This window comes from Poeciliopsis prolifica, unplaced genomic scaffold (genome assembly GCF_027474105.1).
Source record: "Poeciliopsis prolifica strain line A6 unplaced genomic scaffold, Auburn_PproV2 SCAFFOLD066, whole genome shotgun sequence".
NCBI lineage: Eukaryota > Metazoa > Chordata > Actinopteri > Cyprinodontiformes > Poeciliidae > Poeciliopsis > Poeciliopsis prolifica.
Genome location: NW_026562441.1, coordinates 188046 through 249191, shown reverse-complemented (window position 1 = coordinate 249191; position 61146 = coordinate 188046). Strand labels below are relative to the sequence as shown.

At 38.6% G+C, this 61146-nt stretch overlaps 4 protein-coding genes and 2 pseudogenes across 4 annotated transcripts; 1 reads left to right on the top strand and 5 right to left on the bottom strand.

Moving 5' to 3' along the window:
• Positions 1–721: 721 nt before the first annotated feature.
• LOC129351443 (gastrula zinc finger protein XlCGF57.1-like) lies at positions 722–5293 on the bottom strand. The gene is made up of 2 exons (XM_055020301.1): positions 5150–5293; positions 722–2193 (listed from the first exon to the last, which is right to left on the bottom strand). The coding sequence occupies exons 1-2, from the start codon at positions 5223–5225 to the stop codon at positions 821–823; spliced, it is 1449 nt and encodes a 482-aa protein (XP_054876276.1). The 5' UTR covers positions 5226–5293; the 3' UTR covers positions 722–820.
• A 3469-nt stretch (positions 5294–8762) lies between these two features.
• On the bottom strand, positions 8763–9754 carry LOC129351451 (gastrula zinc finger protein XlCGF57.1-like; annotated as a pseudogene).
• Positions 9755–17509: 7755 nt separating this feature from the next.
• LOC129351440 (gastrula zinc finger protein XlCGF58.1-like) lies at positions 17510–21129 on the bottom strand. Its single transcript, XM_055020297.1, has 2 exons — positions 20797–21129; positions 17510–19452 (listed from the first exon to the last, which is right to left on the bottom strand). Exons 1-2 carry the CDS (start codon positions 21083–21085, stop codon positions 17528–17530), a joined length of 2214 nt encoding a protein of 737 aa, XP_054876272.1. The 5' UTR covers positions 21086–21129; the 3' UTR covers positions 17510–17527.
• A 5236-nt stretch (positions 21130–26365) lies between these two features.
• Positions 26366–31501, bottom strand: LOC129351446 (gastrula zinc finger protein XlCGF26.1-like; annotated as a pseudogene).
• Positions 31502–37278: 5777 nt separating this feature from the next.
• LOC129351441 (zinc finger protein 260-like) lies at positions 37279–53435 on the bottom strand. Its single transcript, XM_055020298.1, has 2 exons — positions 53206–53435; positions 37279–39330 (listed from the first exon to the last, which is right to left on the bottom strand). Exons 1-2 carry the CDS (start codon positions 53372–53374, stop codon positions 37403–37405), a joined length of 2097 nt encoding a protein of 698 aa, XP_054876273.1. The 5' UTR covers positions 53375–53435; the 3' UTR covers positions 37279–37402.
• A 6172-nt stretch (positions 53436–59607) lies between these two features.
• On the top strand, positions 59608–60475 carry LOC129351449 (uncharacterized). The gene is made up of 2 exons (XM_055020304.1): positions 59608–59722; positions 59835–60475. The coding sequence occupies exons 1-2, from the start codon at positions 59620–59622 to the stop codon at positions 60473–60475; spliced, it is 744 nt and encodes a 247-aa protein (XP_054876279.1). The 5' UTR covers positions 59608–59619.
• The last annotated feature ends 671 nt before the right edge of the window (positions 60476–61146 follow it).

Below are 61146 nucleotides of genomic sequence, written 5' to 3'. Positions count from 1 at the left end.
CAATATTTATTAAAATCAATGTTTATTAAAAAGCACATTCTGCTCAAAACACTGGTACATTTTCAACATTCCTTCTTAATCATAAACTTTGCTTCTCATACCAAAGTAAAACAATGACAAAAAAGGGAAAATTATAAATCTGTTTGTGGTTAACTAAATCAAAATCTGACTAGATCAAAATTATTTTTTAGATTTTTTTTCAAACAAACATTTGTTTTATTAATAAAAGAACAAGATTTCACTGCTTTCATTTCTAAAGTATTTTAAAATCAGTCAGACACAAAAATGTAAAAGCTAAACTAAATTATTCTACATGCTACAGAACAAAACAAAAACCCGCAGAAATGAATCCTGTCTGAATGTGATCCCCTCTTTAACTTCACTATCTAATGGGGATCTTAAGCACAAATACGACTGAGAACTAAAACAAAAAACTGGATTAAGAAAAACAAGCTGATAGCAGAAATCAGACCTCAGGTTTATCATGGCTGGACAATGAAACAAACAGTCACAGTGAATCACTAGCAGCCTGCAAGAATTTGTTTTTCTACTTGCTGTTTACATTATCCAACCAGATTTTCCATTGGACACAAAAAACAAATCGGATGTTTCCTTCCAAAAGTTTCTAGTATAAGAAAGTCTTTATGTGACGAGTTAAATTTCTTCTGTCATTGTAAGTCTTTCCACGGGTTCCACAAGAAAAAGGCTTCTCACCAGTGTGACCTCATGTGAACTTTTAAATTACCTTTTTGAGAGAAACTCTTTCCACATGTCCCACAAGAGAAAGGCTTCTCACCAGTGTGAATTCTCATGTGAACATTTAAACTAAGTTTTTGAGAGAAACTCTTTCCACAGGTCCCACAAGAGAAAGGCTTCTCACCGTATGAAATCTCATGTGAACATTTAAAAAACGTTTTTCAGAGAAACTCTTTCCACAGCTCCCACAAGAGAAAGGCTTCTCGCCTGTGTGATTTCTCATGTGAACTTTTAAACTACGTTTTTCAGAGAAACTCTTTCCACAGGTCCCACAACAGAACGGCTTCTCACCAGTGTGTCTTTGCATGTGCTTAGTTAAAGTCTGTCTTTCATGGAAACTCTTTCCACAGCTCCCACAAGAAAAAGGCTTCTCGCCTGTGTGAATTCTCATGTGAACATTTAAACTACGTTTTTCAGAGAAACTCTTTCCACAGGTCCCACAACAGAAAGGCTTCTCGCCTGTGTGAATTCTCATGTGAACATTTAACTGACCTTTTTGAGAGAAACTCTTTCCACAGGTCCCACAAGAGAAAGGCTTCTCGCCTGTGTGAATTCTCATGTGAACATTTAAACTACGTTTTTCAGAGAAAATCTTTCCACAGCTCCCACAAGTGAAAGGCTTCTCACCTGTGTGAATTCCCATGTGAACATTTAAAATACGTTTTTCTGAGAAACTCTTTCCACAGGTCCCACAAGTGAAAGGCTTCTCGCCTGTGTGAATTCTCATGTGAACATTTAAGTTCCGTTTTTGAGAGAAACTCTTTCCACAGGTCCCACAAGAGAAAGGCTTCTCGCCCGTGTGAATTCTCATGTGATAACTTAACCCGGCTTTATGGGTGAAACTCTTTCCACAAGACCCACAAGAGAAAGGCTTCTCACCTGTGTGAATTCTCATGTGAACATTTAAACTACGTTTTTCAGAGAAAATCTTTCCACAGCTCCCACAAGTGAAAGGCTTCTCACCTGTGTGAATTCCCATGTGAACATTTAAAATACGTTTTCCTGAGAAACTTTTTCCACAGGTCCCACAAGTGAAAGGCCTCTCACCTGTGTGAATTCTCATATGACAGATTAAACCATGTTTTTGTCTGTAACTTTTCTCACAGGCTGAACAAGTGAAAGGTTTTACTCCTGTGTGAGTTCTCATGTGTCTCTTCAAGTTACCGTTTAGAGAAAAGGTTTTATCACAAATTTTACAAGAATATAATTTTTGCCCTCGATGAGCATTTTCATTGTCAGTTCTGTCTTTCTGCTGTTTGGTTTTCTCATATCTCTCGTTTTGTTTCTGTTCTTCCTTTCTCCTTTTTCCTGGGTCTTCAGAATTGCTTCCTTCCTGATCCTGGTTCTCAGTTTCTGCAGAGCCATGAGAGATGAGTTGGTTCCTCTGTGCTTCTGTTTCATTGAGAATCTCCTCCTCTTCACTGCATTGTGAGAGATCTGGACAAAAAGACAAAACAAAAGCTTTTAAATGTCAATCAAACAAGAAATTCTTCACTTTAACCTCAAAGTATCATAACAGGATTTTTTTTGGGTTATTCTAAAATTATAATCTGACAAGAATGAATATTATCTCAACCAATGAGGTTCTTTTGACCAGAATAGAACTGGATGTGAGTGAAAATATGACATTAAGGACCTCCAGGTGAGCAAAATAGATGGCGATAACTTAATCTAGTGGTTTCCAGACCAATGTCAGAAAAAGTTTTCTTCCTCCATGTAGCTACAAGATATATATCAACATGAAAGAGTGACATAAAATACCTAAAGCAAAACACTACAGTGTTTTTAATCTCACCCACTGATAGTCAGACATTGCTCCATTCACACACTCAACAAAAACTTTGAAAAGCACAAATAAATCTGAGCCTTTACTTTCCTGTGATTCACAGCAGAACTGATAACAGTGGGTGATTGTTGTTAATCGCGGACATGCAGAAAATAATGGCAAAATGGTCCTATTGAAAATATTTGACATGAATATTGGACAATTTGGAAGATTAAATATGAAAGGTGAAAATGTAAAATAATATAAATTAAGTCTTATTTACTGCAAACTTTATGAAATATGCAATTACATTATTAAAATGGAAACTTACTGTTGACATTATGAATGTTTTTGTTTTCTCATTTGTTGTTCTTCATCATTATTGGATCATTGTGTCACATCACGTGACCCGTCTGATTTAACACACTTGTGTACAAAGGGTGTGTCCTCCAAACAAAGGAGCAACACGAAAGCCAAAACCGTGTGAGTCTTGATGTCACGTTCAACGCTGTGCCGAAAACTGATTCTGTTAACAGGTTATGGGCCAGAATCAATGAAGAAAAACACGTGAATGCATCGACAGACCGTGAACATCTGCTGTGTAAGTAAACAAGGAAACTGAACAGAAGAGAAAAAGACATGGCACACAGCCGCTGGTCAAGACTTCTTTTTGATGGAGACAAGAAAAATTACAAACTATGGGAAACCAAGTTTTGAGGACATCTTCGACTGCAAGGGTTGAAACAGACAATCTTGACAAGCTCCTCCGATGATGACGATGAAGAGGAAGACGCGAAGAAAAATGCTGAGTTTTATGCCGAGCTCATTCAGGGACAAGAGTCATCACTTATCATGCATGATGCGGCAGAAGACGGACGTGCAGCTCTTGGAATCCTGCGGGCCCATTACGCCGGCAAAGGAAAGCCCAGAGTGATTAATTTGCACACTGAACTGACTTCACTGCAGAAATCACTCAGTGAGTCGGTGACCGAGTTCATCATCAGAGCTGATCCGCGATCACCGCTTTAAGGAATGCAGGTGAGGAGCTGAGCGATGGACTTCTGATCGCCATGGTCCTGAAAGGACTTCCAGGGACATTGAAGCCATTTGCTGTTTATATTACGCAAAGCGAAGATGGTGATAAATTGACTTCTGAAGAGTTTAAGACTAAACTCAGAAGTTTTGAAGACATTGAAAATATGCGTGCCACAGTATCTGAGGACAATGTGATGAAGGCTAAACACATTCTGGCACGAAATGCTCACCAAGAGGTGCAAATGATCCTGGAGCAGGAAGTTCTGAGATCATATGCTTTAAATGTGGGATGAAAGGCCACATCAGCAGAACCTGCCAGCGGAAGCAGTTACTGTAAGAATAACAGTCACATCAACGCAACCTGCAGACGGAGAAAACAACGGGACAACACACGGAAAGTAGTCCAAGAGACGGGCGGCGACAAAGAGTTTGCTGTCCGGGTGAGCGACGCTGACACGCGAGTGGTCGACATCAGGAGGAGAGGTTTGATGGTGGGCGCTGGTGCGACGTCGCATATAATCACCGACATCGGGAAGTTTCGGAAGCTTGATGAAAGTTTCCAGGACGAGACGCACTGCGTGGAATTGGCTGATGGATCCAGGTGTTTTGGGGTTGCAAAGCAACGAGGAGACGCAGAAGTGTGTGTGCGGATTCTTTAAACAGGTTTCAGATGCAGCGATGTTTAACCAGTCTATCAGTAAACCGTGAAGCTGTTTCGTACCTATCCGCTGCAACATGATCTTCGGTATTGTGTGTTACTCATTAATCTGGTTCTGTTCCCATGCGGTGTTTTCGAAGCGCACTGAACGCTGCTCTGTTGAAACTTGCTTTGAAACTAATTTTCCAAATGCAACATTAAACATTTTTGCTTCAAATGGGATCTATAATAATGTTTTGCAAACGGTTTTGTCACACAAGAGGCATTTTTCAACAGGCATCCACACAGCCACCTACAATTCAGAAACATCTGCGGCGCGCGCAAATTTTTCTTGTACATGTGACAGTACAATGACAATAAAGTTGAATTCTATTCTATTCAGTCTGTCGCAGGGCGACTCAGAGACAGTGCAATAATATTAGCCTGCATGATCTTTTCCTCTCAGGTTAGGGCTCTGCTTTGCTGCACAAGCATCAGACTTTTCCCTCCAATAAGCTTCTAGCTATTTTTATTACTTATTAGCCATGTTTAGGACCCTGAATGCAGGAAGTCAATGTAAGACCACATTGTAATGATGCCCCACATGCTACTAGCAGCATTTAGGCTAACATTAGCATTTTGGCTCATTTTAGATTATACACTAATTTTAACAAACTGAATGGAGGAAGTCCATGTTAGTCAACATGCATGTGACTTTCCACAGGCTATTGACTACAATTTAGCTTAGCTTAGCATTGATGCTAATTGTTAGCATCAGAGCGCTGGGTCCAAACTGGGGCCACACTTTAGCAGGCCCGGTTACATTTCTCCAGGGATTTTCTGTTTCTATTTATTTTAATCGGATTCTAAAAATACGTTTCCGAACACAACGATTATTTATCTGTAAAAACTCTCTTTAACCTCACTAATCAGTAAACCGTGAAGCTGTTTCGTACCTATCCGGTGCAAGATGATCTTGGGTATCCGGGTAAAATCCATCAGTCTGCGCTGATCGTCCATCTCTTCCTCCATCTTAACGTTGATTTCTTCCACTCTGTGAATGTTTCTTCAGCAGGAGTTTCCTGCTGCTTGATAAACTCTCTGAGGCTGAACTGAAGATATTTTCACTGAAAACACGGAAATATTTACTGAAAACAGTCAAACTGTCCTCTAACAAAGGAACAGCTAATGCTCCCTCGTGCGCTCTGAGATGGTTCCTGTGTTTCACGTTGACTGCACGGAAGAAACTGTAAAGGATTTTTAGTTCCGCTTCGAGTTTCCTCTGAACATACAACTAAATTAAATATTTTACAGCATTAATAAAAGGTTCATATATATTTCAGTGAAACACAGTATTAAATTAATTACACAAACACATGGAGGTTTCCAAGCCTTTCATTTCTGTTTATGAGCATTTTCTGCAGATAATTGAAGAAGAGCATTTATTTTTAGAACATTACATCATTCTGACTAATGGAAAAAACTTTAGAAATGTGAGTCCGTTATCAAAAGAAATTTATTCTTACAAAAGATCCATATTGGAACATCGAATGAAATATTATGAGTATGATTTTTAGTTTGTAAAACAATCTAATGTTATATCAGATTGTAGGTTATGATTCAGTTTTAAAGTTTTACACTAAATGACTACATATATATTAGAGCAGTGGTTCTCAAATGGGGGTACGCGTACCCCTTGGGGTACGTGGAGGTACTGCAGGGGTTACGTGAATCTTTTCAAAATATCTTTAAAAAAAATCATTCGGCTCCTCATAATAAGTCTTGAGAAAAATTATTTTGTAAGAAGTTTGATAAAATATAAAGGTGTGTTCATGCACTGAATGTTATATTCAGCATTTAGTTTCAATATCCTTTAAAATAAAATGGACCTGGCGCACTGTTACCATGACTACACTGTAACTATGGAGACTGGCTAAAGCGTAGCAGCAATGCTGCTGAAAGTTCAGATAAAGTGAAAAAGAAGACAAAACCAGAGCCGAAGAAGTACAGAACGTACATGAAAAAGTATGTTTTAATGGGATTTACGTCCACGAAATTAGCCAACGCTAGCATGCAGCCGGCTAGCATGCAGCCGGCTAGCATGCAACCGGCTAGCATGCAGCCGGCTAGCATGCAGCCGGTTAGCATGCAGCCGGCTAGCATGCAGCCGGCTAGCATGCAGCCGGCTAGCATGCAGCCGGCGGCACACCTCCAGCGGCATCTCACCACAAAACATGGACGCCATGTTGGTAAGACACCGGAGTTCTTCAGGAGAAAACTTTCTGAGTTCAAGTCATTCAAAGCCACGATGCGAAAAGCCTCCACTGCATCAGCCAAAGCAACGACTAAAGACACGCGGTGTCTTTGCTCGTTGCTAAAGCCAATAAATCGTTCACCATAGCGGAAGACCTGCTGCTCCCCGCTGCTGTTGAAACTATGCTGGACAAAAAAATCAGCGGATACATCAAAAACTGTCTATTGACACCGTTACTTACTGTTCAAACCGAATCAAATGTTCAATGCAAAGTGATTAAAGTGCAATCTTCTTTTTTATATCCTAAAAGAGGTAATGTTTATTGTTTTTTTTGTCAGCAAATCTTTATTTATAAAGTTAATTTATTTTGTAAACAAAATATAATTTATTTATAATTAAGTTATAGATTTATTTCTGTGAACACTTTTTAGTTATTTATGTATATATTTAATTTTGTACCATTACAGAGACCAATATAAATTAGCAGTGTTTGCATATTTCAGTTTTGACTGGTTTTACGCCTTCCTGGTGCTCACTATGTTCTGTTTCTCGATGCAATGTTTGCAATATGGATGTATTTGTCAGGTTCACTGATATAAGGTGTTTGGCTTTAATTAATCAGACAGTGATTTTACAGCACTGTTTTTTTTTCTTCCAAAAATGTTTTGCCCGTGTCAGGGGGTACTTGACTAAAAATATATTTTTAAGGGGGTACATCACTGAAAAATGTTTGAGAATCACTGTTTTAAAGGAATATGGTGAATATATTTTTACTTGAAAATATTAATAACTGAGTCTTGTGAAAAAAGATTCATGTTTCCATGGAAAGAAGTGAAAATATACAAAGTCACTCTAGAGACGAGATGGAAGAAGACACATAACTTTAATTAAAACCACAAAGTCATTATTTTTGCTTGTATCATCATACATGTACCTGAACAAAGAGATGTTATTAATCACTCACTTAAAAACATACAGAGAAAATATGTTAGAAATTTAAAACAACAGAGGAAAACATTGTGATGCCTCCCAAAGGAGCAAAAAGTGTTTCACTGAATCTGATCCCTGCTAAGAATCAAGTCACTTTGCAGCTGTATAAAAATACCAACGTACTGTAATAATCCTGGTTTCCTGTTGCAGAACCTAAACATCTTTTACAACTAATCTGGTTCTGGTCTGCCTGGGTGCTTCACTTTATGCACCTGTACCATGAAAGGGATTGGATCACCTGAGTCTGATCATTACAATGGGTGAGAAAATATTTTGATAATGTAGAGCATGTACATACAAACACATTTTAACAATGACTTCTGTGAAACAAATATTTGGTAAAAAGGAAAATCTCTCTGCTGTTAGCTCCAAATCAAAATCTGAACAGATCTCAATAATATTTGAGTTTTTTTCCTTTCAAACAAACATCACAGAGTTGACCTGGATGCTGCATGTGACCTGCAGCATCCAGGTCACATGCTTCATTCATGTGACCTGGATGCTGCAAGAAATTCAGATGGGGGTCAGGAAAAGACTGAACGGCTGGATAGATTATAATTGTTAGCATGAAGGTCCCACTGAATAAACACATTATATGTCCAGGACTCAGCACTAAGTTAGATGCTAACAACATTAGCACTCTGGGGATTACCAAGCTAGGATGTAAAAACAATACGCGTTGCCTTACATATGAACAGGGCCGTACAGAGACAGTTGAAGGGGTAGGGGCTTAACGTTAAAAAGGGGAACATTGAACAACATCTTAAAACATTGTACAGCAACATAACAACAACCCATAATACCTACATTTCTAAGTTTCAATGAGTTAACACAGCCAGGAATGACATGTAAAAGAATGGTCTTTTTGCCCTCCAGCGTTGCATGAATGCACAAAATTTCTCTTTGTAAACAATAACATGCATGGTGTCTAAATTTATACGTCATGAGGCATTGCCTCACCAGCTATGAACCTAACCACATGTCACTGTTTGGCACTCATATGAATCTTTATGTGTTGAAGTAATTGTTTTTTTATTCTGAAACTTTTTCCACAGGTCCCACATGAGAAAGTTGTTTCACCTGTGTGAATTCTCATATGAACATTTAAACTGCCTTTAGTGGTGAAACGTTTTCCACAGGTCCCACAAAGTAAAGGCTTCTCACCTGAGTGAATTTTCATATGAGAATTTAATTTACGTTTTTCAGAGAAACTTTTTCCACAGTTCACACATGAGAAAGGCTCTCACCTGTGTGAATTCTAATGTGAACATTTAAATGACCTTTGCAAGAGAAACTTTTTCCACAGGTTCCACATGAGAAAGGCTTCTCACCTGTGTGAATTCTCATGTGATTACATAAAGTCGCTTTGTAATTGAAACACTTTCCACAAGTTCCACAGGAGAAAGGCTTGTCACCTGTGTGAATTCTCATGTGAACATTTAAATGACCTTTGCAAGAGAAACTTTTCCACAGGATCCACATGAGAAAGGCTTCTCACCTGTGTGAATTCTCATGTGATTACATAAAGTCGCTTTGTAACTGTAACACTTTCCACAAGTCCCACAGGTGAAAGGCTTCTCACCTGTGTGAATTCTCATGTGATTATATAAAGTCCCTTTGTAACTGTAACACTTTCCACAAGTTCCACAGGAGAAAGGCTTCTCACCTGTGTGAATTCTCATGTGATTATATAAGTCCCTTTGTAACTGAAACACTTTCCACAGGTTCCACAGGAGAAAGGCTTCTCACCTGTGTGAATTGAATTGTCATGAACATTTAATTGATTTTTTTGACAGAAGCTTTTTCCACAGGTTCCACATGAGAAAGGCTTCTCACCTGTGTGAATTCTCATGTGATTATATAAACTCCGTCTGTAACGATAACTCTTTCCACAAGTCCCACAGGTGAAAGGCTTCTCACCTGTGTGAATTTTCATATGAGCATTTAAAGAACCTTTTATGAAGAAAATTTTTCCACAGGTTCCACAAGAGAAAGGTTTCTGACCTGTGTGTGTTCTCATGTGATACATTAAACCGTCCTTTTGTCTGTAACTTTTTCCACAGGTTGAACAAGTGAAAGGTTTTACTCCTGTGTGAGTTCTCATGTGGCTCATCAAGTTACCGTTTAGAGAAAAGGTTTTATCACAAATTTTACAAGAATATAATTTTTGCCCTTGCTGAGCTTTCTTTTGCTTTTTTGTTTTTCATTGTCAGTTCTGTCTTTCTGCTGTTTGGTTTTATCATATCTCTCGTTTTGTTTCTGTTTTTCCTTTCTCTTTTTTCCTGGATTTCAGAATTGCTTCCTTCCTGATCCTGGTTCTCAGTTATTTCAGAGCCATGAGAGATGAGTTGGTTCCTCTGTGGTTCTGTTTCATTGAGAATCTCCTCCTCTTCACTGCATTGTGAGAGATCTGGACAAAAGGAAAAAACAAACAATATCAATCAAACAAGAAATTCTTCACTTTAACCTCACTGTATCAAAACAGGATGTTCTTGGGTTATTCTATAATTATAGTCTTACAAAAATGAACATTATTTCAACCAATGAGGTTCTTCTGACCAGAATAGAACTAGATGCGAGTCAAAATATGATTTTCTGGATCTCCAGGTCAGCAAACAAGATGGCGATAGCTTAATCCAGAGGCTTCCTGACTAGTTAGAAATAGGCCTGTCCCGATAAACGATAAGTCAATTAATCGAACAATAAGTTAAAACTATCGACCTCATTTCAATTATTGTTTATATCGTTTCTTCCTGCCTTTTTCTCTTCCTGTTGATGACACTGAATGAAAAAAGGCTAAACTCCGGTGCTCTCCACTGACCCTCCCTTCCTTATTTCCTTAGTGTAATGCTCAGCTTGCGCTTCACGATCTGATGTCGCGGATTGTCGAAACCTGAGAGTCACATTAGCCGACAGACATTCTCGGTATAACGGTTCGGTTGAAACCGTGTTGTGTCCAACAATGGACACAAAATAATAAGTCCAGTTCACTAATATTGAAACCAGGCATTAATCAATTCCTTACTACAATCTACCTGCAATGCATTTAGCCAGTGTCAGTCTGACTGAATAAAAATCATTAGAACCTATTTATGTCACGTTAACGAAGAACAGCTGAAAAGTTACCGGGTTTTCTGGTAGAAATTTCGCTCCAACTCCTCCCCTAGTTATTTATATTTACTTTACACGAACTGTTGAATAAACATTCATGTTGTTTCCGATGTTTACTGGACTTCGGGTTGCATCGTGTCAGCTGTTCGGGATTCCCTCCGTGTTTTCCCTCAGAAAGCACGAGGAGAATCCGCGCTTTCTGATTGGCTGCCGGTCACATTCAACAGGCTGCGTCACGCTCCCAGTCTGGATAAATCCTTGATTTAGATCGGAGCGGCACAACGATCTACCGTAACACACAAGGGACAATCTCAGAACGAAGAACGTTCTAAGATTGTCGTTCGGGATAAAAAAAAAAAATTATGTAGTTTGAACTATTGCATCAGGCAGTCGGATTCTTCTCTATTTAAATCTAAGGATATAAATAGTTTTAGTTTTTATTCAAGTACATTTATTGTTAATGGAGACTAATAATCTATTTTATTTTTGGTTTTGGTTGTTTTATTTATTTTGTTATTTTGAAAGTAAAGTGTATCTATCTTTGGCAGGAAATTGCATGTATTATTACGTAATTTCCATTAAATCAATGTAAAAAGGTCTTCAAACAATATTCTCATTTATCGCAATAATTTTTGAGACAATATATCGCCCAGCAAAATCTGTTATTGTGACAGGCCTAGTTAGAAAAAGTTTTCTTCCTCCAAGTAGCTACAGAATATATATCACGTTAAAGAATGACAAAATGCCTGACGCGAAACACTTAATGGTATTTTAATCTCACCCACTGATAGTCAGACATTGCTCCATTCACACACTCAACACAAACTTTCAAAAGAACAAATAAATCTCAGCCTTTACTTTCCTGTGATTCACAGCAGAACTGATAACAGTGGGTGATTGTTGTTAATCGCACACATGCAGAAAATAATGGCAAAATGGTCCTATTGAAAATATTTGACATGAATATTGGACAATTTGGAAGATTAAATATGAAAGGTGAAAATGATATAATTATTTAAAGGGTTTATTTAATACACAATTATTAAATATGTCATTACATTATTAAAATAGAAACTTAGCAGCCAGTCAAGACAATTATTAAATATGCTTTTGATTGCTCTGTTCATTATTATCATCGCCTGGTTCCAGTTCCTGCAGTGTCACCATAAAATAATTCCCCAATCAAAGTGGAGGGCGGGGCTGTGGGCGGGGCTAACACTGACCTTTAACATAAATTTGAGCCGTTATTCTGTCAGAATAGCTGACATGCATTGAGTACAAATGCGCATTAAGAGGTGCTGTCAGCTCAGCATCTGTGACAAGATACAAGAGAAAGTCAATAAATAGATTTATTGATGATGGATTGATATAAATGCATTGTCATGGTTTCACAGTGTAATTGACTGCAGTCCACTATGAAACCTGCCTCCTGTTCCTTGATGATGGTCTGACTGGTTAACCGCCAAGTCAGAATGTCATACAGCTGTTGACTAATTTTATGACTATCTCTCTTCTATGTCATGATGTTATGTTGCTGATTTAATACAAGCAGGTTTTCACCAGAGAAATCCTTTTCACCTGTGAGAATCTTCATGTGATAAATCAAACTATTCTTTTCACTGAAACTTTTTCCACATGTTGAAAATGTGAAAGACTTCTTGTGTGATCAAGCAACCGATTAGAGAGAAGGTTTTATCATAAACTTTACAAGAATATAACTTTTGGACTCTGTGATTTTTCAAGAGCCTTTTTTGGTTTGAACAATCAGTTTTACCTTTCTGGCATCTTTTGTTGTGTTTTGTTCTTCGTCTTTCTGTTCTCCTGGATCTTCAGAATTGCTTCCTTCCTGATCCTGGTTCTCATCCTCAGCAGAGCCATGAGAGCTGAGTTGGTTCCTCTGTGGTTCTGTTTCATTGTAGATTCTTTGCACATTTAGAGGATTCATCAAAATGTCATCAGTCTCCAGTTTCAGCACCAGATGCTCTTCATCCTGACTGATGCAGAGTTGCTTCTCTTCCTCTTTCAACTCTTGATGTTTCTGGATCCTCTTGCTCCTGTTTTATCTGCAGAGGTTCTGGTTCCTCTTGCTCCTGTTTTATCTGCAGAGGTTCTGGTTCCTCTTGCTCCTGTTTTATCTGTAGAGGTTCTGGTTCTTCTTTATCTGAAGTGGACTTCCTCTCCTGGATGCTGAATTTATTTAGATCCTCCTCCTCTTGACACACCCAGCACTGTGGCAGATCTGGACAAAAATACAAAACAAAAACTTTTAAATGTAAGTAAAAGAATGAGTCCTTCATTTTCATCACTTCAAGACTTTTCAAGAGATCCAAAAACTAAAATTACAAATTTATAAATTTGTAATTAACTTAAACTTTAGACTTTCTGACTGGAAGGGATCAACAAATCAGTCAAAACATACTATATGTAAATGCCCATGTTCTGGTTGGGGATTGTTACCCATAGTACCCAGTAGGGGCACTGTAGTTCAGATATTTGTTGAGTTGGTGTGAGTCTCCTGTCAGTCAGCACTTGGGCCGAAATGCCCATGGACAGGAGAAGAAAGGAGCATCTTCATTTTGTGCTTGAACAGGTGCTCATATTTTCAGTAGCATAGCACGACAGCCTTTACCGCTGTGGACTTTGCAGCCCTCGGACGGCGGAGCCAGTTGCTCTTTTGGAGCTTTATTTGGTTTATGTAATATATTCATGTTTTATGGGTTTTTTCTTTAGTTTTCACGGTGACTCAAAACTGATTTGAACCAAGTAAAAGTGAACATACTGCATCCGTCGAGGCTCTCCGTGTTTTTCTTTGGTCTGAGGGACTGCTACTATGGATCTCCAGGCGAGAAAACAAGATGGCGATAATTAAACCAAGTGGCTCCACGACAAAAAAAGTTTAAACAGCAGTTTGCTTTAGTCCTGTTCTTATACATAATTCTAAGATGAAAACATTTAAATGCGTAGAGCAGCTTGTTTTCTAATGCACATTAAAAAAGAAAATGAACATTTAAACCCTGTAAGTTTGGATCGCCACCATCGCTGTATTTATTAGAAATTTTAAATTGAAATTAGTATCCAAAAAAGACCAGTGACATCTAACCATTTACTAACAACCTTGACCCTAATGGGGTCAGGAGGTTCTGGGGTCACCCTGCACTCTGTCCTTTCTCACCTGGACAACAAGAACACTTATGCCAGAATGCTGTTCTTAGACTTTAGTTCAGCATTTAACACTGTCATTCCATCAACACTCATTGCCAAACTCACAGACCTCGGCATCAGTTCACTCATGTGCAACTGGTTGCTCGACTTCCTGACCAGTCGACCCCAACACGTCCGGCTGGACAATCACTTCTCATCCACCATCATCATAAACACCGGAGTGCACAAGGCTGTGTGATGAGTCCCTTCCTCTACTCTCTCTTCACCCACGATTGCAGACCTGTCCATGGCTCTAATGCCATCATCAAGTTTGCAGATGACATCACGGTGATCGGCCTCATCACAGACAACGATGAGGCCGCCTACAGGGAGGAGGTGGACCGTCTGGCTGAGTGGTGCGACAAGAACTACCTGCAGCTGAACAACGAGAAGACCCAGGAGCTCATCGTGGACTTCAGGAGGAACGCTGACCTGCACCCACCCATCCACATCAAGGGAATAGCGGTGGAGTGTGTGAACAGCTTTAAGTTCCTGGGAGTCCACATCTCCGAGGACCTGATCTGGACGACCAACTGCTCCAAATTCATCAAGAAGGCGCACCAGCGCCTCTTCTTCATGAGGACCTTGAGGAAGAACTGTCCTCAGATATCCTCACCAACTTTTACCGCTGCACCATTGAGACCATCCTCACCATCTGCATCACAGTTTGGTACGGGAGCTGCTCTGTCTCCGACAGGAAGGCTCTGCAGAGGGTGGTGAAAACTGCCCAGCACATCGCCGGGGCATCGCTCCCTGCCATCAATGACATCTACAGAAAGCGGTGTCTAAAAAGGGCCTGGAAAATCACCAAGGACTTCACTCACCCTGCACACACACTCTTCTCTCTCCTGCCCTCTGGGAGGCGATACAGACGCCTACGGACCAGAACCACCAGGCACCGGAACAGCTTCGTCCCCACAGCTGTCACGCTCCTGAACGCCTCCTGACACAAACTATAAGGACTGTACCCCCCCATCCCCAGACTGGTCCCCTCACATACACGATCTGTATACAGTCTTTATATAATCTGTAAATCTAATTTTCCATTATTTATCCTGTATTATAAGACAACTAATATATATATACACAATCCATTTTTCATATTCCTGTATATTCTGTATAATCCTGGTAATCTGTATTATATGTACATAGCTGTCATATTTATATTTGTATAAAACATTTATAGCACGTCAATATTCTCTGTTTATATCTTTGTACACCTGTTTATAAATATTCATATCCTGTATAGCACTTCTGGATAGATGCAAACTACATTTCGTTGCTTTGTACATGTGACAGTACAATGACAATAAAGTTGAATTCTATTCTATTCAGTCTGTCGCAGGGCGACTCAGAGACAGTGCAATAATATTAGCCTGCATGATCTTTTGCTCTCAGGTTAGGGCTCTGCTTTGCTGCACAAGCATCAGCCTTTTCCTGCAATAAGCTTCTAGCTATTTTTATTACTTATTAGCCATGTTTAGGACCCTGAATGCAGGAAGTCAATGTAAGACCACATTGTAATGATGCCCCACATGCTACTAGCAGCATTTAGGCTAACATTAGCATTTTGGCTCATTTTAGATTATACACTAATTTTAACAAACTGAATGGAGGAAGTCCATGTTAGTCAACATGCTTGTGACTTTCCACAGGCTATTGACTATAATTCAGTTTAGCTTAGCACTGATGCTAATTGTTAGCATCAGAGCGCTGGGTCCAAACTTGGGCCACACTTTAGCAGGCCCCGGTTACATTTCTCCAGGGATTTTCTATTTTTACTTAATTTACTTTAAATACGTTTACAAACACAACGATTATTTATCTGTAAAAACTCTCTTTAACCTGACTAATCAGTAAACCGTGAAGCTGTTTCGTACCTATCCGGTGCAAGATGATCTTGGGTATCCGGGTAAAATCCATCAGTCTGCGCTGATCGTCCATCTCTCCTCCATCACTTCGTTCTTTCCACTCTGTGAATGTTTCTTCAGCAGGAGTTTCCTGCTGCTTGATAAACTCTCTGAGGCTGAACTGAAGACATTTTCACTGAAAACACCAAACCTGTTTTCAAACCGTCCTCTAACAAAGGAACAGCTAATGCTCCCTCGTGCGCTCTGAGATGGTTCCTGTGTTTCACGTTGACTGCACGGAAGAAACTGTAAAGGATTTTTAGTTCCGCTTCGAGTTTCCTCTGAACATACAACTAAATTAAATATTTTACAGCATTAATAAAAGGTTCATATATATTTCAGTGAAACACAGTATTAACTTAATTACACAAACACATGGAGGTTTCCAAGCCTTTCATTTCTGTTTATGAGCATTTTCTGCAGATAACTGAAGAAGAGCATTTATTTTTATAACATTACATCATTCTGACTAATGGAAAAACCTTTAGAAATGTGAGCTTGGAGTCAGTTATCAAAAGATATTTATAATTACAAAAGATCCATATTGGAACATCGAATGAAAATTTACGAGTATGATCTTTTTAGTTTATAAAACAATCTAATGTATCAGATTGTAGGTTATGATTAAGTTTTAAAATTTAACACTGAATGACTTTAGAGGAATATGGTGATTTTTTTTACTTGAAAATATTAATAACTGAGTCTTGTTAAAAAAAGATTCATGTTTCCATGGAAAGAAGTGAAAATATACAAAGTCACTCTAGAGACGAGATGGAAGAAGACACATAACTTTAATTAAAACCACAAAGTCATTATTTTGCTTGTATCATCATACATGTACCTGAACAAAGAGATGTTATTAATCATTCATTTAAAAACATACAAAGAAAATATGTTAGAAATTTAAAACAACAGAGGAAAACATTGTGATGCCTCCCAAAGGAGCAAAAAGTGTTTCACTGAATCTGATCCCTGCTAAGAATCAAGTCACTTTGCAGCTGTATAAAAATACCAACGTACTGTAATAATCCTGGTTTCCTGTTGCAGAACCTAAACATCTTTTACAACTAATCTGGTTCTGGTCTGCCTGGGTGCTTCACTTTATGCACCTGTACCATGAAAGGGATTGGATCACCTGAGTCTGATCATTACAATAGGTGAGAAATATTTTGATAATGTAGAGCATGTACATACAAACACATTTTAACAATGACTTCTGTGAAACAAATATTTGGTAAAAAGGAAAATCTCTCTGCTGTTAGCTCTAAATCAAATCTCAACAGATCTCAATAATATTTGAGTTTTTTTCCTTTCAAACAAACATCACAGAGTTGACCTGGATGCTGCATGTGACCTGCAGCATCCAGGTCACATGCTTCAGACATGTGACCTGGATGCTGCAAGAAATTCAGATGGGGGTCAGGAAAAGACTGAACGGCTGGATAGATTATAATTGTTAGCATGAAGGTCCCACTGAATAAACACATTATCTGTCCAGGACTCAGCACTAAGTTAGATGCTAACAACATTAGCACTCTGGGGATTACCAAGCTAGGATGTAAAAACAATACGCGTTGCCTTACATATGAACAGGGCCGTACAGAGACAGTTGAAGGGGTAGGGGCTTAACGTTAAAAAGGGGAACATTGAACAACATCTTAAAACAGCAACATAACAACAACCCATAATACCTACATTTCTAAGTTTCAATGAGTTAACACAGCCAGGAATGACATGTAAAAGAATGGTCTTTTTGCCCTCCAGCGTTGCATGAATGCACAAAATTTCTCTTTGTAAACAATAACATGCATGGTGTCTAAATTTATACGTCGAGGCATTGCCTCACCAGCTATGAACCTCACCGCATGTCACTGTTTAGCACTCATATGAATCTTTATGTGTTTAAGTAATTGTTTTTTCATTCTGAAACTTTTTCCACAGGTCCCACATGAGAAAGGCTTCTCACCTGTGTGAATTCTCATGTGAACATTGAAACTGCATTTAGTGGTGAAACGTTTTCCACAGGTCCCACATGAAAATGTTTTTTCACCTGTGTGAATTCTCATGTGAACATTTAAACTTCCTTTATTGGTGAAACTTTTTCCACAGGTCCCACATGAGAAAGGCTTCTCACCTGTGTGAATTCTCATGTGAACATTTAAAGTGTCTTTATGGCCGAAACTTTTTCCACAAGTCCCACAAAGTAAAGGCTTCTCACCTGAGTGAATTCTCATATGACAATTTAATTTATATTTTCCAGATAAACTTTTTCCACAGGTTCCACATGAGAAAGGCTTCTCACCTGTGTGAATTCTCATATGAACTTTTAAACTTCCTTTATTGGTGAAACTTTTTTCACAGGTCCCACATGAGAAAAGTTTCTCACTTGTGTGAATGCTCATATGAACATTTAAAGAGTGTTTATGGGTGAAACTTTTTCCACAACTCCCACATGAGAAAGGCTTCTCACCTGTGTGAATTCTCATATGAACACTTAAATGGCCTTTATTGGCGAAACTTTTTCCACAGCTTTCACATGAGAAAGGCTTCTCACCTGTGTGAATTTTTATGTGCTGAGTTAAAGTCCCCCTTTCACGGTAACTCTTTCCACAAGTTCCACAGGAGAAAGGCTTCTCACCTGTGTGAATTGTCGTGTGAACATTTAAATGACTTCTTTTAGAGAAACTTTTTCCACAGGTTCCACATGAGAAAGGCTTCTCACCTGTGTGAATTCTCATGTGCTGAGTTAAAGTCCCTCTTTCACGGTAATTCCTTCCACAAGTTCCACAGGAGAAAGGCTTCTCACCTGTGTGAATTCTCATGTGCTTTGTTAAAGTCTCTCTTTCACTGGAACTCGTTCCAAAGGAAAAAGGCTCCTCAACTGTGTGATTTCTCATGTGAACATTTAATTGATTTTTTTGACGGAAACTTTTTCCACAAAACCCACAAGAGAAAGGCTTCTCACCTGTGTGAATTCTCATGTGAACATTTAAATGACCTTTGTGAGAGAAACCTTTTCCACAGGTTCCACATGAGAAAGGCTTCTCGCCTGTGTGAATTCTCATGTGATTATATATAGTCCCTTTGTCACTGTAACTCTTTCCACAAGTCCCACAGGTGAAAGGCTTCTCACCTGTGTGAGTTCTCATATGAACATTTAAATTACCTTTCATGAAAAAACTTTTTCCACAAGTCCCACAGGTGAAAGGCTTCTCACCTGTGTGAGTTCTCATATGAACATTTAAATTACCTTTCATGAAAAAACTTTTTCCACAAGTCCCACAGGTGAAAGGCTTCTCACTTGTGTGAATTCTCATATGAACACTTAAATGGCCTTTATTGGCGAAACTTTTTCCACAGGTTCCACAAGAGAAAGGCTTCTCACCTGTGTGAATTCTCATGTGATACATTAAACCATCCTTTTGTCTGTAACTTTTCCCACAGATTGAACAAGTGAAAGGTTTTACTCCTGTGTGAATTTTCCTGTGTTTTGTCAAGGTACTTTTAGAAGAAAAGGTTTTATCACAAATTTCACAAGAACATAATTTTTGCCCTTGCTGAGCTTTCTTTGGCTTTTTTTGTTTTTTATTGTCAGTTCTGTCTTTCTGCTGTTTGGTTTTCTCATATCTCTCCTTTGGTTTCTGTTCTTTCTTTCTCTTTTTTCCTGGATTTTCAGAATTGCTTCCTTCCTGATCCTGGTTCTCAGTTTCTGCAGAGCCATGAGGGATGAGTTGCTTCCTCTGTGCTTCTGTTTCATTGAGAACCTCCTCCTCTTCACTGCATTGTGAGAGATCTGGACAAAAATAAAAAACAAACAATATCAATCAAACAAGAAATTCTTCACTTTAACCTCACTGTATCAAAACAGGATTTTCTTGGGTTAATCTATTATTACAGTCTTACAAAAATGAACAATATTTCAACGAATGAGGTTCTTCTGACCAGAATAGAACTAGATGCGAGTCAAAATATGATTTTTTATGGATCTCCAGGTGAGCAAACAAGATGGCGATAACTTAATCCAGAGGCTTCCTGACTAATGTTAGAAAAGGTTTTCTTCCTCCAAGTAGCTACAGAATATATATCACGTTAAAGAATGACAAAATGCCTGACGTGAAACACTTAATGGTATTTTAATCTCACCCACTGATATAGTCAGACATTGCTCCACTCACACACTCAACACAAACTTTCAAAAGAACAAATAAATCTCAGCCTTTACTTTCCTGTGATTCACAGCAGAACTGATAACAGTGGGTGATTGTTCTTAATTGCACACATGCAGAAAATAATGGCAAAATGGTCCTATTGAAAATATTTGACATGAATATTGGACAATTTGGAAGATCAAATATGAAAGGTGAAAATGATATAATTACATAAAGAGTTTATTTAATACACAATTATTAAATATGTCATTACATTATTAAAATAGAAACTTATTAGCCAGTCAAGACAATTATTAAATATGCTTTTGATTGCTCTGTTCATTATTATCATCGCCTGGTTCCAGTTCCTGCAGTGTCACCATAAAATAATTCCCCAATCAAAGTGGAGGGCGGGGCTGTGGGCGGGGCTAACACTGACCTTTAACATAAATTTGAGCCGTTATTCTGTCAGAATATCTGACATGCATTGAGTACAAATGCGCATTAAGAGGTGCTGTCAGTTCAGCATCTGTGACAAGATACAAGAGAAAGTCAATAAATAGATTTATTGATGATGGATTGATATAAATGCATTGTCATGGTTTCACAGTGTAATTGACTGCAGTCCACTATGAAACCTGCCTCCTGTTCCTTGATGATGGTCTGACTGGTTAACCGCCAAGTCAGGATGTCATACAGCTGTTGACTAATTTTATGACTATCTCTCTTCTATGTCATGATGTTATGTTGCTGATTTAATACAAGCAGGTTTTCACCAGAGAAATCCTTTTCACCTGTGAGAATCTTCATGTGATAAATCAAATTATTCTTTTCACTGAAACTTTTTCCACATGTTGAAAATGTGAAAGACTTCTTGTGTGATCAAGCAACCATTTAGAGAGAAGGTTTTATCATAAACTTTACAAGAATATAACTTTTGGACTCTGTGAATTTTCAAGAGCCTTTTTGGTTTGAACAATCAGTTTTACCTTTCTGGCATCTTTTGTTGTGTTTTTGTTTTTCGTCTTTCTGTTCTCCTGGATCTTCAGAATTGCTTCCTTCCTGATCCTGGTTCTCATCCTCAGCAGAGCCATGAGAGATGAGTTGGTTCCTCTGTGGTTCTGTTTCATTGTAGATTCTTTGCACATTAAGAGGATTCATCAAAATGTCATCAGTCTCCAGTTTCAGCACCAGATGCTCTTCATCCTGACTGATGCAGAGTTGCTTCTCTTCCTCTTTCAACTCTTGATGTTCTGGTTCCTCTTGTTCCTGTTTCATCTGCAGAGGTTCTGGTTCCTCTTGCTCCTGTTTTATCTGCAGAGGTTCTGGTTTCCTCTTGCTCCTGTTTTATCTGCAGAGGTTCTGGATCCTCTTGCTCCTGTTTTATCTGCAGAGGTTCTGGTTCCTCTTGCTCCTGTTTTATCTGCAGAGGTTCTGGTTCCTCTTGCTCCTGTTTTATCTGTAGAGGTTCTGGTTCCTCTTTATCTGAAGTGGACTTCCTCTCCTGGATGCTGAATTTATTTAGATCCTCCTCCTCTTTACATACCCAGCACTGTGGCAGATCTGGACAAAAATACAAAACAAAAACTTTTAAATGTAAGTAAAAGAATGAGTCCTTCATTTTCATCACTTCAAGACTTTTCAAGAGATCCAAAGTCTAAAATTACAAATTTATAAATTTGTAATTAACTTAAACTTTAGACTTTCTGACTGGAAGGGATCAACAAATCAGTCAAAACATACTATATGTAAATGCCCATGTTCTGGTTGGGGATTGTTACCCATAGTACCCAGTAGGGGCACTGTAGTTCAGATATTTGTTGAGTTGGTGTGAGTCTCCTGTCAGTCAGCACTTTGGGCCGAAATGCCCATGGACAGGAGGAAGAAAGGAGCATCTTCATTTTGTGCTTGAACAGGTGCTCATATTTTCAGTAGCATAGCACGACAGCCTTTACCGCTGTGGACTTTGCAGCCCTCGGACGGCGGAGCGAGTTGCTCTTTTGGAGCTTTATTTGGTTTATGTAATATATTCATGTTTTATGTGTTTTTTCTTTAGTTTTCACGGTGACTCAAAACTGGTTTGAACCAAGTAAAAGTGAACATACTGCATCCGTCGAGGCTCTCCGTGTTTTTCTTTGGTCTGAGGGACTGCTACACTATGGATCTCCAGGCGAGAAAACAAGATGGCGATAATTAAACCAAGTGGCTCCACGACAAAAAAAGTTTAAACAGCAGTTTGCTTTAGTCCTGTTCTTATACATAATTCTAAGATGAAAACATTTAATGCGTAGAGCAGCTTGTTTTCTAATGCACATTAAAAAAGAAAATGAACATTTAAACCCTATAAGTTGGGATCGCCACCATCGCTGTATATATTAGGAATTCTAAATTGACATTAGTATCCAAAAAGACCAGGGACATCCATCCATCTAACCCATTTACTAACAACATTGACCCTAATGGGGTCAGGAGGTGCTGGGGTCACCCTGCACTCTGTCCTTTCTCACCTGGACAACAAGAACACTTATGCCAGAATGCTGTTCTTAGACTTTAGTTCAGCATTTAACACTGTCATTCCATCAACACTCATTGCCAAACTCACAGACCTCGGCATCAGTTCACTCATGTGCAACTGGTTGCTTGACTTCCTGACCAGTCGACCCCAACACGTCTGGCTGGACAATCACTTCTCATCCACCATCATCATAAACACCGGAGTGCCACAAGGCTGTGTGATGAGTCCCTTCCTCTACTCTCTCTTCACCCACGATTTGCAGACCTGTCCATGGCTCTAATGCCATCATCAAGTTTGCAGATGACATCACGGTGATTGGCATCATCACAGACAACGATGAGGCCGCCTACAGGGAGGAGGTGGACCGTCTGGCTGAGTGGTGCGACAAGAACTACCTGCAGCTGAACACCGAGAAGACCAGGAGCTCATCGTGGACTTCAGGAGGAACGCTGACCTGCACCCACCCATCCACATCAAGGGAATAGCGGTGGAGTGTGTGAACAGCTTTAAGTTCCTGGGAGTCCACATCTCCGAGGACCTGATCTGGACGACCAACTGCTCCAAATTCATCAAGAAGGCGCACCAGCGCCTCTTCTTCATGAGGACCTTGAGGAAGAACTGTCCTCAGATATCCTCACCAACTTTTACCGCTGCACCATTGAGAACATCCTCACCATCTGCATCACAGTTTGGTACGGGAGCTGCTCTGTCTCCGACCGGAAGGCTCTGCAGAGGGTGGTGAAAACTGCCCAGCACATCGCCGGTGCATCGCTCCCTGCCATCACTGACATCTACAGGAAGCGGTGTCTGAAAAGGGCCTGGAAAATCACCAAGGACTTCACTCACCCTGCACACACACTCTTCTCTCTCCTGCCCTCTGGGAGGCGATACAGACGCCTACGGACCAGAACCACCAGGCACCGGAACAGCTTCGTCCCCACAGCTGTCACGCTCCTGAACGCCTCCTGACACAAACTATAAGGACTGTACCCCCCCATCCCCAGACTGGTCCCCTCACATACACGATCTGTATACAGTCTTTATATAATCTGTAAATCTAATTTTCCATTATTTATCCTGTATTATAAGACAACTAATATATATATATACAATCCATTTTTCATATTCCTGTATATTCTGTATTATATGTACAAAGCTGTCATATTTATATTTGTATAAAACATTTATAGCACGCCAATATTCTCTGTTTATATCTTTGTACACCTGTTTATAAATATTCATATCCTGTATAGCACTTCTGGATAGATGCAAACTACATTTCGTTGCTTTGTACATGTGACAGTACAATGACAATAAAGTTGAATTCTATTCTATTCAGTCTGTCGCAGGGCGACTCAGAGACAGTGCAATAATATTAGCCTGCATGATCTTTTCCTCTCAGGTTAGGGCTCTGCTTTGCTGCACAAGCATCAGACTTTTCCCTGCAATAAGCTTCTAGCTATTTTTATTACTTATTAGCCATGTTTAGGACCCTGAATGCAGGAAGTCAATGTAAGACCACATTGTAATGATGCCCCCACATGCTACTAGCAGCATTTAGGCTAACATTAGCATTTTGGCTCATTTTAGATTATACACTAATTTTAACAAACTGAATGGAGGAAGTCCATGTTAGTCAACATGCTTGTGACTTTCCACAGGTTATTGACTATAATTCAGTTTAGCTTAGTATTGATGCTAATTGTTAGCATCAGAGCGCTGGGTCCAAACTGGGGCCACACTTTAGCAGGCCCCGGTTACATTTCTCCAGGGATTTTCTATTTTTACTTAATTTGAGCGGATTCTTTAAATAGGTATCCGAACACAACGATTATTTATCTGTAAAAACTCTCTTTAACCTGATTAATCAGTAAACCGTGAAGCTGTTTCGTACCTATCCGGTGCAAGATGATCTTGGGTATCCGGGTAAAATCCATCAGTCTGCGCTGATCGTCCATCTCTTCCTCCATCTTAACGTTGATTTCTTTCCACTCTGTGAATGTTTCTTCAGCAGGAGTTTCCTGCTGCTTGATAAACTCTCTGAGGCTGAACTGAAGACATTTTCACTGAAAACACCAAACCTGTTTTCAAACCGTCGACTAACAAAGGAACAGCTAATGCTCCCTCGTCCGCTCTGAGATGGTTCCTGTGTTTCACGTTGACTGCACGGAAGAAACTGTAAAGGATTTTTAGTTCCGCTTTGAGTTTCCTCTGAACATACAACTAAATTAAATATTTTACAGCATTAATAAAAGGTTCATATATTTCAGTGAAACACAGTATTAAATTAATTACACAAACACATGGAGGTTTCCAAGCCTTTCATTTCTGTTTATGAGCATTTTCTGCAGATAATTGAAGAAGAGCATTTATTTTTAGAACATTACATCATTCTGACTAATGGAAAAAACTTTAGAAATGTGAGTCCGTTATCAAAAGAAATTTATTCTTACAAAAGATCCATATTGGAACATCGAATGAAATATTATGAGTATGATCTTTTTAGTTTGTAAAACAATCTAATGTTATATCAGATTGTAGGTTATGATTCAGTTTTAAAGTTTTACACTAAATGACTACATATATATTAGAGCAGTGGTTCTCAAATGGGGGTACGCGTACCCCTTGGGGTACGTGGAGGTACTGCAGGGGTTACGTGAATCTTTTCAAAATATCTTTAAAAAAATCAGTCGGCTCCACATAATAAGTCTTGAGAAAAATTATTTTGTAAGAAGTTTGATAAAATATAAAGGTGTGTTCATGCACTGAATGTTATATTCAGCATTTAGTTTCAATATCCTTTAAAATAAATGGACCTGGTGCACTGTTACCATGACTACACTGTAACTATGGAGACTGGCTAAAGCGTAGCAGCAATGCTGCTGAAAGTTCAGATAAAGTGAAAAAGAAGACAAAACCAGAGCCGAAGAAGTACAGAACGTACATGAAAAGTATGTTTTAATGGGATTTACGTCCACGAAATTAGCCAACGCTAGCATGCAGCCGGCTAGCATGCAGCCGGCTAGCATGCAACCGGCTAGCATGCAGCCGGCTAGCATGCAGCCGGTTAGCATGCAGCCGGCTAGCATGCAGCCGGCTAGCATGCAGCCGGCTAGCATGCAGCCGGCGGCACACCTCCAGCGGCATCTCACCACAAAACATGGACGCCATGTTGGTAAGACACCGGAGTTCTTCAGGAGAAAACTTTCTGAGTTCAAGTCATTCAAAGCCACGATGCGAAAAGCCTCCACTGCATCAGCCAAAGCAACGACTAAAGACACGCGGTGTCTTTGCTCGTTGCTAAAGCCAATAAATCGTTCACCATAGCGGAAGACCTGCTGCTCCCCGCTGCTGTTGAAACTATGCTGGACAAAAAAATCAGCGGATACATCAAAAACTGTCTATTGACACCGTTACTTACTGTTCAAACCGAATCAAATGTTCAATGCAAAGTGATTAAAGTGCAATCTTCTTTTTTATATCCTAAAAGAGGTAATGTTTATTGTTTTTTTTGTCAGCAAATCTTTATTTATAAAGTTAATTTATTTTGTAAACAAAATATAATTTATTTATAATTAAGTTATAGATTTATTTCTGTGAACACTTTTTAGTTATTTATGTATATATTTAATTTTGTACCATTACAGAGACCAATATAATTAGCAGTGTTTTGCATATTTCAGTTTTGACTGGTTTTACGCCTTCCTGGTGCTCACTATGTTTCTGTTTCTCGATGCAATGTTTGCAATATGGATGTATTTGTCAGGTTCACTGATATAAGGTGTTTGGCTTTAATTAATCAGACAGTGATTTTACAGCACTGTTTTTTTTTCTTCCAAAAATGTTTTGCCCGTGTCAGGGGTACTTGACTAAAAATATATTTTTAAGGGGGTACATCACTGAAAAATGTTTTGAGAATCACTGTTTTAAAGGAATATGGTGAATATATTTTTACTTGAAAATATTAATAACTGAGTCTTGTGAAAAAAGATTCATGTTTCCATGGAAAGAAGTGAAAATACAAAGTCACTCTAGAGACGAGATGGAAGAAGACACATAACTTTAATTAAAACCACAAAGTCATTATTTTTGCTTGTATCATCATACATGTACCTGAACAAGATGTTATTAATCACTCACTTAAAAACATATAGAGAAAATATGTTAGAAATTTAAAATAAGAGAGGAAACATTGTGATGCCTCCCAAAGGAGCAAAAAGTGTTTCACTGAATCTGATCCCTGCTAAGAATCAAGTCACTTTGCAGCTGTATAAAAATACCAACGTACTGTAATAATCCTGGTTTCCTGTTGCAGAACCTAAACATCTTTTACAACTAATCTGGTTCTGGTCTGCCTGGGTGCTTCACTTTATGCACCTGTACCATGAAAAGGGATTGGATCACCTGAGTCTGATCATTACAATGGGTGAGAAATATTTTGATAATGTAGAGCATGTACATACAAACACATTTTAACAATGACTTCTGTGAAACAAATATTTGGTAAAAAGGAAAATCTCTCTGCTGTTAGCTCCAAATCAAAATCTGAACAGATCTCAATAATATTTGAGTTTTTTTCCTTTCAAACAAACATCACAGAGTTGACCTGGATGCTGCATGTGACCTGCAGCATCCAGGTCACATGCTTCATTCATGTGACCTGGATGCTGCAAGAAATTCAGATGGGGGTCAGGAAAAGACTGAACGGCTGGATAGATTATAATTGTTAGCATGAAGGTCCCACTGAATAAACACATTATATGTCCAGGACTCAGCACTAAGTTAGATGCTAACAACATTAGCACTCTGGGGATTACCAAGCTAGGATGTAAAAACAATACGCGTTGCCTTACATATGAACAGGGCCGTACAGAGACAGTTGAAGGGGTAGGGGCTTAACGTTAAAAAGGGGAACATTGAACAACATCTTAAAACATTGTACAGCACATAACAACAACCCATAATACCTACATTTCTAAGTTTCAATGAGTTAACACAGCCAGGAATGACATGTAAAAGAATGGTCTTTTTGCCCTCCAGCGTTGCATGAATGCACAAAATTTCTCTTTGTAAACAATAACATGCATGGTGTCTAAATTTATACGTCATGAGGCATTGCCTCACCAGCTATGAACCTCACCACATGTCACTGTTTAGCACTCATATGAATCTTTATGTGTTGAAGTAATTGTTTTTTTATTCTGAAACTTTTTCCACAGGTCCCACATGAGAAAGTTGTTTCACCTGTGTGAATTCTCATATGAACATTTAAACTGCCTTTAGTGGTGAAAAGTTTTCCACAGGTCCCACAAAGTAAAGGCTTCTCACCTGAGTGAATTTTCATATAGAAATTTAATTTACGTTTTTTCAGAGAAACTTTTTCCACAGTTCACACATGAGAAAGGCTTCTCACCTGTGTGAATTCTAATGTGAACATTTAAATGACCTTTGCAAGAGAAACTTTTTCCACAGGTTCCACATGAGAAAGGCTTCTCACCTGTGTGAATTCTCATGTGATTACATAAAGTCGCTTTGTAATTGAAACACTTTCCACAAGTTCCACAGGAGAAAGGCTTGTCACCTGTGTGAATTCTCATGTGAACATTTAAATGACCTTTGCAAGAGAAACTTTTTCCACAGGATCCACATGAGAAAGGCTTCTCACCTGTGTGAATTCTCATGTGATTACATAAAGTCGCTTTGTAACTGTAACACTTTCCACAAGTCCCACAGGTGAAAGGCTTCTCACCTGTGTGAATTCTCATGTGATTATATAAAGTCCCTTTGTAACTGTAACACTTTCCACAAGTTCCACAGGAGAAAGGCTTCTCACCTGTGTGAATTCTCATGTGATTATATAAAGTCCTTCTGTAACTGAAACACTTTCCACAGGTTCCACAGGAGAAAGGCTTCTCACCTGTGTGAATTGTCATGTGAACATTAATTGATTTTTTTGACAGAAGCTTTTTCCACAGGTTCCATGAGAAAGGCTTCTCACCTGTGTGAATTCTCATGTGATTATATAAACTCCGTCTGTAACGATAACTCTTTCCACAAGTCCCACAGGTGAAAGGCTTCTCACCTGTGTGAATTTTCATATGAGCATTTAAAGAACCTTTTATGAAGAAAATTTTTCCACAGGTTCCACAAGAGAAAGGTTTCTGACCTGTGTGTGTTCTCATGTGATACATTAAACCGTCCTTTTGTCTGTAACTTTTTCCACAGGTTGAACAAGTGAAAGGTTTTACTCCTGTGTGAGTTCTCATGTGGCTCATCAAGTTACCGTTTAGAGAAAAGGTTTTATCACAAATTTTACAAGAATATAATTTTTGCCCTTGCTGAGCTTTCTTTTGCTTTTTTTTGTTTTTCATTGTCAGTTCTGTCTTTCTGCTGTTTGGTTTTATCATATCTCTTGTTTTGTTTCTGTTTTTCCTTTCTCTTTTTTCCTGGATTTTCAGAATTGCTTCCTTCCTGGTCCTGGTTCTCAGTTATTTCAGAGCCATGAGAGATGAGTTGGTTCCTCTGTGGTTCTGTTTCATTGAGAATCTCCTCCTCTTCACTGCATTGTGAGAGATCTGGACAAAAGGAAAAAAACAAACAATATCAATCAAACAAGAAATTCTTCACTTTAACCTCACTGTATCAAAACAGGATTTTCTTGGGTTATTCTATAATTATAGCCTTACAAAAATGACATTATTTCAACCAATGAGGTTCTTCTGACCAGAATAGAACTAGATGCGAGTCAAAATATGATTTTCTGGATCTCCAGGTCAGCAAACAAGATGGCGATAGCTTAATCCAGAGGCTTCCTGACTAGTTAGAAATAGGCCTGTCCCGATAAACGATAAGTCAATTAATCGAACAATAAGTTAAAACTATCGACCTCATTTCAATTATTGTTTATATCGTTTCTTCCTGCCTTTTTCTCTTCCTGTTGATGACACTGAATGAAAAAAGGCTAAACTCCGGTGCTCTCCACTGACCCTCCCTTCCTTATTTCCTTAGTGTAATGCTCAGCTTGCGCTTCACGATCTGATGTCACGGATTGTCCAAACCTGAGAGACACATTAGCGACAGAAATCCTCGCTATAACGGTTCGGTTGAAACCGTGTTGTGTCCAACAATGGACACAAAATAACAAGTCCAGTTCACTAACTTTGAAATCAGGCATTAATCAATTCCTTACTACAATCTACCTGCAATGCATTTAGCCAGTGTCAGTCTGACTGAATAAAAATCATTAGAACCTATTTATGTCACGTTAACGAAGAACAGCTGAAAAGTTACCGGGTTTTCTGGTAGAAATTTCGCTCCAACTCCCCTAGTTATTTATATTTACTTTACACGAACTGTTGAATAAACATTCATGTTGTTTCCGATGTTTACTGGACTTCGGGTTGCATCGTGTCAGCTGTTCGGGATTCCCTCCGTGTTTTCCCTCAGAAAGCACGAGGAGAATCCGCGCTTTCTGATTGGCTGCCGGTCACATTCAACAGGCTGCGTCACGCTCCCAGTCTGGGCAAATCCTTGATTTAGATCGGAGCGGCACAACGATCTACCGTAACACACAAGGGACAATCTCAGAACGAAGAACGTTCTAAGATTGTCGTTCGGGATAAAAAAAAAAATTATGTAGTTTGAACTATTGCATCAGGCAGTCGGATTCTTCTCTATTTAAATCTAAGGATATAAATAGTTTTAGTTTTTATTCAAGTACATTTATTGTTAATAGAGACTAATAATCTATTTTATTTTTGGTTTTGGTTGTTTTATTTATTTTTGTTATTTTGAAAGTAAAGTGTATCTATCTTTGGCAGGAAATTGCATGTATTACTACGTAATTTCCATTAAATCAATGTAAAAAGGTCTTCAAACAATATTCTCATTTATCGCAATAATTTTTGAGACAATATATCGCCCAGCAAAATCTGTTATTGTGACAGGCCTAGTTAGAAAAAGTTTTCTTCCTCCAAGTAGCTACAGAATATATATCACGTTAAAGAATGACAAAATGCCTGACGTGAAACACTTAATGGTATTTTAATCTCACCCACTGATATAGTCAGACATTGCTCCATTCACACACTCAACACAAACTTTCAAAAGAACAAATAAATCTCAGCCTTTACTTTCCTGTGATTCACAGCAGAACTGATAGCAGTGGGTGATTGTTGTTAATCGCACACATGCAGAAAATAATGGCAAAATGGTCCTATTGAAAATATTTGACATGAATATTGGACAATTTGGAAGATTAAATATGAAAGGTGAAAATGATATAATTATTTAAAGGGTTTATTTAATACACAATTATTAAATATGTCATTACATTATTAAAATAGAAACTTAGCAGCCAGTCAAGACAATTATTAAATATGCTTTTGATTGCTCTGTTCATTATTATCATCGCCTGGTTCCAGTTCCTGCAGTGTCACCATAAAATAATTCCCCAATCAAAGTGGAGGGCGGGGCTGTGGGCGGGGCTAACACTGACCTTTAACATAAATTTGAGCCGTTATTCTGTCAGAATAGCTGACATGCATTGAGTACAAATGCGCATTAAGAGGTGCTGTCAGCTCAGCATCTGTGACAAGATACAAGAGAAAGTCAATAAATAGATTTATTGATGATGGATTGATATAAATGCATTGTCATGGTTTCACAGTGTAATTGACTGCAGTCCACTATGAAACCTGCCTCCTGTTCCTTGATGATGGTCTGACTGGTTAACCGCCAAGTCAGGATGTCATACAGCTGTTGACTAATTTTATGACTATCTCTCTTCTATGTCATGATGTTATGTTGCTGATTTAATACAAGCAGGTTTTCACCAGAGAAATCCTTTTCACCTGTGAGAATCTTCATGTGATAAATCAAACTATTCTTTTCACTGAAACTTTTTCCACATGTTGAAAATGTGAAAGACTTCTTGTGTGATCAAGCAACCGATTAGAGAGAAGGTTTTATCATAAACTTTACAAGAATATAACTTTTGGACTCTGTGATTTTTCAAGAGCCTTTTTTGGTTTGAACAATCAGTTTTACCTTTCTGGCATCTTTTGTTGTGTTTTTGTTCTTCGTCTTTCTGTTCTCCTGGATCTTCAGAATTGCTTCCTTCCTGATCCTGGTTCTCATCCTCAGCAGAGCCATGAGAGCTGAGTTGGTTCCTCTGTGGTTCTGTTTCATTGTAGATTTTGCACATTAAGAGGATTCATCAAAATGTCATCAGTCTCCAGTTCAGCACCAGATGCTCTTCATCCTGACTGATGCAGAGTTGCTTCTCTTCCTCTTTCAACTCTTGATGTTCTGGATCCTCTTGCTCCTGTTTTATCTGCAGAGGTTCTGGTTCCTCTTGCTCCTGTTTTATCTGCAGAGGTTCTGGTTCCTTGCTCCTGTTTTATCTGTAGAGGTTCTGGTTCCTCTTTATCTGAAGTGGACTTCCTCTCCTGGATGCTGAATTTATTTAGATCCTCCTCCTCTTTACATACCCAGCACTGTGGCAGATCTGCACAAAAACACAAAACAAAAACTTTTAAATGTAAGTAAAAGAAAGAGTCCTTCATTTTAATCACTTCAAGACTTTTCAAGAGATCCAAAAACTAAAATTACAAATTTATAAATTTGTAATTAACTTAAACTTTAGACTTTCTGACTGGAAGGGATCAACAAATCAATCAAAACATACTATATGTAAATGCCCATGTTCTGGTTGGGGATTGTTACCCATAGTACCCAGTAGGGGCACTGTAGTTCAGATATTTGTTGAGTTGGTGTGAGTCTCCTGTCAGTCAGCACTTTGGGCCGAAATGCCCATGGACAGGAGGAAGAAAGGAGCATCTTCATTTTGTGCTTGAACAGGTGCTCATATTTTCAGTAGCATAGCACGAAAGCCTTTACCGCTGTGGACTTTGCAGCCCTCGGACGGCGGAGCGAGTTGCTCTTTTGGAGCTTTATTTGGTTTATGTAATATATTCATGTTTTATGGGTTTTTTCTTTAGTTTTCACGGTGACTCAAAACTGGTTTGAACCAAGTAAAAGTGAAACATACTGCATCCGTCGAGGCTCTCCGTGTTTTTCTTTGGTCTGAGGGACTGCTACACTATGGATCTCCAGGCGAGAAAACAAGATGGCGATAATTAAACCAAGTGGCTCCACGACAAAAAAAGTTTAAACAGCAGTTTGCTTTAGTCCTGTTCTTATACATAATTCTAAGATGAAAACATTTAATGCGTAGAGCAGCTTGTTTTCTAATGAACATTAAAAAAGAAAATGAACATTTAAACCCTGTAAGTTTGGATCGCCCACCATCGCTGTATTTATTAGAAATTTTAAATTGAAATTAGTATCCAAAAAAGACCAGTGACATCTAACCATTTACTAACAACCTTGACCCTAATGGGGTCAGGAGGTTCTGGGGTCACCCTGCACTCTGTCCTTTCTCACCTGGACAACAAGAACACTTATGCCAGAATGCTGTTCTTAGACTTTAGTTCAGCATTTAACACTGTCATTCCATCAACACTCATTGCCAAACTCACAGACCTCGGCATCAGTTCACTCATGTGCAACTGGTTGCTCGACTTCCTGACCAGTCGACCCAACACGTCCGGCTGGACAATCACTTCTCATCCACCATCATCATAAACACCGGAGTGCCACAAGGCTGTGTGATGAGTCCCTTCCTCTACTCTCTCTTCACCCACGATTGCAGACCTGTCCATGGCTCTAATGCCATCATCAAGTTTGCAGATGACATCACGGTGATCGGCCTCATCACAGACAACGATGAGGCCGCCTACAGGGAGGAGGTGGACCGTCTGGCTGAGTGGTGCGACAAGAACTACCTGCAGCTGAACAACGAGAAGACCCAGGAGCTCATCGTGGACTTCAGGAGGAACGCTGACCTGCACCCACCCATCCACATCAAGGGAATAGCGGTGGAGTGTGTGAACAGCTTTAAGTTCCTGGGAGTCCACATCTCCGAGGACCTGATCTGGACGACCAACTGCTCCAAATTCATCAAGAAGGCGCACCAGCGCCTCTTCTTCATGAGGACCTTGAGGAAGAACTGTCCTCAGATATCCTCACCAACTTTTACCGCTGCACCATTGAGACCATCCTCACCATCTGCATCACAGTTTGGTACGGGAGCTGCTCTGTCTCCGACAGGAAGGCTGCAGAGGGTGGTGAAAACTGCCCAGCACATCGCCGGGGCATCGCCCTGCCATCAATGACATCTACAGAAAGCGGTGTCTAAAAAGGGCCTGGAAAATCACCAAGGACTTCACTCACCCTGCACACACACTCTTCTCTCCTGCCCTCTGGGAGGCGATACAGACGCCTACGGACCAGAACCACCAGGCACCGGAACAGCTTCGTCCCCACAGCTGTCAAGCTCCTGAACGCCTCCTGACACAAACTATAAGGACTGTACCCCCCATCCCCAGACTGGTCCCCTCACATACACGATCTGTATACAGTCTTTATATAATCTGTAAATATAATTTTCCATTATTTATCCTGTATTATAAGACAACTAATATATATATACACAATCCATTTTTCATATTCCTGTATATTCTGTATAATCCTGGTAATCTGTATTATATGTACATAGCTGTCATATTTATATTTGTATAAAACATTTATAGCACGTCAATATTCTCTGTTTATATCTTTGTACACCTGTTTATAAATATTCATATCCTGTATAGCACTTCTGGATAGATGCAAACTACATTTCGTTGCTTTGTACATGTGACAGTACAATGACAATAAAGTTGAATTCTATTCTATTCAGTCTGTCGCAGGGCGACTCAGAGACAGTGCAATAATATTAGCCTGCATGATCTTTTGCTCTCAGGTTAGGGCTCTGCTTTGCTGCACAAGCATCAGCCTTTTCCCTGCAATAAGCTTCTAGCTATTTTTATTACTTATTAGCCATGTTAGGACCCTGAATGCAGGAAGTCAATGTAAGACCACATTGTAATGATGCCCCACATGCTACTAGCAGCATTTAGGCTAACATTAGCATTTTGGCTCATTTTAGATTATACACTAATTTTAACAAACTGAATGGAGGAAGTCCATGTTAGTCAACATGCTTGTGACTTTCCACAGGCTATTGACTATAATTCAGTTTAGCTTAGCACTGATGCTAATTGTTAGCATCAGAGCGCTGGGTCCAAACTTGGGCCACACTTTAGCAGGCCCCGGTTACATTTCTCCAGGGATTTTCTATTTTTACTTAATTTACTTTAAATACGTTTACAAACACAACGATTATTTATTTGTAAAAACTCTCTTTAACCTGACTAATCAGTAAACCGTGAAGCTGTTTCGTACCTATCCGGTGCAAGATGATCTTGGGTATCCGGGTAAAATCCATCAGTCTGCGCTGATCGTCCATCTCTTCCTCCATCTTAACGTTGATTTCTTTCCACTCTGTGAATGTTTCTTCAGCAGGAGTTTCCTGCTGCTTGATAAACTTTCTGAGGCTGAACTGAAGACATTTTCACTGAAAACACGGAAATATTTTCTGAAAACACCAAACCTGTTTTCAAACCGTCTAACAAAAGAACAGCTAATGCTCCCTCGTGCGCTCTGAGATGGTTCCTGTGTTTCACTTTGACTGCACGGAAGAAACTGTAAACGATTTTTAGTTCCGCTTTGCATCTTTCATTTTGAGTTTCCTCTCAACTGTTATATTAAATATTTTACAACATTAACAAAAGGTGTTAATGTTGTGAATCGTTGTATTAAAGTAATTGCACACAAACGGGAGTTTTACAGGCCTTTAATCTCTGTTCTTTTGAAAATTATCCTCCGCTAATAGAAACAGCATTTATAATTAAAATAAAAGTGGGCTTGGAGCCAGTTATCACAAGATACTTTTGATTGTACAAAACGGGCCATATTTGAAGGTATTTCTTATTTCTTGTGTAATTTTTAGCTTGTCACACAGTCTATTGTTATATCAGCAATTTAAATAGCCAAATAATAATAAACTGCCTTTACCTTCTCTACAGTAAAACAGCTGATGGAGTTCTGTACATCCTCTCTAAGAGCAAGTTTCCTGCAACAATAAAGTGGAGGCATCAGAAATAATTGTAAACCCAGCGCACGCTGCATGTTGAACAAACCTCTAGATGAATCAGACTGAGCTCTGATCCCCTCCACGATCATCCTGCTTTTAAATGTAAATGCTGATTACCCGTCTCCCTAATAAACCAACGTCTCCCCTACATGGGCAAGCGGAAGAGTGCGCAGCACCATACTTCATGGACAAGATGCCCCGGCTACACAATATATGTACAACCTGAGCAGGCAATGTTATTAATCATTCATTTAAAATCAGACAAAAGGGAAAATGGAACCAGACACATAAAATAACCAAGGAAAACACTGAGACACTTGATCTGGCAGGACTCATGTCTTTATCATCTATGTTACAACATGTGCCACACTAATCTGGTTCTGTCCAGATTCTTTGATTTTCCAGACTCGATATGTCAGGAACCTTTCAGGCGATCAGAACTTGACTGGTTCAGAAAAACTGGTGATGAGTTTCTGTTGAATGATTCACCTCCAGCAGCATCAACCACACATCATGTCTCCACCTGCAGGCCTGACAGAGACGCAATTTTATGCTGCCACCTACTGACAAGAGCCTGATACTACAACTACATTGTTTCAGCTCAAACAGCTGTTATAAAAATCACTGACTCAGCCATTTTTACAGGTGTAAGAAATAAGAATTAAATTTGAGTTTATTAATTTGGATGGCAAAACCAGAAAAATCCTGTATTTAATGTTTTTAAACTTGAAGATGTTTTTCCTTCAGTGGTTCTTGATCTACATCAGATCAGAAAGAGGGAAACTCATTTGACTGAGGTCAACAAAACTAAAAGATCAGAAATCCAAAGCTCTTAACTGCAGAAGACATTGTGGGAGTTGACTAACTTATAAATTTTTGACATTTTTTAAAATATTCTTGAATTGCAAAAGAGATTTCTGGTTTGCTTTTGTGTCACATTACAGTGTTGCAGATCGTCTGCAGTGTTTTCTCTGGTTACAGTAACTGAAAGGTGTAAAAAAGGTCCATGTAGTTTCTGACAATGCAGAATTAATAACTAATGAAAACATTACATTTGAGATTAGAATAATAAATCAGTTATGAAAAATAATTTAATTTTGTAAAATTTAATAAACGTGACCTTTTTAAAAATTCTTAATATTAATATTGATGGAAAAATCTCAATTTGTGTAAAACTCAAGTTTTACTGTTATTGCAAGGATCTTTAGATGCTTTACTTAAAGCTGACATTTAAAAATATTGCAACAGTTAATGACGACAATCATTGAATAATCCATCAACATTTATTAAAAAGCACATTCTGCTCAAAATACTGGTACATTTTTAACACTCCTTCTTAATCATAAACTTTGCTTCACATACCAAAGTAAAAGAATGACAAAAAAATAAAAAATAAAAATAAAAAAATGGAAAAATAAATCTGTTTGTGGTTAACTCTAAATCAAAACCTGACCAGATCAAAGTTATTTTTGAGATTATATTCCAACAAACATCAGTTTTATTCATAAAAAAACAAGATTTCACTGCTTTCATTTCTAAAGTATTTTAAAATCAGTCAGACACAAAAATGTAAAAGCTAAACTAAATTATTCTACATGCCACAGAACAAAACAAAAACCCACAGAAATGAATCCTGTCTGAATGTGATCCCCTCTTTAACTTCACCATCTAATGGGGATCTTAAGCACAAATACGACTGAGAACTAAAACAAAAAACTGGATTAAGAAAAACAAGCTGATAGCAGAAATCAGACCTCAGGTTTATCATGGCTGGACAATGAAACAAACAGTCACAGTGAATCACTAGCAGCCTGCAAGAATTTGTTTTCTACTTGCTGTTTTTCCATTGGATTGGACACAAAAAAACGGATCATATCTGTTTCCTTGCAAAAGTTTCCAGTATGAGAAAGTCTTTATGTGATTAGTTAAATTACTTCTGTCATTGTAAGTCTTTCCACAGGTTCCACAGGAAAAAGGCTTCTCACCTGTGTGACCTCATGTGAACTTTTAAATGACCTTTTTCAGAGAAACTCCTTCCACAGGTCTCACAAGAGAAAGGCTTCTCACCTGTGTGAATTCTCATGTGAACATTTAAACTACGTTTTTGAGAGAAACTCCTTCCACATGTCCCACAAGAGAAAGGCTTCTCACCCGTGTGAATTCTCATGTGAACATTTAAACTACATTTTTGAGAGAAACTCCTTCCACAGGTCCCACAAGAGAAAGGCTTCTCACCTGTGTGAATTCTCATGTGAACATTTAAATTACGTTTTTCAGAGAAACTCCTTCCACAGGTCCCACAAGAGAAAGGCTTCTCACCTGTGTGAATTCTCATGTGAACATTTAAATGATCTTTCTTAGAGAAACTCCTTCCACAGGTCCCACAGGAGAAAGGCTTATCACCTGTGTGAATTCTCATGTGAACATTTAAACTAAGTTTTTTATAGAAACTCTTTCCACAGGTCCCACAAGAGAACGGCTTCTCACCCGTGTGAATTCTCATGTGAACATTTAAATGATCTTTCTGAGAGAAACTCTTTCCACAGGTCCCACAGGAGAAAGGCTTATCACCTGTGTGAATTCTCATGTGATGAATTAAATTCTGTTTTTGACTGTGACTCTTTCCACAGGTCCCACAGTAGAAAGGCTTCTCACCTGTGTGAATTCTCATGTGTTGAATCAAAGTCTGTTTTTGACTGTAACTCTTTCCACAGGTCCCACAGGAGAAAGGCTTCTCACCTGTGTGAATTCTCATGTGTTGAATTAAAGTCTGTTTTTGACTGTAACTCTTTCCACAGCTCCCACAAGGGAAAGGCTTCTCGCCTGTGTGAATTCTCATGTGAACATTTAAATGATCTTTCTTAGAGAAACTCTTTCCACAGGTGCCACAGGAGAAAGGCTTCTCACCTGTGTGAATTCTCATGTGATAAGTTAAACTACGTCTATGAATATAACTCTTCTCACAGGTGCCACAGGAGAAAGGCTTCTCACCTGTGTGAATACTCATGTGTGCAGTTAAACTCCTTCTGTCATTGTAACCCTTTCCACAGGTGCCACAGGAGAAAGGCTTCTCACCTGTGTGAATTCTCATGTGATGAATTAAAGTCTGTTTTTGACTGTAACTCTTTCCACAGCTCCCACAGGAGAAAGGCTTCTCACCTGTGTGAATTCTCATGTGAAGATTTAAATTACGTTTTCTAGAGAAACTCTTTCCACAGGTCCCACAGGAGAAAGGCTTCTCACCTGTGTGAATTCTCATGTGAAGATTTAAACTGGCTCTACTGCTGAAACTTTTTCCACAAGTCCCACAAGAAAAAGGCTTCTCACCTGTGTGAATCCTCATGTGAACTTTTAAATGTTCTTTTTGAGAGAAACTTTTTCCACAGGTCCCACAGGAGAAAGGCTTCTCACCTGTGTGAATTCTCATGTGATAAGAGAAACTCTTTCTATGATTATAACTCTTTCCACAGATCCCACAGGGGAAAAGCTTCTCATCTGCACAATTTCTCATGTGAGAATTTAAAATATATTTTTGGGAGAAACTTTTTCCACAAGACCCACAAGAGAACGGCTTCTCACCTGTGTGAATTCTCATGTGCCTCTTCATGCCATCCTTTCGAGAAAAAGTTTTATCACAAATTCTACAAGAGTATAATTTTTGCCCTGGATGAGCTTTCTTGTGCATGATTTTTTCTTCAGTGTCAGTTCTGTCTTTCTGCTGTTTGGTTTTCTCATATTTCTTCTTTTGTTTCTGACCTTCCTTTCTTCTTTTTCCTGGGTCTTCAGAATTGCTTCCTTCCTGATTCCGGTTCTCAGTTTCTGGAGAGCCGTGAGAGATGAGTTGGTTCCTCTGTGGTTCTGTTTCATTGAGAACCTCCTCATTTTCACACACACGACATTGTGGGAGATCTGGACAAAAAGACAAAACAAAAGCTTTTAAATTTCAATCAAACAAATTATCCTTCACTTTTATTATCTTCACCCATCCATCCATTTTCTTCCACTTATCCGGGGTCGGGTCACGGGGGTAGCAGCTTCAGAAGGGAGGCCCAGACTTCCCTCTCCCCAGCCACTTCCTCCAGCTCCTCCAGGGGAACCCCGGGGCGTTTCCAGGCCAGTCGGGAGACATAGTCCCTCCAGCATGTCCTGGATCTTCCCCGGGGCCTCCTCCCGGTGGGATGTGCCCGGAACACCTCACCAGGGAGGCGTCCAGGAAGCATCCTGACCAGATACCCGAACCACCTCAGCTGGCTCCTCTTGATGTGGAGGAACAGCGGCTCTACTCTGAGACCCTCCCAGATGACCGAGCTTCTCTCTCTAAGGGAGAGCCCAGCCACCCTACGGAGAAAACCCCTTTCGGCCGCTTGTATCCATGATCTCGTTCTTTCAGTCATAACCCAAAACTCATGACCATAGATGAGGGTTGGAATGTAGATAAACCGGTAAATCGAGAGCTTTGCTTTTTTTACTCAGCTCTCGCTTCACCATGACAGAGCGGTAAAGTGCCTACTTCATGGCAGACACTGTGCCGATCTGCCCGTCGATCTCCTGTTCCCATCTTCCTGCATTCGTGAACAAGATCCCGAGATACTTGAACTACACCACCTCGGGCACGACACCCTCCTCGACCCGGAGAAGGCACTCTACCTGGCTCAAGACCATGGCCTCGAATTTGGAGGCGCTGATCTTCATCCCAGCTGCTTCACACTCGGCTGTGAACCGCTCCAGCGAGAGCTGCAGATCACGTCCTGATGAAGCCAACAGCACTACATCACGAAGGGCAGCCCTGGCAGAGTCCAACCCTCACCGGAAACGACCCCGACTTACTGCTGGAAATGCGGACGAGACACTAGTCATACAGGGACCTGACAGCCTGTATCAAAGGGCCAGGTGCCCCATACTGCCGGAGAACACCCCTCAAACCTTGTCTGCAGAGATTGGAGAGCCCGACCCAGAGTCCCTAGGCTCATCTTCCTCAATGGAAGGCATGTTGGTGGGATTGAGGAGGTCTTTGAAGTATTCTCCCCACCCGCCCACAATGTCCTGAGTCGAGGTCAGCAACACACCATCCCCACTATAAACAGTATTGGTGTTGCACTGCTTCCCTCTACTGAGACACCGGATGGTGGAACAGAATCGCCTCAAAGCCATGTGGAAGTCTTTCTCCTTGGCCTTTCCAAACTCCTCCCATGCCCACGTTTTTGCCTCGGCAACCACCAGAGCCGTATGCCATTTCGCCCACCGGTACCCATCAACTGCTTCTGGAATCCCACAAGCCAAAAAGGCCCAATAGGACTCCTTCAACCTGACAGCATTCCTCACCGAAGGTGTCCACCAACGAGTTTGGGGGTTGCCACCACGACAGGCACCGACCTTACGGCCACAATTCCGATGAGCCGCCTCGGCAATAGAGGCACGGAACATTGTCCACTCAGACTCAATGACCCCCACTGCCCCCGGAACGTGTTCGAAGTTCTGCCGGAGATGGGAGTTAAAGCTCCGTGTCACAGGGGATTCTACCAGACGTTCCCAGCTCACCCTCATAACACGTTTTCCTCGTGTTCCTCCCAACCACACCCCTCCAGGTCTCAATGTCATTGTCCATGTGAGCGTTGAAGTCCCCCAGCAGAACAAGGGAGTCCGCAGGAGGGTCACTCTCCAGTACCCCCATAAGGACTCCAAGAAGGGTGGGTAATCTGAATTTTAGACGGAGGGAGGCTACCCTCTCATTCACAGGGGTAAGCCCTGTGAATGAGACCCAACGTACAGGCACTGAGATGGGGAGCAACAAGTATGTCCACTACTGCCCAATGCCTCTCACCGTGGGCAACTCCAGAGTGGAAGTATGTCCAGCCCCTCTCAAGGAGACTGGTTCCAGAACCAGAGCCATGCGTCGAGGTAAGGCCAACTATTTCTAGCCGGAAGCTCTCAACCTCGCACACTAGCTGTGGCTCCTCCCCCAGCAGAGAGACGACATTCCACGTCCCAAAAGCCAGCTTCTGCAACTGAGGATCGGACCTCCAGGGCCCCCTCCCTTGCCCATCTCACAATGTACTCGACACCTTTGGCCCCTCCTACGGGTGGTGGGCCAATGCGAGGGGGGACCCATATTTCATCTTCGGACTGAGCCCAGCCGGGCTCCATGGGTAAAAGCCCGGCCACCAGGCGCTCACCTTTGTGACCCCCCCTCCTGGCCTGGCTCCAGAGTGGGCCCTGGTGACTCTCGTCAGGGAGAGGGAACACAAATTCCAAAGTTGTTATCCATCATCGGGGTCTTCGGGCTGCATTTTCTCTGGTCCCTCACTTAGGACCTGTCTGCTTTGGGGGACCCTACTTGGGGTATAAAGCTGCAGACAGCATAGCTCCGAGGATCATTAGGGCACTCAAACCTCTTCACTGCAATAAGGTGGCAGCCCAAAGAGAGGCTGCCACCTTATCGCTGCCACCTGCATTTAATATCTTGATACATCAAAACAGGATTTCTTCAGTTTTTCTAAAATTACATTCTTACAAGAATGAAAATTAATTCAACCAATGAGGTTCTTCTCACCAGGAAGGAACTAGATGCGAGTCAAAATATGATATCATGGACCTCCAAGTGAGCAAACAAGATGGCGATAGTTTCACCTGGTGGCTTCCTGACAAATATTACAAAAAGTTTGAAGAGTCGCATAAAATGCCTAACACAGAACCCCAAATGGCCTTTTAATCTCACCCATTGATATTGTCAGACATTGCTCCGCTCACACTCAACACAAACCTTCAAAGGCACGACTAAATTTCAGCTTTTACTTTCCTGAGAGATGCAGCAGAATTGGTAACAGTGGGGTGATTGTCGTTAACATGCAGAAGATAATGGCAAAATGATCCTATTGAAAATATTTGACATGAATATTGAACAACGTGGAAGATTAAATATGATAGGTGAAAATAGACAATGATATAAATTTAAGCATTTTATTTAATACTCAATTCATTAAATATGTCACTACATCATTAAAATGGAAACACTCAATCATGATAATTAATAATTAACCATTTAATTGTCTGTTCTTCTTATTATTAATATCACTATTATTTCCTGGTGTCAGTTCCTGCAGTATAACCATGAAATCACCTTTTGATCCTTTATCCAGGAGTCGCAACTTTGTTCACTGAACTTGTTAGTTCAGTAAAGACAAGCAGTGGTTACTGCATTCTAGTGAATTAATAAAAGACACCTGATCTCAGTCTCCTTGTACCATTTCACCACAGTGACTCTTTTACATGTCTATCGCTGTTACTGATGTATGAAAAAAATTCTATAATTAATAAACAAATAATGCTCAACCTGCTGGTTTTCCAGACTTATAACACTGGGAAAAACCCTGGGGATTCTTTAAAAAGCAGCATAAATCTTTTCATTTTGAATTAAAAAACATCTATGTTTGCCAACTATAAGCAGTATTTTTCTAATCTGTCTCTTAAACTGATTTATATAATCAGTCATTTATTTATTGTTTAATTTGACATAGAAAGCAGCTAAGCAATAGCAAACAGATGGTACACAAAACAATAAAAACTAATTATTTTAAACATAATCTTTAACCAGTACGAGTAAAGATCAGACCGTCACGGATCACAAACTTAGACATTATATGATGAATAGTGAACAGTCCAGGTCAAAGTTGATCATTCTAAGTGTTTAGAATGACATGAGATGCATTTAAGGCACTTTTTAAAGTAGTCACGGAAACTGTACTTCTATTATATGATGAATGAATCATAATAGAATAATATTATATGGTGAATAGTAGGTCGCTGTTGATCATTTTTAAGTATTTAATGTTTGCAGCTGGAGGAGGATTTATTAGTCTTTAGTTTGGAGTAAAAGCTCTTTGAGTTCAGCGCTTCTTAACCTCTTTAAAACATCTCCAACTTTATTCAACCTGACTAATCAGTAAACCGTGAAGCTGTTTCGTACCTATCCGCTGCAAGATGATCTTGGGTATCCGGTAAAATCCATCAGTCTGCGCTGATCGTCCATCTCTTCCTCCATCTTAACGTTGATTTCTTTCCACTCTGTGAATGTTTCTTCAGCAGGAGTTTCCTGCTGCTTGATAAACTCTCTCTGAGTCTGAACTGAAGACATTTTCACTGAAAACACGGAAATATTTACCGAAAACACCAAACCTGTTTTCAAACCGTCTAACAAAAGAACAGCTAATGTTCCCTCGTGCGCTCTGAGATGTTTCCTGTGTTTCACTTTGATTGTCCTGAAGAAACTGTGAACGACCTTTAGTTCCGCTTTGAATTTTCCACTTTGAGTTTCCTCTGAACATACAACTAAATTAAATATTTTAGAGTAATGAAAGGTTTATTTATTTCTGCGAGTGAAACACAATGATTATAGACAAACTAAAAGCTAAAGATACACTGTTTTCTAAGTACCTTTTCATGTGTTTCACTTTGGTTCTCCTGAAGAAACTGTAAACGAGTTTTAGTTCCCGCTTGCATTTTCCTCTTTTCCTTCGATGCTTATTGGCAATGAATGAAATGCTGCATTACCAACTCAATGTGACATACTGGTCCACTGGTTTGGAGTGTGGATCAGAATGTCACTCTAGTGTTAAATTATATTAAATAACTGCGTTCATTTAAGACAACAAAATATTATCTGGTAAATGTTATTTTTGCATTTATCTAAACCTTCTGAATATGTTTGTGTCCATGTAATCCTCTTATCAAACCAAACCCCAGGAAATTTAAATTGTTTCACTTTTTCTATTTCTTGATTATATAATTTAATTGAAATGTATGTTGCAATTTTTTGAATATGATCTTTTTAGTTTGTAAAACAGACTAATGTTTTATATCAAGTTGTAATTGTTTAAATTGAGATTCAGTTGTGAACTAAACAATGAATTATTACATATAATTTAGAGGGACGCATAGATTTGTTGTTTTGACTTGATAATAATTGATTGTATTGTGATAAAAGGCCCATGCTGCCTTACAATGAAGAGACAAGAAGTGAGAACAGGAGAGCAAATCACTTTAAAATTCCATTTATCTCATAATCTGTATAATCTCATAAATCTAACACAGTACATGCATTAATTACACATATATGGATGTTTGAAAGCCTGTATTTTTATTGAAAGATGATTTTCCATTTACAAATGAAAACATGACATTTAAAATCACAACATAACATCAAACCAAGAGAAAAACATGTATTGTGGGGGGAAAAAATCTAATCTCTGTGGAACAGACCAGGCTTGAGACTCTGGCAAATAGCAAAGAGAGAAATTATTTATTTCTGTTGTTTGTAAACGGAGAACACACAGCAACCACAGCACAGCAGCTGTACCTGCTGCTCTCACAATATATAGGAATCTTTACACAATATGGGTCACTGCCTTGGCTCAGAGTCAATTCCAGTTGAACAGGTTTACTGCACAGTCATGTAGCCTCAGACTTCTTCCTTACTGAAAGATGTTTAGTTAATAAACATCTTCTTGTTCAATATATGGGAGTTTCTAAAAATCAGGATGCTAAAGGAACAATTTTGCAAACCAAAATTATTGTCAGACCTCGTACATACTCTGAGCCTCTGACATTCAATGGAGAAATTTGTTAGACCTTAGGGCTTATTCCATCTTACTATATTTACCTAAATTATCTGTTGTTATCTGTTAAACTCTGGCGCCTTGCTTTTGTATTTGTGGTGAGACATTTAGTCCACTTATCAGTCTGTTGCAACTGCTGCAGAGAGAGGTCAACAGGAAACCCATCTGACTGGTTCTTGACCTACATACTTTATCAGACCGAACAATAAATAAATAATAACTATAGTAATTAAATAAAATAGTTAAAAGAAATAACACAATTTTCACTACACATTATAATACAGAAATGTGGCTGTTGTGTATACTTAACGGCTGGTATTTTTGTCTGATATTGTCCGTTTGACGTTTGTACCACAATGTATAGTACCGTATCTTCATGCTTATACTCTAGTGTAGGTTGTACAGATTACTAAGACACCTCTGCATCCAATGTATATAATCTTGTATATTTAGATTAAAATACAGAAAACATCATTGCTGAAGCAAAATTTGTCTGTGGCTACAACAGTGCATACAGTAAGCATGAAAATAAAACAAAGTATAAGTACAATAAAAATAATATCCGACCTAGTTTTCCAATGGATCTGATGGCAAAAAGTATCCGAGGTGTTTTGGGCTTAAGACTTCTAGTCTGAGTGAGTCTTCATGTGTTGAGTTAAACTACTTCTATGATTATAACTTTTTCCACAGGTCCCACATGAGAAAGGCTTCTCACCTGTATGAGTCCTCATGTGATTAAGTAAAGTCGTTTTCCTCCCGAAACTCTTTCCACAGGTCCCACATGAAAAAGGCCTCTCACCTGTGTGAATTTTAATATGACGATCCAAAGTTTTTTCAGGATGAAACTCTTTCCACAGGTGCCACATGAAAAAGGCCTCTCACCTGTATGAACCATCATGTGATCAAGCAATTGCCTTTCCCTCAAGAAACTTTTTCCACAAGTCACACATGAAAAAGGCCTCTCACCCATATGAATAGTCATGTGTTTAAGTAATTGCTTTTCCTTCAAGAAACTTCTTCCACAGGTCCCACATGAGAAAGGCTTCTCACACGTATGAATTCTCATATGACCAAGTAAATGCATTTTCCTCCGGAAACTCTTTCCACAGGTCCCACATGAGAAAGGCTTCTCACCTGTGTGAATTTTCATATGAATACTTAAATTGCCTTTTAGGGTGAAACTCTTTCTACAGGTCCCACACGAGAAAAGCTTCTCTCCTGTGTGAATTTTCATATGATCAAGTAATCTTATTTTCTTTTGGAAACTCTTTCCACAGGTCCCACAAGAAAAAAGCTTCTCTCCTGTGTGAATTTTCATATGATCATTTAAAGTTCCTTTTAGGGTGAACTTTTTTCCACACATCACACATGAAAAAGGCTTCTCACCTGAGTAAGTTTTGACATGATAAATCGAACCAGTCTTTTCTTTTTCAGCATCAGTTCTGTCTTTCTGCCGTTTGGTTTTCTCAGACTTTTCCTTTTGTTTCTGTTCTTCATTTCTCTTTTTTTCTGGGTCTTCAGGATCGCTTCCTTCCTGATCCTGGTTCTCAGTTTCTGCAGAGCCATGAGAGATGAGTTGGTTCCTCTGTGGTTCTGTTTCATCAAGAACCTCCTCTGTTTTACACACACAACATTGTGGGAGATCTGGACAAAAAGACAAAACAAAAGCATTTAAATTTCAATCAAAAAAGATATCCTTCACTTTAACCTCTTGATGAATAAAACAGGATTTTCTTGGGTTATTCTAAAATTATAATCTTACAAGAATGAACATTAACTCAACCAATGAGTTTCTTCTAACCAGACTGGAACCAAATGTGAGGCAAAATATGATATTAGGTACCTTATAATAGGAAACAAGATGGCGATAACTTAGTGGCTTCCTGACATACATATCTGTACTCCGAGATCAATAGCCTTGAACTTAAAGCTGCATAATATGAACAACTTTGTGTGGTTTTCATGATCAGGTTTATGAATTTGAAAACATTTTTCTCGTGTCTGCTGCTAGCACGCGCTTATTCTGAGTGAAAAGCATTTTCTTCTTTGACTTCCAATGATTCGCTTCCTGCTAAAGAGCCCCCTGGTGGTTGAGGAATAATCCGCCTTATTCCTATCCCCCATGAGGCTTTGCGTGATTTTTGGACACGTCTTCCGCTGCAAACCGGAACCGCCATTTGTTTACATGTTAGCAACTCACTAACCGGCTTTCCACCGAGGATTTAGGCTCCAGTTACCACAGCTTAAATGTGGCCATATTGGTTTACCACTACCTGTAGGGGCTGCGATGGCGACTTGAAGAAATGGCCACAAATAACCCACACTAGCATATGTACCTACTTCACTGACTCAGTTGCTGCAGATGCAGATGTACGTTTTCTTTTGTTGCTTTTTGTCCACATAAGAAAATGATCACACATAAAGCATTTTGATGCATCAAAATCTCTGTTCAAATAGAGAGTTAGGAAGGATTTAACTTTTCTACATAATCATTCTTGTTCTCTTAGCTGCTGGTCTGAGTTTTATATCAATAGGATAAGATTTGAGGAAAACAGAGGGCATGCAGATATCGGCAGGGTAATAATTTGCTTTGCCTTAAATGCATGTTCTCATCTGCTCTGCATCCAGAACCAAACATGGAGAAGCAGCAATCAGGGCTCTTTGAGTTCAGAGCTCCTTAATCTGCCTCCAGTTCCCTATAACCTCGATCAACAGTAAAAGAAAAATAAGCTGTTTCATACCTATCCGGTGTAAGATGATCTTCGGTATCCGGGTAAAATCCAGCAATATGCGCTGATCCTCCATCTCTTCCTCTGATTTAATGGTGACTTCTCTTTGATCCTCCATCTCTTCCTCTGATTTAATGGTGACTTCTCTTTGATCCTCCATCTCTTCCTCTGACTCTTAATGGTGACTTCTCTGATCCTCCATCTCTTCTCTGATTTAATCTTCTCTCTCCTCTCTTCTCTCCTCTGATTTGGTCTCTCTCTCTGCCTCCATCTTTCTTCTCTCTTATCTCTCTCCTCCTCTCTCTTCCTCTGATTTAATGGTGACTTCTCTCTGATCCTCCATCTCTTCCTCTGATTTAATGAGGATTTCTCTCTGATCCTCCATCTCTTCCTCTGATTTAATGGTGACTTCTCTCTGATCCTCCATCTCTTCCTCTGATTTAATGGTGACTTCTCTTTGATCCTCCATCTCTTCCTCTGATTTAATGGTGACTTCTCTTTGATCCTCCATCTCTTCCTCTGATTTAATGGTGACTTCTCTCTGATCCTCCATCTCTTCCTCTGATTTAATGAGGATTTCTCTCTGATCCTCCATCTCTTCCTCCATCTTAACTTTGATTACTTTAAACTCTGTGAATGTTTCCTCAGCAGGACTTTCCTGCTCCTTCTTAAGGGGTTGCATTGAAGACATTTTTACAGCAATACTCTCCCGTTTTTACCCGTATTTAACCTAACAAAGGAAAAGCTAACGCTACCGCTGCTCGGTGCTTTTCCGCGTGTTTCACTTTGACTGTACTGAAGAAACGGTACGCGAGCTTTTTGTTCCGCTTTTAATGTTCCGCTTTTAATGTTCCGCTGCATCTTTCCTCTTATAGTTATACAATTATATTAAGTAAATCAGAATATTATTGAAAGGTTAATTTATTTTTACTTAATTCACCCAAGTGAATAATTACATAAATAAATGCAGGTTTCCAAACCTTTTATTTCTGTTAATTATGGGAAAACGCAGCATTTATGATTTGAACGTTACACTATACTGATTAATAAAAAATGAGTTTGGAGCCCTCACTTCAACAAATGTGAGCTTTTTAGTTAGTTATCCAAGGGTACTTCTAATCTTACGAAATCACCATATTGGAACATATATTGTAATTTTTGCGTATGATCTTTCTAGTTTGTAAAACAGAGTCTGTTATTATATCTAGTTGCAGTTTTGCAAGTTATGATTCAGTATTAAAGTTAAACAGTGAATAACAACATATATTTCAGAGGAACATAGAGATTTGTTCATTTGACTTGAAAAGATCGAGAACAACTGAGTGTCTTGTGAAAAAAGGTTCATGTTGTCATAGGAAGAAGTGAAAACATGAAAGGTAATTAATTATATTCTTCAAAACAGGAAAAGCATTCTGGTTATTTTGAAAAATTCTTGGCCTGTTTTTTCATGTCTAATATATTTTCATTCATATATTCAGCTCTGTAGATACCAAACACACAACGTACTAGTTTATAAACTGTTCATTTAATAATAATGATATTTTATGAGTGATTAGCGAATCATAATGCAGTTATTGGTCCAACTAAATTAAACACAGTCATAATTTTATTGATTGTGATGTGGAAAATGTGTGACTTTGAAATGTCTCATAAGGGGTTCGGTCAGAGGAAACCATAATTTAAGACGGTTAAGACATTTAACTATATAAATGTATATATGTTACAGTTATAAATGTAACATTTAAATGTTACATCTACATGTAAATGTGAATTTCCACATTCAAGCAAACAAACAAAAAAACAAAACAGCAAATATCTGATGGGCATCCATCAGGAATCTATTAACATTATACACCAAAGATGTAGCAAGTACACAGCAATTTACACTCATTCAATACATTAGAATATTACCTAAAAGCCCATTTAGTTCATAATCTTTATCACCAAGTCTAACACGTTATATGCATTAAAAACACACAGATGGATGTTTGAAAGCCTTTATTTCTCAAATGCTGAAAACATTGTAATCAAAGCACAATTCATTTGTGATGCTACCAATACATACAGTAACAGCCAACATGTATCCACTAACCAAAATCATGAAAAAAAATACATACAACAAATAATAAAATACGGAGGCCCACAGGGAAATGGCTAAAGGGCAATTCCACCTATTTATTTGCTACCTTCAGTAGCGCCTATCACTTGTGTGACTTTGCATATGACCATTGAACTGAGATTTGGATTGGAAGTCCCACAAGCCAAATACTTTTCATCACTGTGAGTCTTTCTGTGGTAAATTAGGCCAATTTTATTAGAAAAGCTTTAATCACAACTTGTACATGAGAAAGGCTTCTCACCTGTGTGAGTCCTCATGTGACGAAGTAAATAAGATTTTCTTGGGAATTTTTTTCTACAGGTCACACACGAGAAAGGTTTCTCATTTGTATGAATCATATTGTGACGCGTTAAACTGGATTTGTGTCCAAAATACTTCCCACAGTTCACACAGCAGAAAGGCTTCTCTCCTGTGTGAGTCCTCATGTGATAAGTTAAAGAAGTTCTACAGGCAAAACTTTTTCCACAGGTCACACATGAGAAAGGCTTCTCTCCAGTGTGAGTCCTCATGTGATAAATTAAAGTCGCGTTACTGACAAAACCTTTTCCACAGGTCGCACATAAGAAAGGCTTCTCATCTCCGTGAACCATCATGTGACGAGTTAAATATATTTTGCGTCGGAAACTTTTTCCACAGTTACCACATGAGAATGGCTTCTCTCCTGTGTGAATCATCATGTGAAGACGTAACTCAAATTTTGTTCTGACACTTTTTCCGCAGGCCACACACGTGAAAGGCTTCTCACCTCTGTGAATCATCATGTGACGAGTTAAATGTGTTTTGCATCGGAAACTTCTTCCACAGCTTCCACATGAGAAAGGTTTCTCGTCTGTGTGAATTCTCATATGAAGATTTAATGATTTCTCAATGAAACGTCTCCCACAATGAATGCATGATATCCGTTTACTTGTGTGAGTTCTAATGTGAACATTAAAAGAATTTTTTAGATAAAATTTTTTTCCACAGGTTGTACATGAGTAAGGCTTCTCACCTGAATGAAGTCTCATGTGAATTTTCAAACTGCTTTTTTGACGGAAATCTTTTCCGCAAGTAACACATGTGAACGGTTTTTCACCTGTGTGAGTTCTCATGTGATAAATTAAACTAACCTTGGATCTTAAACTTTTTCCACAGGTAGAACATGTGAAAGGCTTCTCGCCCGTATGAGTTCTCATGTGACTAGTTAAGTAACTGTTTCGAGGAAATGTTTGGTCACAAACTTTACAAGAATATAATTTTTGGTCTGGTTGAGTTTTCTTGTGGTTTTTTTGTTTTCTTCTTTCTCTTTTTTCCTAGATCTTCAGAATTGCTTCTTTCCTGATCCTGGTTTTCATCCTCAGCAGAGTCATCAGAGATGAGTTGGTTCCTCTGTGGTTCTGTTTCATTGTGAATTTCTTGCACATTATAAGGATTCACAAAAATGTCATCAGTCTCCTGTTTTAGCACCAACTGCTCTTCATCCTGACCGATGTGGAGTTTATTCTCTTCTTTGAACTGTTGATGTCCTACTTCATCTGCAAATAAAAAAAACAAAAGATTTTAAAGGTGAACAGAGTATTAAAGCCTTCATTTTAATCACTTTAAGCCTTTTCTCGGATTATTCTCCAATTACAAACTTATAAATAGACAAATGAACTTAACCAGTGAAGTTCTTCCGATGGTGACATATCTTGAAATTAGTCAAGACATACTTTGGATCTCCAGCTGAGAAAGCAAGACAGCGACAGCTTAAATCTTTCTGACCTAAGTTTCAAATGTCCGACTGGATAGTTTGGTTTATTTTCATTGTAAGTAATTCTTTAAAAGTCCTGTGAATAAATATATTTTCCCATCTATCCTTAACAACTGGAACTTCCAATTTTCAGCAAGTTATTTTCACGCACACACACACCCACACACACACACACACACACACACACACACACACACACACACACACACACACACACACACACACACTTCTCCAAATATGATGTCCTTTGCCTTTAACGGTCTGGAAACCTCAACTTCCTCAATGTCCCGTTCCTATGGAGACTCACTAGTCTGAGGAACCTGAAGTTCCCGTTTTTGTGATTTTCCAATGTTCTGTCCATTTTACTTCTCATTGATCGTATTCAGTCACTAAGTCAGTCTACATTTTTAAGATAGTTGAGGTTAAAATCTTCTGAGCTCATAAACAACATTAAATGATCAACAATTTAACAGAAAAACTAGATACACAAATAGAAAAGAAAAACTAAACTATAACTTCAAATAGACTCTATTTAAATAATAAATGTACATCCTGTAAATCTCATGTATGAGTTTATGTATCATTTCCATGAACCTCAGAGTAAATTGATCATGGCCTTGATAAGCCCACAGTTGATCGTCACAAGGAAACATTCACAGATTTCTGTATAATTCCTGTAATTTTTAGGGCTGCAAGTTAAATATTATGGGTTTGAAAACAAGAAATTGTGACTCCATTCTTATTGGTCCAATAAGACAAATTGATATTTGTCCTTAGAAGCAGCGTTCGAAGACTGTTACTCAATTAGTCAGAGAATATCACACACACACACACACACATACCCCCCACACACACACACACACACACACACACACACACACACACACACACACACCACACACACACACACACACACATTAGTGTGAGATGAAGAACTAAAGGAGGAACTCGGCCTCCGTCAGAGAAGCAGGAAAGAAACACATCCTCAGGGTGAATCTGTTTCCTGCAGCCACAGTTCAAATTTTAATGTTCAGATAAAAAATGTCACTGATTTTACAGACTCAGATACATTTTTTAAAATGTGTATTTATTTAGAATGCCTAAAAAGAATACCAAATAGATTTTTATTTGATATTGTTGATATATTTCTGCAAATGTTGGCTTTATAGTTTTTCATTTCAAAATTGTATATATTTTAAAGTTTGCTGTTTGTGCTCTTGTTTTGAATATTTTACATTTTTGCTCACCAGCCGTTGTTATGTCTTTGGCTATCAGCCTTTTGACTGAGAAAACTATAGATTATCAATAAAATAGTTTATAAAAAGACAATTAAATATATAATTAAATACACATAGTTAAACTCAAACTTTAAGCAGTACTTTCTTAATCTGGTTGGTAAACATGAGGGTGTCACAGAAACTGTAAATGTCATTTTATGTGATGAATAATAGTCCAGATCTCTGCTGATCATTTTTAAGTATTTAATGTTTTTTGTTGCAGCAGATTTATTAGAGTCTTTTAGTTTGGAGTAAAAACTCTTTGAGTTCAGCGTTTCTTAACCAACTTTCAGTGAATCGTGAAGCTGTTTCGTACCTATCCGGTGCAAGATGATCTTGGGTATCCGGGTAAAATCCATCAGTCTGCGCTGATCGTCCATCTCTTCCTCCATCTTAACGTTGATTTCTTTCCACTCTGTGAATGTTTCTTCAGCAGGAGTTTCCTGCTGCTTGATAAACTCTCTCTGAGGCTGAACTGAAGACATTTTCACTGAAAATATTCACATATTTACCTCAAACAGTGAATCTGCATGCAGCTTTCCAACATGCCGTGTCTCCCTGTGTCTCACTTTGGCTGAACTGAAGAAACTGAAAACAGGTTTCAGTTCTGCTTTTCATTTTCCGCTCCAAGACACATTTTTACATCACAACTATATAAAATAAATTAGAGTATTATTGAAACGTTAATTTATTTCAGTAACTCAATTCTCCTGATAGAATATATAGAGTCATTACATACAGATGGATGTTTACAAAGTTTTATTTCTGTTAATTGTGAGGAAACACGACATTTAGGATTATAATATTACATCAGAATGATTCATTTAAAATCACTCTGAATGATTTTAAATCATGATTTTCAAAATCTTCTTTTATAAGATTTTCCTAATCTTATGAAAGGACCATAACATATATTCCAATGTTTTAAATATTCATCATCTATGTATGAATAAACTGTATAGACTATTTAGTTTGTAAAACAGAGTCTTTCAGGTTTTTTAGGTTGTGATTCAGTGTTAAAGTTCAACAGCGAGCGACTTCATATGTTTTAGGGGAACACAAAGATTTGTTGTTTTGACCTGAATAGTTGGGGAATAATTTACTGTCTTGTGGGGAAAGGTTCATGTTGTCACAGGAAGAAGTGAAAACAATTGTGAGAAGATGAGAAATCACTTTAATTAAAGCCATTAAAACAATAAAAGTATTCCCTCATCTTGTCTGAAGAGGAAGCGGCTGATATGATTTCAGATGTAAGAGAGACAGAAATACAGGAAGCAATTAAAAAACTGGAAAGCAATAAATCCCCAGGAATACCTGGCGAATTTTATAAATGTTTCAAAAACATCACTAATATTAACCAAAATCTTTAATTAAGCACTTAAGAGGGTGAAATATCAAGTTCCTGCTCTGAGGCCATCATTTCAGTTATTAGTTATTAGAGGCAAAAATACTACAGAACACAAGATTTCACTTTTCACTGATGATATTTTGACTTGTACAGCCGGTGATGTCTGTTCCCTCACTCATGGGGGAACATGGTGAACCTTCGGGTTCCCAAATCAACCGATCCAAATCTGAAGCGATAGTAATACACTGACCTGTAAATGTAACAGATTGATACAAATTAAATTAAATATCCAACCAGGGATTCAGATACCTAAGAATTTCCAAAACTCCTCAAGCACCACAACTTTGGTGGAAAAGTTTATTTACTTCAGTAACTCAATTCAACTTTAGGAAACAGGTTATCTATAATAATTACACACAGACTGATGTTTTCAAGCCTTTTAATTTCTGTTAATTGTGATGTTCTGCTTGAATTTATAATTACAAAGATCCGTTAGGATCTCGATGTTGTGAATTCAAACAGTTTCTTGTAAATGAGGTAAAACTGATGATCATTATTTTCTGATTTTCTATTCTTCTTATTGGTGGGCTACTCGTTTTCATTGGCATTCTTTTCTGTTGGAAATTTAGCAAGAAAACGCTGAAAAGAAGAAGTGAGGAATCCTTACTGCTCTACTTCTCATTCTGTTTTCTTAATTGACTGGGAATATGAATAACCTGCTGGTTGTAGACAACCAGAGAATCGCATGCTCTCTGATGTACATGTAGTTCAGAGACTCTCAAAACCTTTAATGCAAAAGTTAGAAGTTTGACTAGATTTTATCTTAATTAGTTTATATTTATTATCTCTGCTGACTCCCAGAAAACAGGAAGAACAAATATAGAGAAAAAGAAGTTGCCCAGCCAGATTCGTGAGTCTGTACTAATTTGGTTTTATAGTTGCTTACATTTCAGTTTAATGAATATTTATCATTTTTGTACATTTGCCTAACCCTAACCATTTTCAGGTCAGTACAACAAGGTATAAAAGTTATTTTAAATTGTTGTTGTGTTATAAAACTTTTTGGCTATAAAGATGTTTGGACTTAAAAACTCAAATGATCAGACGAATCTGTTTTATTTAATTGTTGATGAGCGACTGACCTGTTTTCTCTAGTCTGAAGTTTACAGTTTAAATTGATCTTCCACAGTTGGTCCATCCAGTTTAATATGAACATTAAACTGGATGAGGTTTTTGCTCTAATAGACTAAAGGATTTGAACCTCTTACTTTTTCCCAGGGAATTCAAATTTCACAGAATTTCTTTTGTTTTTAAAATTTGAGAAACTAAGAGTCCACACACACACATGCGTGAATATTTTAAATGTTTATTTTACAGAGTAAAGTTTGAATAATGAAATTAAGCTGCAGAAATGCCAGTTATCTTTGGGAAGGAGCTGTAGTTCTTCTAGTTGTCCAGCAGGTGGAGGCATTTCTTAGCTGAAAATACATTCAGTGTTTATAAATGATGTTTCCTCCATGAACAAACAATTTCATCCAATGAAAATAAGCAGCTTTGAGTCAAACTGGTGAAAATCTTTGCAGTAATGAAAACATCCTGAAATCTTTTTGTTTGTTTTACTTTAGTATCTAGATAGAAACAAATATTTTTCTGTCCAAAAAACAACAATGTATTCTGTCTGGCTATTTTTAAAAAACAAACCCAAGTCAGTATAATTAGGTAAGCTTTTTTCTTTGTTAATCTGAAGGAAAAAAATGCATTTGCTTTTTCTCCGTGACTAAATGATGCTAAAAATTCACCATGAGACCAGAGGCCTGGTTTTCATAGAGGAAACTTTGATGAAGTGTTTTAATTTTCCTTCAATATAATTTTTTTCCCTCTTTGTTCTGGGAAAATAAATTGGGAATTATTTACTCAAATCTGCATCAAATATCCACCATCAGATATCTAGAAAACCTCTTGAGCTGATTGTGTTTTGAAGATTTAGCAGCTAACAAAAATGTCTTCAGTAAAACTGGGGACCATAAAGGCTGATTTCTGCTCCAGATAATTGATTCTTCCACGTTCAAACATGATGTAAAAACAGGTGAACTTCACTGTCTCCATCAGTGACGTTATAAAATGATCCTCTGTCTCCTCTCAGAGGATGAAGATGATCTCCAGGATCCTGCTGCTCCTCATCCTCAGCTCATGTCGCTGTGGTCAGTCTCCGGTCCAGAGTGACAAAGACGTCCTCGGAGAAGGACGAATCAGACGCCACGATTCCAGACTGAGGACTGAAGACTCTGGTCTGTATCCTTGTGACGTGAAAACTGAAGATCTTCAACTGTTCTCTTTATGGAAACAAAAGTCTTTCTGAATCTCTGCTCTGTGTTTATAATCAATATCTATAATTTCCTATTTAATCTCTTCCCAGCAGCAAAGAATCAACCTGAGACTTCAAACTGGATCATGAACCAGGGAGGAAGAGATGGACTCTACTGTGTTCTGCTGCTGTTTATATTTGTGAAGGTTTTCGTAATTTACTATGTGCTTCGTGCAGAAGGTTTTATTCCAGTCTCTTGATTCCAGCCAAATCATCTTCAGTTTACGTCGTCTGGAGCAGAATGTCGTGACGTTTTCAATAAACTCAAAATGTTGTAGTTCAGCAGGACGTTGTGCTGAACTACACTCTCTGAGTGTTCCTCAGAGATCTGTGAGAATAGATCTGGTTACAAAGATGAAGTGAAACTATGAGAAATACAGATTTATTTTAGAAATTACTGATCTGACAGATTTTACACTGTTGAATATGACAAGGAGCAGAAAATATGTTGATGAGGCAAGTTTTTAAAATATTTGTCAGGTTTTATGCTTCTTATATAAAAGCCTTTAATTCTTTGTTTATTTGTTTTTGGCAAATTATACCAACAAATACAGCTGAACATGTTTAAACATGTTTTTACCTGTAAAAATGTTTGAATCATGCTTTACTTTCTTTACACTTCACAATTGTAAATCACTCAAATTTCAATAAAATATATTTTTGTTTGTGGTTGTAAGGCAACAAAATCTGGAAAAGTTCAAGGAGAATAATACTTTTACACCCCAATATGTGTCCAAGTGTGCATGTGTGTCTGTTTCAGGATTTCTTACCTTTTAAGCCTCATTTTTCAAAAATATATGGCATTGTGAGGACTCAGGTCTGTTTCTGAGTGAGGGGTCAGATGTGAGACTCAGGTTTGAGTTTAGGCTACAGATTACTGTTTTTATGCTCTTTCTAATGATTTACGTAACAGTCTTCTCTTATAAATGAGACAATGAGTCTCATAAGATTTTTTCAGATAAATTATTATACAAAGGAATAAAAAATTGATTGGAAATCAATGCACGTTCCTTGTGAAGACAGAAAGACATGCTATATGTGTGTATGAACTGAAGTTAAAGTGTTTGAAGGTTTCTGATGAGGATGACTCTTCAGCAACACTTTGTCATTACACTAAAGGAAGCTGCAGATTTCACAACAAGATTTGCATATAAAACCTGTTAGCTCTGCTTCAAGGTCGACCTCATTCTAAACATGTTAAACTTGTTATTTTGACGTCAGACTGAAGATCGAACAGCAGTGCTGCTATTTCTTCTGATGGAATCCTTCAACTCAATACTCCTTCATTGAAAGAAAATGTGAGTTTTATTTTTATTTTGATTCTGAATTGATTTTTTTTTCTGTCAAAATGACAACTGAAGAAGCTCCTGCTGCTCTGTTTGAACCAACTTCATAATTGAATCTATGGGTTTAGTGTTTTCATGGTAAATGCTCTCAGTGTTAATGTGTGCTGATAGTTTCTGTTTGTGTATCACAGCTGGAGCTCTGATTGTTTGTTTTCAGGGCCATTTACAGCCTTTTTTTGTGGAACTCCCTTTAAATATAAATTATAAATGATTTTTTTTTGTAATGTTCTTTTCAGTACAGAGATAGGGCTTTTTTTAGCTGGCTTCACTGGCCTGTTGTCTTTAATAATGATTTCAGAATGTTTTTTCAGACTTGATGTTGCTTCTCAAACTGGCTTTTCTTTATTGTTGGATCACCTAAAGAAATCAAATGTATTTTACTGCAGATCTGGTCTGACGTGCAGATCTTCATACTCTGCTCTAACAATAATTCAAACTCTTTGGAGTTTGAATCACTTTCTCCATTTGAAACTGTTATGAACCCAAATGCTTACTCTGTGTTAGAAGCTCTGGGCTGTTGCACATTAGATTACTTTATTCAACAGACTCATGGTCCACAAGATGCGCAACAACACGACATACAAAACAAAAACAGGGAAAAATAAAATATAATAAGTACACATAAAATATAAATCCTATAGAAGACTTGTATAGCAATGTTTCCACAGAGCCGATTGGTATCTTAGTGCACTGACAGAGGGATGTGAAAACATTGTTTCGGCAAAGTAGATTTCTTTTTAAGCCAGCATATGATCTACTTCCTTCTCTGTGAGTTTGAGAAAATCTAACCAAACGAGTTGGACCAGGGAAGTTTGGAAAAACCCTTTGTTGTTTGGTATGTCTTGAAGTTACTACTGATAACTTTGAAACACCAGGTCCAAAAGTTTTTCTACTTTGGAGAAATCTAAGCTACAAAACATTTAATTGAAATAGTTTCAAAAACATTCAGTACACTTTCAATATTTTACAGGAGTAGTAGAGATTATATATTAAATATGATCAGACTGAAGATTTTATAGACATTCAAAGAATGATTTAGGAGTCAATTTAAATATTTAAGCTGCTGATTGGATGTTTTGCATTGAAGTCGTCATTAAACCACTCACTAAACTATACTGCACAATATGAATGCAGTCGCTGAATAAAGTATCTTCAGTTTAATTCAACTGGAGTTAGATTCCAGAAATATAAAGTAAAATCTCACAACATTGTTTTGCTGTAGATTCTTGTCTTTGTATTTATTGTCATTTTGTGACAGAACAAATACATCACAGAATGATATCATTCATAAATAGATGTATGAGAGAAATTACATTTTGATGACATACAACTTTTAGTTTATTATTGCTATTACTATAAAACACCTTCATAATGCATCTATTTATATATTTAAAAAAAATTAAGATTTTTATTAGCATATATTAAAATTTAAGGAATTTAATAACAATTACTAACTTAGATACAGAGTTCAGATTTAAGTTCTGGTGTCAGCAATTAATTTAATTTCATCTCCAGTCCAATCTGTTGTCATGGAGACAGACCGAAGATGCTGTCCAGAAGAAGAGACAGAGCACATATTTATGAATGATTAAATATTTGTGTTTATTTATTACCTGAGAATTAATTATTACTTTAAGTCAAAAATTGCAGTTGTTCCTCATATTGTTAGTGATGATGATCCTGATGTCCTGCTGCCTCTCCTCCTCTTCCTCTCTCAGGATGAAGATGATGTCCAGCATCCTGCTGCTCCTCATCCTCAGCTCATGTCTCTGTGGTCAGTCTCCATCTTGTCTTTGTGACAGAAAGCTCTCTAGATGGAGCTGAAAGACTCCCATGTTCCAGTTCTCAGTGTGTCTGCTCCTCTCTTTCCCTCTCTGTCTCCTCAGCAGCAACATTTGTAGTGAATGTGACACAGAGCAGCTATCAGGCAGAGGAGAAGCAGAGCATCACTCTGGAGTGGACCTTCACCACCAAGACTCACACATCGACTGATTCCTTCTTCATAAGCTGTGATCTGATCACTAATCATGGAGTTCTTGCCCTCTATCATGTATATAAAGGTGTTGAGCTGTCAGAGTCTCAGGATGATCAGTTTTCAGGACGAGTCCAGAGCAACAAAGACGTCCTCAGAGAAGGACGAATCAGACTCCATGTGTCCAGACTGAGGACTGAAGACTCTGGTCTGTATCTGTGTGACGTGATGACAGATTATGGAGTTGGGTCTGCAAAATGTCAAGTTAAAGTTCACCTTCAATCTCGGATGGAAAAGAAACAGGGACATCTCTTGTCAGTTTTGTCAACCAAACATAACGTCAAACCTCAGGGAACGACTGTGAATCCACAATCAAAGGTTTGGGGACGGATTCCAATCTATATCTTAGTAGGACTGACAGCAGCATTCCCTGTAGCTCTATTGGTCAAAGAGCTGCTTCACATTTGTTCATCTACAGCAGGGGTGTTAAACTCCAGTTCTCAAGGGCCACTGACCTGCAGTTTGATGTGCCACAGGTACAAAACACAGAAATGAAATGGCTTAATTACCTCCTCCTTGTGTAGATCAGTTCTCCAGAGTCTTGCTAATGACCCAATTATTCTGTTCAGGTGGTGCAGCAGAGGCTCATCTAAAAGTTGCAGGACAGTGACCCTCGAGGACTGGATGTCGACACCCCTGATCTACAGTATCGATTTTAACAAAGCTACCATAACAACTGTAGGCCTTGCTGCATGTTTCAGCAGCTACATTTGTAGTGAATGCGACTGTTGGAGTTCATTCATCTTGTCTCTGAGCTCCAGCAGGTTCGTTAACCAGTTTCAGGACCCGACCAGAACCCCTGAGTGTAAATGACCTTGAGAAATAATAAGATCTGGTGAAATATAAAAGAAATATAAAAACAGGCTTGAATGCTGAAAAATGATCAAATGTTACAAGCCATACATGTCCTACAAATGGAGCAGATACAGAGTTTCATTCACCGTCCAGAACTGTGCCACACTTGGCTCATCTAAGGGTGACACCAATATTGTAGCGAGTTTAGTTTTTATTCTTCTCTGCGGTCTGTTTCCCCCCTGAAGGAGTCTAACCAGTTTCAGTCTGTTTATGTAGGACTGATAGCAGACACACATAAACATGGTTATGTAATGGCAACGTGTGCATGTAAGCAGATAAGAAAGGATGAAAGCGACAGAGGAAAAGATAGA

Bases quoted from the DNA above. Each gene is read 5' to 3' on its own strand.
- LOC129351443 (XM_055020301.1), bottom strand. From the start codon at position 5,225: ATGGAGGAAGAGATGGACGATCAGCGCAGACTGATGGATTTTACCCGG. The intron at 2,194-5,149 runs GTACGAAACAGC...CTTTTTGTCCAG, and splicing joins GATCATCTTGCACCGGATAG to ATCTCTCACAATGCAGTGAA.
- LOC129351440 (XM_055020297.1), bottom strand. From the start codon at position 21,085: ATGAAACAGGAACAAGAGGAACCAGAACATCAAGAGTTGAAAGAGGAA. The intron at 19,453-20,796 runs GTAAAACTGATT...ATTTTTGTCCAG, and splicing joins CAACAAAAGATGCCAGAAAG to ATCTCTCACAATGCAGTGAA.
- LOC129351441 (XM_055020298.1), bottom strand. From the start codon at position 53,374: ATGTCTTCAGTTCAGCCTCAGAGAGAGTTTATCAAGCAGCAGGAAACT. The intron at 39,331-53,205 runs GTACGAAACAGC...CTTTTTGTCCAG, and splicing joins GATCATCTTGCACCGGATAG to ATCTCCCACAATGTCGTGTG.
- LOC129351449 (XM_055020304.1), top strand. From the start codon at position 59,620: ATGATGATCCTGATGTCCTGCTGCCTCTCCTCCTCTTCCTCTCTCAGG. The intron at 59,723-59,834 runs GTCAGTCTCCAT...CTGTCTCCTCAG, and splicing joins CCTCAGCTCATGTCTCTGTG to CAGCAACATTTGTAGTGAAT.